We start from the raw sequence: 72089 nt of genomic DNA, 5'->3' as shown, positions 1-72089 counted from the left end.
ATAACCTCACCTCTCTCGTCAAAGTTCCCTCTTTTATTTCCTTTTTTAGTAAAAAAAAAAGAGGGAAACTTCCTCTCTCTCCTTCGTTAGCTCACTGTCCTTCTCCTCTCTCTGCCTTTCGCTCTCTGTTTCTATCCCGTTTCTTCTCCCTTCTTTATATACTTGTCATCATGTCTTCTATCCCTCTGGGAATGGGAAGTGGGAGAAATCAAGTGTTCTTCACTAGTGAATCATCGAGACAAGGTGTTGGAACAAACGTGGATGTCCCATCGACTCCTCATGTTGAAGCTACCTCCTTCTCAGCAGTCACTTCAGAAAGGATGAGGCATAATGTGGACTTATCTACGATACCCATACCTTCAACAAAAGGGGATAAACCAGCCATAAAAATCCCTCTGAAGTTTGTGGAAAAAGGTATTGAAGCTTGTAAGTATGCGTTGGTAGGACGCGTGGATATGTAGCTTATCAATCTGGAAACTATTAAAACTGAGGTAATATATAAACTCAAACTGGGGCCTGACAGGTAAGGTAAATATCACACCTTTGGGCAAAGGTTATATCTTGTTCAAGTTTGATAATGAAAATGACTTCAACCGTGTACACTTTGGAGGTGGAAAGCTCATTCGGTTTACAATATAGACTCCAAACTTTTGTACTCACAAGCACTCTTCTGCTCTTGTCTGGGTTAGATTCCCAGGACTTCCTCTCAAGTATTGGGAAGTTGAAACTCTTATGGCCATGGGCAGAAGGTTAGGAGGTCCTATTCATGTGGATAAGAACTTTATTAAAAGAGACAATGGTTTCTATGTGAGTATGTTGGTGGATATAGACCTATCCCAGCCCATTCCTGACAAAATATCAGTTGAAGTGCCTGAGACTGGCTTCGAATTCTGCCAAGAAGTGCGACTGGGGAAGTTACCAAAATTTTGCAACCATTGCAAAATCATTGGTCACACGATCAATGAATGTAGGAAAGTCAATGTTCCTGCCAATAATGACAAAGGTAAAGAAAAGGCCACAGAACCTACTATATCCAAGAGTCACAGAAGGCAAATAAAGAGAAGAGCCAAGGAAGTAGAAAACATCACTCAAGCCACCTCTAGTCCAGAAAATAGAGGCTCTAGTAGTCCAATTACATATAATGGAAGTTATGCAAGTTCACACTGAGGAAGCCCCAAGCATTCCACGGCAGCAGTGTGCAAACATAGTACATCCCCCCTCAAGCTAGTAATGTTATGGTTCAGTTTGTCCCCGACAATTATACTATAGTGCAAGAAGATTCGATGCAGCTTCTGGAAATGGCAATGGAAAATTCTTTTCCTATTGCAATCATGGGAGTTTATGCCCTTTTCCTATATAGGGAAGATATACTTTATGCTTTGGATCATAACAGATTCTCTGCTCTCGAAGAGGACACTCAAAACGCTCTTGATGCAAGTGAGATTTCTAAAGAAGAAATAGAACACTTTCATGATGAAGTTATAGTATCTTCAAACTTACTCCTTTCCCCTCCTCCAAGTACACCTTCTGGTGTTGTGACAAGGGCAGGCAGTAGGAGTGGACATGTTGATGTATCTTTCGGTGTTGTCCCCAATCAAAGGAGAGCACCTGATGTTATCCCCAATCAAAGGATAGTATCACAGCAAAATGAGCAACTTAGAAGTTCTTCCAAGCAGCTGAACAGCAACAAAAGAAGGGGAAGACCCAAGGGGTAGAAAAACAAACGTCGTCATTAATGACTACACCTATCTATGTGTGGAATGTACGAGGAACCAATGTAGACCAAAAGGCTAAAGAGATTAATAAAGTTAGCTAGACTAGAAAAAAAACTGAGTGTGTTTTGTTTGCTTGAGACGAAAGTTAGGCAACATAAGTATGAACTCATTCGCAACTTATTTTGTAATCAAAATCGACAGTACAGTCAAGTCGTACTTTAAAGTTCTCTAGAGTACGCTCATTAAATTTGCTTTATGGTGGGAACTTATCCTGTAACTTGAAGACTTTTTCTCCTCGTGTACCCTTCTACTTATATTAATAATATATTCACATTTTGCCTGCAAAAAAAAACTCATTCGCAATATGTGTTGCCCTCTCTGGGAACATATGAATAATTATATCAAGGATCCTTCAGGTAGAATCTAGATATGATGGGACCCATGCAAATTGCATATTCTTAAGCTTATGGAGTCTGACCAATATATTCATTGGAGGGTAACTCATCTACCAAACAATGAAGTATTCTTTTTCATTGTTGTCTATGCGAGAAATGCTAAAGTTGAAAGACTGAAGCTATGGCATGACATTAGATCCCTCCACAGCTCTATTAATCAGCCTTGGAATGTTGTTGGTGATTTTAATAACATCACTAAAGCAAAGGAGAGAAGATGGGGGGCCTATGCATCCGAGAGAAGCAAATGACTTTACTGAATGTTTGGAAGCTTGTGGCATTTATGATCTATCTTATAATGGCTTCTTTTTCACATGGAGTAATAAGGTGGAAGGACCTGGCAAGATTATGACTAAAATAGACAGAAGCTTGGTGAATAGTTTATGGTTGGCTCAATATCCATCCTCTAAAATAGAATTCCTTCGACAAGGAATTTCTAATCACTCCCCTATTCTTATAGAGTGGAATGACCAGAGCAGAAAAACAACTCCGTTTAGATTCAAAAGTTACTAGGTGGAACAACCAGAATTTCACTCCATTCTTGAAGAGGTGTGGCAGACCCCCGTTTATTCCAACCCCATGTATATTCTCATGCAGAAACTTAAGCTTTTTAAGGATAGGCTCAAGCCTTGGGCAAGGAAGAACTCTTCCGACCTCCATGGTAAAGTTATAAAAGCTAGGGAGGAGCTGTATGATATCTAGAAGCTTTTGCAGGATAATCCTTTTAATCCTCACCTTGGTCAAAGTGAAAAATCTGCCCTCACTAAGTATTAGACTCTTGCTAGAGTAGAAACCTCTGAGATTCAACTTAAGAAAGATGGTGAATGGATGATGGAAGGCAACAAGTGCACGGCCTATTTTTTTCAATATGTTAAAGGAAAAAAGAGCTAGAAGTGGTTGAGTTCTATCTGGACTCTGCAAGATGATCATGGAGACACTATCAAAGGACAAGATGACATTATTAATATGATTGTTAAGTTCTATAAAGGGATTCTCAAGACAAAGGGGAGGAGATCTCTAGTCCAGTTTTCTTCCAAAACTTACGAGTCAAAGCCACAATCAGTGATTCATTTTATTTAGACTCTGAAGTGACAGAAGATCAAATAAAGCAAAAGCTCTTTGAGATGGAGGATAATAAAGCACCTAGCCCAGATGGATACACTCTAATTTTCTTTAAGAAATGTTGGGCAACTATTGGCCATGATTTTATTCTGGCAATTCAAAATGCTTTTAGATTTTTTTCAATGCAACCCTTCTTTGTCTTATTCCCAAAATTACTAATACATCTCGGGTAGAAGAATTTAGACCGGTTGCCTTATGCAACACCATATATATAAGTGCATGTCTAAAAGTTCTTTCCAATAGACTAAAATTGGTGATTAATTATTTGGTTTACTCTAATCAATCAGCTTTTATCCCCGCAAGTCCATACAAGACAATATCTTACTCTCTCATGAGTTTCTGAGAGGGTTTGATAGGAAACATGGCACTCCGAGGTGTTATATCAAAGTAGACATACATAAAGCTTTTGATATGGTCAATTGGGACACTATACAAGTTATGTTGAAGACTTTCAAGTTCCCTCCTCTTATGTGCAACTAGATCCAAATGTGTGTATTCTCTCCTTCTTATTCAGTGATGATCAATGGAGCTGTGGAAGGATTCTTCCCTGGTGCCCGAGGCTTGAGACAAGAAGATCCTATATCTCCATATCTATTTATTTTGGTTATGGAAATTCTCAGTTGTATTCTCTTAAAAAGCATCAATGAGAAAAGAATCCAATTCCACCCTAAATGCAAAAGAGTGAAACTCTCACACCTTGCCTTCGCAGATAATGTCATTTTCTTTTGTAAAGGGGAAGCAACTTTATTCTTGCAGCCAAAGATTGTCTAGTTGAATTTGGAAGGGCAACTGGACTACACATCAATACTCACAAGACCACAATTCTTACTGGAGCCCTCAATCAGCAAGATGCTCAATCTCTTGCTTTTATATTAGGAGTTGAATTGGTAAAACCCGCAATCAGGTACTTGGGCCTTCCTTTGATCTTTGGAAGGTTGGACATAAGATAATGCCAACCTTTAATTGAACGAGTCACCCAAAAGGTTACAAATTGGAAAGCCCGCCAGCTCTCTCATGCAGGAAAAGCCATGTTGATTATGTCAGTCCTTTTATCCTTCCATATATGTTGGGCTCAAATATTTGTTCTGCCTAAAACTGTATTGGAACAAGTTGAAAAAATCTATGCTCACTTTCTATGGTCTTCTAATGGTTTGCAGAAAGCCTTTCATCGTGCTAGCTGGTGTACCATGAGTAAACCAAAAAATGAAGGAGGACTTGAATTTGCAAATCTTCAAAGATGGAATTGAGGAGTTTAGTGTGGATTAGTTTTCAAAGTGGCTGTTAAAGAAGAAACTATATGGGTGGATTGGACTTGGAAGCATCACATAAAAAAAAAACAAGCTTTCTGGACTTATGACAACCCCGTAGGACTGTTCTTGGTCCTGGAGAAAAATTCTGGATGCTAGAAAGGATGATATGAAGCTCATCAAGTATACTATTTCTAATGGTGAGAATACGTTGCTATGGCATGATATCTAGTGTGGCAATTCTCCTTTCCTGTTCAATGTCGAAGTCTTGTCAGTATGGCAATTTCCTTTGGATGCCAAAGTCAATTGTTTGCTATATAACGATCATTGGAACAACCACGTGCTTCTAATGCCATCTTCTGATCTCAAGAATGAAATTCTCTCTACCAGCATCTATAGGAATCTCCTTCAAGACAAAATAGTGTGGACACCCCACCAGAGTGGTTTCTATTCTTCTAGTAGTGCCTATTCCGCTCTCAGTCCAGTTAGAAACGAAGTGAAGTGGTATAACTTCGTGTGGGGAAAATGGGTTCTGTCGAGACACTCATTCACATGTTAGCAACTCTTCTCTAACTCTATTCCTACCCAAGACCGACTGGTGCAAAGAAAAGTTATCTCTCATTCAACATGTTGCTTGTGTGGTAACAGTAGAGAATATTTTAAGCACCTTTTTTTTTAGTGTCCTGACTCCCAACAAGTCATTTACAATATTAAACAGCTACTTGGCATCTCTACAGATTCGAGAACTGCTAATCGAGAAGTATCTTCTATTCTTAGGCTCTATAAAAGACATGAACTAGGGGAAGTTTACAAAGTGTACCTATGTGCTGCAATAGACGCCATCTGGAAAGAGAGAAACAGACGTAGCTTTCAAGGTTCTAGCAAGACCGCTTTGGAGCTGTTCAACAAACTGGTACGGGACCTCAAAAACTACCTTGTGGGTCTGAAGTCACAACTAAAGGAATCGATGGATTCTAGAGCTCTGAGCACCAAACTAGGACTCAACTTGTTGTTCAAGTTACCAGTTCACACTGGTTGCTCTTGGGATCCGCCACTCAAAAATAGAGTTAAACTTAATGCGGATGGAAGTTTAAGTAGCAATGGTACTGGGAATGGAGGGACAATAAGGGATAGCAAAGGTCAAGTAGTTACGGCTTTTACAGGAAATGGAGGAATGCAATCAGTGTTATTCCAAGAACTTATAGCAATTGAAGTTGGGTTACAAAGATGCTTCCGAGAGGGGCTTCTGAAAGTAGAAGTTGCATCAGATTCGTTAAGGGCAGTTAAAGCCATTAACCAGCAAGAGAAGCCCCCTTGGTACTACCTAGATCTAGTCACTGCCATTCAAAGTTTGAGTCTCCTCTTTGAGTACATCTCCTTCAGTCATGTAGTAAGAGAGACGAACAGGGCAGCCGATTATTTAGCTTCTATTAGCCCGACACATGATGCACAAAATGTAACTTCTTTCTCCTTTGTTCCACCCCTTGATCAGTCCCTTCATAATATTGTGGAAGAGGACACTCAAGGGAAAATCTATGTAAAAATTTCTTAATCAATACAACAGGTGAGGGTCATCAATCCCTAACTTAACTTTTTTTTTTTTTAAAAAAGTCCAAGTGTTTTTAGAGGAAGAACATTTGGAAGAAAGCAATTCCATGGACTCTCAAGAAGGGGCTCAAGAATACTCTGACAAAACTTTTATACTTTCTTTGAAAAAGAAGAAGGACAAAGCTAAGGGTCCCGATGTAAGAGAAGAATATTCCAAAGAGGGTCCATTCCCTGGAGGCCCAACGATAACGACAGATGGTAGAGATTCTATTTTGATGTGGTATTACGAGCATATATCTTTCCTTGTTTGGTTGGGAAAAGTGTGTTACTTATGTAATAACGTATTTGTTTTATTATATATAGCTAGTTTATGTTCATTGTAATGAGAAAATACGTGTTTTATAGGAGCGCGGAGTATTGAAAACTCACCAACACACAACGAAGATGTTGGCATGGGTTGTGGAGGGAAAATGCATAACATTTTGGAAAAGGTTAAAGATTCAGGCTTTTCCCTTTTGTTGCACATCTATAGGTATGTTAATAGAGTTGTTCTTTGTGCTTTGATCGAGAGGTGGCATTGTGAGACAAACAACGTCCATCTCCCATTTGGAAAAATGACAATCACTTTGGACGATATTAAACAACTTACTAGGCTTTCGATTAGGGGTGAACCGTTGGTTGAGAAATTCAATATTAAAAAGGCAAATGCTAAACAATTACTAGTGCAAGGGTTATCTCCAGCTGTAACAGAAGCCGAGATAGATAAAGAGTTAGACGATTGTAGTGGTGCTAGTAAGGCTGTGTTTTTTGGTTGGTTTCGTTCTAGGTTGGCGAAAAAGGAAAATAGTAAAGATAGCAAAATAATTGATAATTGTGTGAGGGCTTATTTATTATATTTGCTTGGATGTGTACTCTTTCCAAATAAGTCTGGTGATAAAATATCTGTGGCATACATGAAGTTTTTGTTGAATTTGGAAAAAGTGAAAAATTATGCTTGGGGTATGTCTGGCTGAGCATATTTGTACAAGCAACTAAGCTTTGCTTCTCAGCATGATGTAAGACAATTTTGTGGTTTTGCAGTTTTGGCTGAGGTATGTGTTAAACTATTTTCTATTTTTAGTTTTTTGGTATTTTGTAGCATTGGTTATGGTATGACTTAAATATTTTCAGGCATGGATGTATGAGCATTTTCCTTGCTTCCGGCCCCCTTATAATTCTGAATATATTATAGACATGTCACACATTAAAATATAGCTCGTTGGGACCAGTACAGGCGATGCGATATCATCGCAAAGTTGGTTTCAGTTCGAGAGGAGCTTGATGAGTTGGAAGCAAGAGATGTAAGAGTTGAATTCCATATATATGTTTAAAATCATGTTGGATTGTATAGTTGCGTTTTTTTAAATATCAATTGTGATTTTCTTTTCTAGGTAACTTGTGATCTTATAAAGACGTGTGAACATCTTTTTCTTTTGATGAGGTTTCGTTCTTCAATGGATGTCTTTGTTGTCTTGATGATTTAGTGGCTTATCACCTAGATCGGGTATTACGCCAATTTGGTAGGGTTCAAGGTATTCCACTCAAGCTGCTTATACCAGAGCTTGACACAAGAACTCCTCATAAGTACAAAATCATTTACCTAAACATTCAGGGGCATTAGTGGTCACAATGGTTTGACCATGTCTTAAACAAGACAATGCGTGGAATGATTGTTGTTGATTCTTCATACTATGATCCCGAATATATCGAGTGGTATTACAGTGTTAGCCACCCTCGTATCCAAAATCCTGTTTGGTGCTCTGGATTGTTCAAACGCTCTTCGGTGGTTGCTCAGCCTACCTATGATGAGTTGGTATGTGTTGTAATTTTTTTTTTTACCTCTATGCTTGGTGTGCAATTTCTTTTTTGTGTTTGCTTAACATGTGAATGCAATCAAGTAGTAATGGACCATGTCAGTTTGGGTGTATATTATTCTTGCTTGCTTGACAAATCGGTTTCGGCAAAATTCGATTCAGATGAGTAGATTCTTTTGTTTTATTTGCTAAAAATTTAAGAACTTGGGTTTGGAGAGTTTGATGTCATGATATTGGAGTTGATGTTATGATAAATAGAATGAGTTAGTTTTGTTTCTCTCATTTTGTGGCTGTTGTCGGGCTTGTGTGGATTTATGAGTAGGAACCAAGTTTTGAGGTTCAAATAGAAGTTGTAAAGTTCTTACTCAGCTTTAATACCCAATTGGATTTGTTTCAATCCAATATACATAGGAAAAGATGCAACTGTTTTAGTACATATACGTTAACTAGGATTTTCCTATTCATAATCTATATTTAGTCGACTTCTCGAAATCTGTTATATTGGTCTAAATAGAAGCTATAGAGTTTCGAGTGGTCTCATATCCATTTTGGTTTGCTCCGATCTAAGCTACAGAGAGAAAGTTATGACTATTTTAGTTCAGAGGGGTGAACTAGTACTTTTCCTGACTGCCTAGCAGCGTTCAAATAAACGTCGTGGGTTTTCTGGATTGAAATTGGCTTTCATAGTCTTAATGTAAGTTGTAGTTCTATGAGTCTAGTTTCATACCCAATTGGATTTGTCTCTTTCCAAGCTATATTAAGAAAGATGTCTATTTTCGTTCAGAGTGGTTGGCTAGAAAATTTCAGATTTTGTTTCAATCGTGTTATGTGTTATGAAGATTTTAGTGGGAATCCGCTTTGGAAATCTAAACAGGAACTGTAATATTTCGAGTCTAGATTCTAATATAATTTGTCCCCACACAATTGTAAGTTATAGAGATAAATTTGAATTTAAAGAAAGTTTCATGTCTTTTTTGTGGAAGTTGGCTTACGGACAGCTTTTACCTTTTTGTGTTTTGAGAAATATATGGTTGGCCTAGACTTTTAGTTTGTGTCTTTTTTTATCGATCGTGTCTTCGGATTTTTGTCGTGACTTTTAGTTTCTATTTTTGTCGTGATTTTTTTTTCTAAAGTATATGAATTGATAAAATTGTAGATTTCTCGTATATCAAAAACAAAGAGCATTTTGAAGACTGTGATGGATGGGGGAAGTGCCCATTGCAGTGCTTGGGCTATTGCGGAATCAACCGAAGCTTACCAAATACTTTCGGTTGATGATTCTTCTGCATCCAAAGATTCGTCCAGTTGATGGTTCTTCTGCATCTTCTGCATCTAAAGATCCAGTTGATGGCTATTATGTGGCTTCTGTATCTATAGATCCGGTTGGTGGTCCTGAGAATGAAGGTAGTGTTGTGGTTGATTCGGATGATGGCGGTCCTGTGAATGTGAAGAAAAGAAAGACTATAGGTCCAGGTCCATATCCAATTCGAGGTCGAGGTCGAAGTCGAAGTCGAAGTCGAGGTAGTAGAAAGAAATAGTTCTAATGAGTGTTGGAATATGTAATGGTGTACAAAATTTGGGCTCTTCAAATATTTGTGAAACTTGTTTGTACGTATGACAGGTTTTGTGATTTAATGTTAAAAATACAGATGAAACTTTGCTGAAATTTGTTCTTGATATGAAAAATGTAATATTTGATTTTACATGTATGATAGGTTTTATAATTTAATGTTCAAAATACAGAAGAAACTCTGTTGAAATTTCGGTTCCTTTAGAGAATAGAATACACTCATTATCGAGAAAAGAAATAAAGAAAAAAAATGGAATGCTCTCTTTCCAAATTTAACAAAAGGAAATTATAGTATTAACCCTGCGTAGTAGTTTTAAAAAACAAAATCCCACGGAATGCTCTTTTTCCAAAGTATCTAAGTATCCATCAAAGCTTCTGGATTCCCATGGAAGTCTTTTGCTGCCAATGAGCCACGGAAGCCTCTTGCCGCCACACAAGGGTTTTCACGGAAGTCTCTTGCCGCCACAGAGGGTTCTCACGGAAGTCTCTTGCCGCCACCCATCAAAGCTTCTGGATTCCCATGGCATGAAGTTTTCGCCACAGAGAGGTTCCCATGGAAGGCTCTTGCCGCCACAGAGTGGTTCCCACAGAACAAAGCTTCCGTAGCCATATATTTCCCATTTTCCAACAGAAGCTTCTATAGTTCTAGTTCTATTGTCTAATTCATTTTAAAGTGTTTGAAGTGTAAATACCAAACATGAAAATTTCTAATCCAAACTCTCAATTAAATAAACCAATGCGAAGCTTCTTGATTTAAGAATGTTTTCTAAAAAGTTGGGGTCTTATTCTGTTTAGGGAAAACTCATCAAAGAGCCTCAAGTCTTTTGGATTCGAGCTTGTTATTTGATTAAAAACTGCACAAAAAAAAAATCGACAAACAAAATGTAGGGTCGTGGGTGCCTTTTAGTTTCATAAAAAGAAATGGAGGGATGAGAATGAGAAATGTAAAGTTTGGTTTTCTTTTTTCAAACTTGTGGTGCTTCTCCAGACAAAAAAAGGTGGAGTGGTTTAGTGGGGGAAGTGGGGTGTGTAAACCTATATGAAGAAGAAGGGAGACAGGTGGAATAACCATTTTACCACCAAATTATAGGTGTCAATTGATAAAACGCTGTTTTATTCGAACGTTTAATGATTTCAATTACTTATTTTCTTAAGTCCGAGGTCCACAGTCCAAAGTCCGAAGTCCAAAGAACCAAGTCTAAAGTCCAAATTCCAACGTCCGTATAGTCGTACGTTTTAGTCAAGTTACCTTACTCACGTGGGTTTGGTAGGATAGGTCGAGTAAGGGATCGTCCAAACCTTAGGGCTCGGATAGGTTCACAACTGGAATTACAACTTTTGGTGAGTAGGATTTTTAGTTTCTTTTTAATTGGTTTTAATTAAATTAACGGTAATGCAAATAATGTAAATTACTACGGCGATTATATGTAGGTAAACAAAAATAGAGAAACAGGGAGAGAGTTAATCATGCTCATGCAAGAATCATTTTTTAACAGTTTATATTACCAAATCATTACATCTCTACTTCGTCTCGTTTTCGGAGACGACATCGAGTATTGATCCCTAGCGCATGCCCACATCTCTAGGTCGCATTTCACTAGCATAAGGAGTTTCAATAATACCTCATCTCTGGTATATTATTTCAGCTCTTGGCTAGATTTCACATCAGCTGGACGAATTGGAGAGTTGTCTAACACCAGAGAGTCGCGTGCGAGACATTTTGGGTCGCGCGCGAGACTGTCCTGGAGCATCAGCAGTCCAACTTTATACAGTCTCAATCATTTCGGGACCGGATGTCAATTCTATGCCTAATTCCTAAGTAGTGATTCTAGAATATTAACGAAGTCAATCCGATTTTCACACGAAGCAAAGATAACCCTCCCCCACGGGGGATTAGCTCATGGTCATAGAAGGAATAATAAAACTTGCTGTATACATTAAGTAAATAAATACAGGACAGAAATTAAACTAGAAAATAAATGATTGTTATTAAGGTAAAATAACTTACGATTTTTAAGCCTTTGGAATGGAAATGGCGTAATATAAGTAATCTTGAAGGAAAAATCTAACTAGGCGGAAGCTAAAGCATTAATATGCTGAAGGGGTAATAATGAAGGCGACCCCCTCATATATATATATAAGGAGGCCGAAGACCCATTTAATTGAGTTTTGTTCGGTAGCTAATTGATTTCTTCAAAACTTTGATAATCAAAGTTTTGTTTTGATCTGCTTTTAATTTTTGTCTTTTTTTGCCGATTTAAGGTTTTGTTTGTTAGCTCATTTCAATTCAAACCACCGGTTTGAATTGGTGCGATGTCTTCTCTTGCCGGTGGTATCAAATTGAAACCATCCTTTGCCACCGCTTTATGCTGACTCATCATGCCTTCTCGGGCCCGCAGAGTGGATCCACCTAGTGTGTCCAGATGGTCGACCGATTTTGCGTTTTTACGACTTTTTGTCCTTCTTGTACTGAAGTTCGTCGCCGTCGCTATGGCGGCTTCACTAGCCAACGACGGCATCTAGATTTATCCGATTTGAGCTTCGGAGTTTGCTTTTTTGCAAAGAGGTAGGGTTCATCCCGAAATAATATTTTACAGTGGATAAGAACTTTTTATGATCGGGACGTGACCAAAAAGGAGGGGACTTCCTCGGTAACTAGGTAGTTAACGATATCCGCGTACCATGGGGGATGAGAAAATAGAATACAAGTATTCGTCCGGGAAGGAATCACCGATAACCCGGAATCACTATCGATGTCACCAACCAGCCTTGATAAATGGTCGCTCTGACATTTTGGTTCCTTTCTTGTCTTTGATTTCGAGGTGAATTCTTGTAAGAGAAGGATCCAAATGAACAATCGTTGTTTCGTCCTTTTTCGCGAAGTAAGTACCGAATTGCTGCATGGTCGATTATATCACGATGGTCGATGTTCCAACTAGGTAGGGGCTAAACTTATCCAAAGCATAGCAAACAGCCGGGAACTCTTTCTCACCGTTGTGGTATAATTACGTTGAGCGTCGTTAAGAGTTTTACTAAGCGTAGTAAATGACAATGGGTTTGTCGTCACGCCGTTGGCCTAGCACGGCACCAATAGCAAAGTCGCTAGCGTCCACACATCGATTCGAATGGTTGAGACCAATCGGGGGTTGAATGATAGGAGCGGTAGTCGAACGGTTTTAGAGTATCAAAAGCTTGTTTGCAATTGAAATTGAAGTCGAATCTGCATCCTTAAGCGGAGATTGGTTAAGGGTCGAGCAACTTTAGAAAAATCCCAATGAATCTCCTCAAAACCCAGGCAGAAAGCCTAAAAAGGCACGGATATCACAAACCCAGACGCGGGGAAAGGTAGCGAAGAAATTTTAACAATTTTAGCTTTATCAACCTCTATCCCGCCTTTTTGAAACAATATGACCTAGAACAAGTCCTTTGGTAACCATGAAATGACACTTCTCCCAATTGAGTACCAGATTTTTCTTCGCAACGCTGCTAATACTTTAGAAAGGTTGGATAAACAATCGTTAAAGGAATTTCGTAAATAGAAAAGTCGCCCATGAAGACTTCCATATAACGCTCCACCATATCACTAAAAATGTGAAGCATGCAGCGTTGGAAAGTGCACGGGGCATTACAAAGACCAAAAGGCATTCGCGTCTGCGTATGCAAAGGTTCCAAAGGGACACGTGAAAGTTGTCTTTTCTTGATCGGCGGGATCGATGACAATTTAGAAGTATCCGAAATAGCCATCAAGAAAAACAAGAGTAAGCATGACCGCTAAACGCTCTAGCATCCGGTCAATGAATGGGAGAGGGAAGTGATCTTTACGGTTCCGCATTAAGTTTGCGATAGTCAATGCAAATTCTCCATTTCAAAGGAATGCGAAAGGGAGATGCACTCACCATTTTCATTTTGTACAACTTGAATGCCGGACTTTTTGGGGAACAACGTGGGCAGGACTAACCCATCCACTATCTGAGATAGGGTATATGATACCCGCATCAAGTAAACGTAAAACTTCCTCTCTCTACTACTTTCTTCATGGCGGGATTAAAAGCGTTGTGGCTCTCGCGATGTCTTTGTGCCGTCATCAAGATGTATACACGATGCGTGCATATGCTAGGGTATATTCCCTTGATATCATCTAAGGACCATCCGATAAGGGGCAATGTTCCGCACGAATGACATGAATCAAACGCGTGCCTCTTCGCCGTCCAGTAGTCAAGTGAGCATAAATTATTATATGGTGACTACCATCGAGATCGAGACGCATCGTCTTCAAATCGGAGGGTAGAGGTTTTAAATCGGAGTTGGAGGATTGGGGATCAAGGATTCGTGAGGATCATCTCTTCATGGAAAAGAGCAAATCCGGTTCTTCAATCAATTTGCAGACCGAAGCATTAGGGTCAAATAGTGGTATCGACTCTAATAATGCATGGACATCCCTTATGTACGAAGTCATCGTCAAACTCCGGATTATCAAAAGAGAGAAATTGGTATATCTCGTCCGGGGAAAAGAGTTTGTGAAATAATCATGTTCCGGACTATCAACCAAGCTAATCTAATCCCCATTATAGGATCGAAACTGTTTCATTAATTTGAACACGTTGAGTTCGATGAGAAAAGGTTCCCTAAAGACAATGTCATTGAACCGGCCCCGACAATTTATGAGAGTGTTAGCGGTTTCGCAAAAAAGGACGTCCCAAGATGATAGGGATGGAGTCACAGGGCTACTTCATTATCTAGAATGACAAAATCCACTAGGTAGTAAAAATCTTGGACCTTTACTATAACGCTTCTCTACTATGCCTTTTGGGTACTTGATGGAGCGATCCGCGAAGTTCGCAGAGTCATATTGGTAGGTTTTAATTCATGAAGACCTAACCTGCTTAAATAAGTAGTAGGGAAGTAGGTTAACACCGGCACCTAGGTCTAAAAAGTGCGATGGCGGTATACTTTGTCGCCCAACGCATGGTACAGTTAGTCGACACTGGGTCCTTGCTTTTACCACACCATTGGTAGTGGTAATCGAGGGAAACCGCCAAACATGAGGAATGCTTGTTGAGGTACATTAGGTACATCGTTTGGTGATGCACATGTCCTTCAAAACTTGGCATGCTTGGGCAAATGCTTTAGCGCATTTAGGAAAGGTAACTTTATGGTCAAATTTTGAAGGTTTCATGGATCTCATCAAAATGTTCATCATGTTTGTTCTTTACCAAACGGGCGAGAACGGAGCTTTTGACCGAAATCGCGTATAAGGATCAGTGGCGTCTTTCCCTAGGGGCGTAGGTGTAGATTTTGAAGGTACAACTTCGTCTATTTATAGGTTCGCGGGTAGGAGTTGGAAGGACGTCGGTCGTGACTTCCGTCGATTCCTCGTCCCGCATACGATATTATTGTCGATGGTTCGCCCCGAACGAAGAGTGGTAATGGCATTTACCTCACCCCCGCTTGGATTACTAGGTCCCGGTGCATCGTTGAGTTCAAAGGCGGTGTTTGTAGGCTTAGGGTTTGGAACCGCTGGCGGGAACACACCCTTTTGACTTTTATCCCGAGCTAACAAATGAAGAGATCGCTGGATAGAAGCTAGGATTTGATTCGTTGATTCATGTATGTCGGGGAAAGTTTCAGCCGTTTTATCGGTACCGTGGATTGTACCAAAGGAGTAGCGGGAACTAGTTCATGGTTTATTATTCACGGTTGATTTTGGTAGCCATATCCTTTATTAGCGGGAACAAGGTTGCGGTTGTTTTGGTACCCCTATATTTGCGCGTTGTTGGGAAAATTACTTTGCCCCTTGCTGGAATTGTGGAGGATTTCCTTGACGATAGGAATTGTAGTTCAGCGGGTGGTCGTCAGAACGTTGTTGCCACCGAAGGAGCTTGTTGTTGGGCAGGGGTGCCCAAGCTAAATTCGGATGTTGTCACCAAGGTGCATTAGGGATGTTGAAAGCACAAGCCTCTTCGAAGGTTGGGGAGGACACTTTCGTATACCAAAGGACAATAAGAATCGGCGCTTGGGACTTAAACAAAAGAGGGCATGGGAAGCGTTGGCGACCATGACTGTTTGGGTTTTGTTCATTTACTTGTACCGAAAGAGCATCGACCTTTTTGTTTAGGGACTCGATTAGAGTTTTAATTCGGATCGGGTTTGACCTCGAACATAGACGTAACTTTGGTAGGAGTGTCTTTAGAAGATCTAGAAGAATCGGTGTTTCCCCAATGGGTGCTTCGCGGAGGCCTGTTTCTCAAGAAAAGTGTATGCTTCATGGCGCCTTGTCCATGAAAACAACCGCCGCTCATGATATCTAATGTTTCCTTTTGATGGTCGAGAGACCATTAAAGAATGAACGGACTAATACAGCGGTGTCGAGTTGATGATGGGGACATTCGAAGTAGATCGAGAAATCGCCACTCCACGCGAAAAGGATTCACGGGTGTTTGGCGAAAGAATTGAATCTTTTGAAGCATTTATGTAGTTTTCTTACGAGTATAAAACTTTATCATGAATGCTTGAACAAGTTTGGCCCATGTGTCAATGGATTGCAAAGACTTGTCCGGGCGAGCCAAACCGAAGCTTTATCGGCTAAGGTGAAGGGAAACAACCTAAGCAAGACTTGTTCGTTGGTAACGGTCGGATGGCGGAAAGTGGTGACTACTTGTTGCATCCGAACCGAAGATGATTGTACGGTTTTTCATGGTCAACCCATGGTAAACAGGTAACAAACCGAAAATATTTGGCGAATACTGAAAAATCACCTACAATCGCGATCGAGTTTAATGCAGAAGCGTGCTCTTCCTATAAAGGCAATATAGAAATCGAAAGGGGTTTCTCGATGTGAGATTTTCCTCGCCATAATTAAAGGAGATAATGGCAACGGAGATGTTTGACGAGGTTGATTTACGGAGGAGGGACTATGTCTAGGAGATAACATAAACAATTTGTTTCTTGTATTTTCGGCGATGATATGTAAGTTCTAATTCCTTATGTTTACCGGACCGTAGTCTCATACAAATATAAATTTTAATTTAAGGCTCATAAGGAATGAATAATGACCGGAGGTTTTAGAATTTAGGAAGGAGGGAGTTAAAGCACGCCTTCCCGAGTATTTAAACTTCGGCGGGGAAGCTAGGATAACGTGTGAATATTCCAGCAGCCGTGTCACTTGAGAGAATTGAGGGAGGTTGTTCGTATTAGCACGTTCCTTAATTAGGCAACCTCAATTTTTTCAAGTTTCCTAGGCAATGGAATAGGATGATGATTTATGATGGTATATTATGCGGGGTGTTATTAAGATGATTTAGATGAAATTTTTAATTACTATGATTTTTAATTTTTTTTATTTTTTGCGTAATTAATGTATTATGGAGACGTGGTTACGAAATATGCAATTAAAAACGATAGATGCCAAAATAGAAACTAACTAACATATACTAGTTTACGTAGAAAGTCTACTCATGCAAATCTATATTACCTATACGTGCAACTATATGTAAGTTATACGTGAGCTAGGGAAATGTCGAGAACGAACTCATGCAATTGAATACCGCGTACGCGAATTGATGTAACATACACATACAAAAATATTCTAAGCAGGTGGTTTGACGCTACGCATATATCAAAATATATTCGAATCATATTAATTGTGTTACGTGAATATGTAATGACGAACCACCTTTACATGCACGGAGTTCTCATGCCAACATACAAATATATGAGGTAAAACAGGTTATAGCAAATAATATCCTCGACAATGTTTGAGGAGTTTAAAAGTTTGAAACCTAGCGTCCCGCGATTTCTCGTATAGCGATCGACTACTCCCGAGCTTATGCTTACTAGCAAAACAGGACCAAAGAGCCCAAAAGAGTAATCGAAAAGGAAAGTGACATGTACCGAAAACCGAGTGTTGATACTCGTGTTAGTCTCGCGTGCTACTAATTCAGTCTCGTCCGAGACTCTTTTTTTGTCCGCTCAAGATTTCCAAATTCTACTCTGAGTACTTAGATCATGTGCTAATGAAAATAAACAAACTTGGTTCACAGATATTTGTTAGTAGAAAAAGTTAAGGTAAATTGTTCCGTAACTCGTTAGTATTGTAATAGAAATGAAAATTAAAAAGATGAGGTAGGGGAGGGGGTTTTTATGGATGTATTCCAGTTATTACGTTAAGTCCAGAGTCCTTCGGCGTGCAGCGGCGCCATTTGATAAAACATTGTTTTATTCGAACGTTTAATGATTTTAATTACTTATTTTCTTAAGTCCGAGGTCCACAGTCCAAAGTCCGAAGTCCAAAGAACCAAGTCCAAAGTCCAAATTCCAACGTCCGTATAGTCGTACGTTTTAGTCAAGTTACCTTACTCACGTGGATTTGGTAGGATAGGTCGAGTAAGGGATCGTCCAAACCTTAGGCTCTCGGATAGGTTCATAACCGAATTACAACTTTTGGTGAGTAGGATTTTTAGGTTTCTTTTTAATTGGTTTTAATTAAATTAACGGTAATGCAAATAATGTAAATTACTACTACATTATATGTAGGTAAACAAAAATAGAGAAACAGGGAGAGAGTTAATCATGCTCATGCAAGAATCATTTTTAACAGTTTATATTACCAAATCATTACATCTCTACTTCGCCTCGCTTTGAGACGACATCGAAAGTTGATCCCTAGCGCGATGCCCACATCTCTAGGTCGCATTTCACTAGCATAAGAAGTTTCAATAATACCTCATCTCTCGGTATATTATTTCACTCCCCGGCTAGATTTCACATCACCGGACGAATTGGAGAGTTGTCTAACACCGTCGCGAGACATTTTTAGTCGCTACGATCTGTCTCCGGAGCATCGCGATCGTCCAACTTTATACGATCTCAATCATTTTGGGACCGGGATGTCAATTCTATGCCTAATTCCTAAGTAGTGATTCTAGAATATTAACGAAGTCAATCCGATTTTCACACGAAAAAGATAACCCTCCCGGAGGGGATTAGCTTCATGGTCATGTATGAATAATAAAACTTGCTGTATACATTAAGTAAATAAATACAGGACAGAAATTAAACTAGAAAATAAATGATTGTTATTAAGGTAAAATAACTTACAGTATTTAAGCTGCTGGAATGGAAATGGCAGAATGTAAGTACTGAAGGAAAAATCTAACTAGGCGGAAGCTAAAGCATTAATATGCTGAAGGGGTAATAATGAAGGCGACCCCCTCATATATATAGGCGGGAGACTGAAGACCCATTTAATTGAGTTTTGTTCGGTAGCTAATTGATTTCTTCAAAACTTTGATAATCAAAGTTTTGTTTTGATCTGTTTTAATTTTTTGTCTTTTTTCTGATTTAAGGTTTTGTTTGTTAGCTCATTTCAATTCAAACCACCGGTTTGAATTGGTGCGTCTTCTTCTCTCTTGCCGTGGGTATCAAATTGAAACCATCCTTTGCCACCGCTTATGCCGACTCATCATGCCTTCTCGGGCCCGCAGAGGATCCACCTAGTGTGTCCAAAGGTCGACCGATTTTAAAGCGCTTTTTACGACTTTTTGTCCTTCATACTTGAAGTTAAATTAAGCGGTTCGCGCATGGCAGCTTCACTAGCCAACGCCGGCATCTAGATTTATCCGATTTGAGTTTCGGAAGTTTGCTGCTTCTTTATATGTAGACCCGCTCTACACTGGTTTTGTTCTTTTGGAAACTTCGACTCCAGTCAGGCTTTGTTGGGCTTCACGGGGATTGAGTGGGAAACTCCAAATATTCTCGTATTCCTGTACTTGGCAGCTTCACTAGCCAACGTCGGCATCTAGATTTATCCGATTTGAGCTTTGGAAGTTTGTCGCTTTTTATATGTGGACCCGCTCGCGACCGGTTTTGTTCTTTTGGAAACTTCGGCTTTAGTCGCTTTGTTGGGCTTCACGGGTCGAGGGAAACTTCAAATATTCCCCAGATTCCGCACTTCGATGCATGTTTATCACTATATTTATTTTAATTGCGGAATCCCAAAAAAGTACGAAAATATAATTATTACATGATTATTAAACACATAATCGACCAAAATGCTATGTCTCTCGGGGTTTAATATTACAATTTTGGGTCCTTATCATCAATACCACGACCCTTCCTTATTTTATTCAAAACACTTTATTTCGCAGATTTTGGGTTTAATCTCCCTGGTTGATACATAACTAGCATAAAAATCCCCTCTAACCGAACACATGCATAAAACCTCCCTATTATTTAAAACATAACATTAAAGCCAAAATAGACCAAAATACCCCTGTAAAAACCGGGCTGACGTCATCAATCTTTACTTATAATTTCGACTTAAGGACAAACCGGGCTGACGTCATCCTATGTAAATTTGTATTTACATATGACAATATAAAATTTACATATGACGGCATCATATGAAAATTCATATTTACATAACCTGTGTCACCTGTCAGATGTCAGAAAAAATGTCTATGAAATTTCATATTTGTATATGTAAATTTGTATGCACATATGTAACTTCATATTTGCATATGTAAATTCATATTTCCATAACCCGCGTCAAAATTAGAACTCAAATGTCAAAAACCTATATAAAATTCATCAAATATAGTTTTACAAAATGTGTCTATATAATATCAAAATGAACAATCAATGGAGCAAATGTAACTTCATATTTGAAATATTTCGTATATTTAAACCCGAAATCATAATTCTCCAATTGAATGAGACTCTTCTTTCTTTTGTGTATCCTGAATTTCCAACACATCCTGACTACTAGAGCCTTAACTTTTGGGCATCAGCATAAATTAACGACTTCTTTAAAATGTATCTTCCACATATTTCATGGTGGAACTACAACCTGTTACATAATAATAATCAACACTTCAGAGTTGAGTTATAGAACAAAATTGAGTTAAAGATATTTCTTACATAATTACGAGGTTACAACACACTTAATGATACAAGACACCTGATGATACAACACACAACACGCCCTAACCAGCAAAAGGTCTAAAAGAACTCTCGATCAAGCATGATAAGAGGGGCTAAAAGAGATCATACATACAATGCTCCTGTGACCCATTGAGTGCATATCCAAACCCAAACTGTTGTCCAGCCAACATCTATAAGATCGGTTGAAACTGCTAACTGTAAGAAGCATGCCCGAATACATGCTTGCGAGCAAAAATCTGAAAAAACATATACAATATGAATGAGACTTTTCCTTCTTTCTTTTTCCCATCTTCTAGATCTTCCGATTGAAGAAGAGGTTTCCTTCCACCAAGAACAAAATAAATACCAAAAGATAGTAACACTTATCAACACTTCCTTTGATTGAATTTCAACAGCTATACCGAGTTGTTGAGAAATACCCGACTTTGGGCGAGGATGGTGGGGAAAGAAAAGTAGTGGATGATCCAAAGACGAATAGCATAGTACATTACGTAAAATGGTCTTCCCAAGAATGAGGGTGCTTGTAGATACACCTTTGGACTTTTATGGAGACCATTGCATATATAATCTCGAGGCTCACTTGAGAGAGCAAAGTGTACAACAAGTAATAATAATCAAATAACAAAAGCGGCAAGAGGTCGCGCTTTACTGTTTGATGTCCAAAAATCCTAACTTGGTTATTATAGAACTTATAGGTGGTCATCAAAGTTATGAAAAAATAATAATAAATCCAAAATGAATCAATGATAACATTGAGTACACCAATGACACCGAGGTTTTGTTATATTAGTCAATCGGTTATTAGGAACTATTCTCCCAAATGACTCCAGTTAACATGCACTCTAATCGTTTGGGGACAAACATCCAATATAAAAGATAAATGATAAATAAATAAAAATATCATACGAGGATGCAATGCAAGAATTGCATATCCAAATGCAAGAATCATGGTCATGACGATGAAGAAAAAACGTTGAGACCACGGTCTTGGCCTCGAGGGTTGAACCAAATGAAGAGAAGTCCCGAGAATGTAAATGCAAAGAATGTAGCATCCGAGGGCTAATAAAAGAAAGATTAAGGATAAAATGACTCTATCCAAATCAAAGACAATTGTAAGAAGGTATTATATGCAACGATTTCACCAACCACTTCGTTACCCATGAATCATTCCATGTATAGGTGAAATCTAGTAACATGATCATAGGAAGAGGCCCGATCCAAAATTGATATCTTTTCTGCAAACATGTATAATGACAAATATTAGAATTAAGAATAGAAATTTTAGAATCAATTAAATGAGATTCTTGGCACACGTCTTTGTATGCATAACACATACACTAAACTGTGTCAATTGATGATCCCCACAAGATTTTTAGATTTGTCTCAACAGTAGAGATAAAACTGAGCATAAATCGTGATGACAACATTTGGAAGGAAAACATAAGGATGATCAAGAAAGCCCACACCACGATCTTCAAAATCCATCCCCATGGTGCCATAAATCCCTTCATCATTTTGGTCCTTGACACCAATCATAATGAGAGATAACACTCCAAAAACAAGAAATTTGCCAAGCTCACTCGAAAAACTGCATTTTCCCGATATACCATTCTTTTTGAAGGATGATGAGTCGAGGGATTTATCCCCTCGCGAACATACAAAAGATCAATTTCCAACTGCGGACCAAGCATAATCTAATTCACTTTCTTCTTCTTCAATCTTTCTTTTCTTTCCCGACACCATTTTGATGAAAAAGGGTAAAATGGGTAATAAAATAAAATAGAAAATAGAAATCGGACTGGAATTTCGCTGATATTGGAAAGCAGTGAGTTTATGTGATATGGGTCGATAAATAGGGAGGTTATGTGATATGGACCGATAGGAAGGGGTTTACACTCATCCGGATTAAAACCAATGGGTTTACACTCATCCGCCCCAAATGGAAATGGACTTTAGTTCGTGAAAAGAAAACGGAAAAAGAAAAAGAGAGAGAAATGGAGGCAGAGTTAAGTGAGATGGGAAAGGATCTCCAAATTCTAAAACAATCATTACCAGAAACACTTGTTCAAGATCCCATAATCCTCAGCGTAATAATAATAATAATAATCATTTCTTTTTTTCCAATTCAAGTCACATATGTTTTTCTAATAATTTAAAAAATATGTATGTAGCTGCACCGACGTATAGAACATATGGCGGATATAGCAAAATCTATGCCACCTAAGCAACGGTCAAAAGTCAAGGTATGTTTTACATTCTTATGATGAACCATTTCGTTGTTGATTTACTAATACCATTGTGATGATTTGTAGGATATGAGTGGGGAAGTGGTAGATAGTAATCCGTACAGTAGACTTATGGCTCTTCAAAGAATGGGTATTGTTCAAAACTACCAACGCATTCGCCAATTCTCCGTTGCCATTGTTGTATGTATTCGTCTCTACACTTCCCAATTTATCTATGTCTTGAACTGCGTATAAAATTTTGATTAAATTATAAAATGGAACACACCTCATCTTGAAGCAGTACGGACAATATTTGAATAGATGGCCTCGTGCACATAAATTCATGACATTCCTTGCAATTGTCTGTTGAAGTAACGAGTCAACTCGGGACGGAGAATTTACTTTTCACTCCACCTTGTGAAATTGCTGGAATCAATATGGTTGTAGTGTAAACAAAGTTTCTTTTCTGTTGAGATTGGATTTTTGTACAACATAGAATCAATGGAGAATAGACCTTTTGAGTGTCTCATCTGGTTATACAATTTAGTTTTACGAATTATCGGTCTTCATTCAGCTAATTGTTTTAACCTTTACTGATCACGATACTTGTAACTTGGCTCACACTTGAGATTTAATCTGATATGATTATGCATGTTAGTTTATCAAATCTTTGTTATTATACATTTGATATTTCTTTCTTGCACTTCTTATATAGGGAATAGGTGGTGTAGGCAGTGTTGCTGCTGAGATGCTTACAAGGTGTGGCATTGGTCGTCTTTTGTTGTATGATTATGACACTGTGGAGTTAGCTAACATGAATAGGCTGTTCTTTCGTCCAGAGCAGGCACTACTTCCTTCTCATTATTTGCATAGTCGCTTTTCAGCATATAGCACGTATGAAGATACTCCCCCTCTGAAAAGGAGTTTGCATAATGACTTTATATAATCTGTTAACTGTGGCTATATGTGTAAAAGTCTTTCTGGTCAACAAGAAATTTAAATTATATTTCTCGTCTCTCATTCAGCTTCTCATCTTACCATTATAGGTTGGTATGAACAAGACAGATGCTGCTGTTCAGACACTTTCAGATATTAATCCCGATGTTGTGCTTGAGGTGAGTGGTGAAGAATGACTTCATATATGGGTCTGTTTGGAAATTATTTGGGTATGCTTATCATTCAATTTTCTTCACTCAATTCCTTTGTTTTTTGAAAATTGCTGGATATCCCTTTGTTCATAACCAAGTTGTGTGCTTAGCAACATGCACGACAGATGTCGGTGGTGTGTTAGGTAGAAGAAAATTACTTCTACACTGCAATACTTAGTGTTTCTTTCGCAAAAACGAAGTTTTAACATTTCAAAATGCTCAATTACCTGTCAGAAGGCAGTACATCTTACATAATACACATGTAATTCTAGCTCTCCAGCAAAAGAGTGAACTAGAAAAGTATGTCGTGTGAATATCATATATATAATTTTTTAGGGCTGTCCTGCTATTAATTGGATTGTAAAAGTTGAGGGGAAGTGGAAGCTTTTCCCTAGGGATGAGCATACATCACATCAAGTAGTAAAATTGCAGATGCGATATTGTGATTATTTTTAAAACAGAACTCTAAGAGATGATCATGATAAATTTGATGTGAAAGCATTGTTGGAAACAGTTTGACGCCCCACTCCTATCCTGGCGACCATTTATGTCTCACTTTGTATTCTTTTATAAAATATAATTCTATTACTTGTCCTGAAAATGTTCTAAGATAATTCCTTTTAGCTGATAATAGATGTATAACATACATTGGTGTTCATCATTAATTCCGAAACATAACTGATACCAAGAATTGAACATATTCATTTTAATTCATCCATGGTTACTTTGTAAAACTAAGTGAAACGTATCTTGTTAGCAAGCTACAATCATTGTCCTCTATGCTTCCCTTGGCTGTTGCTTGTGGTAGCTAATATATTTAATGATTTGAATAAAATATGACATTCACAAAACTGATATTAGTGATAATCTAACAAATTAGTTGCTTGCAGATTAGACTTTTTCCATTTGATAATGAATAAAGAGCAAATTAGATTTTGGTTCACTGTAATCCGTTTCTTTACCTCCATCTCCATTTCTAATTTCCTTCTTTGTAATGATTGCTGTTTAACATGTTTAGAGCTACACATTGAACATAACAACGATGGAAGGTTTTGATACATTCATGGAAAGCTTGAGGAATCAGAATTTCGGCTCGACTGCAAATGGAACTGGAGTCGATCTTGTGTTGAGTTGTGTGGATAATTATGAGGCACGGATGGTTGTAAACCAGGTAACAAGAATGGATAATTAAGGATCTGGGTCAGTAACCATATTTGTCACATTTATAGTTTTGGGTTTCATCATTTTCAAAGTTTCAAACTTGTTTGTTTAAAAACCCCCTTCTGTATCAGCAATTATTTGTGACGTGTCTTTGTATCTTTAGGATTTTTTAATTTTTTTAGTATTTTTCATGTCATATCTGATATGCTGGTGGTTATTCAGGCTTGCAATGAACTGAGTCAGACCTGGATGGAGTCTGGTAAGATAATTGTTACTCACTTTCTAAATTTGTAATTTCTATTACTGCTGCTATGTGAGAACTAAAACTATACTTGTGGTAGTACCATTGTAAATGATATAATGCTTTTCATGCTCTTTAAAATAGAAGCTGGTGATTGTTGTAATTACTCGTGTGGCTGTGCTGTACTGAAACAACACATAACGATAACCCCATTCATTGAACTTTTGTAACTGTTCAGTATGGAGCTAGTATTATCAAATTTAGTCAACTATTAGTTTAATTTAGTGAAAGACACATAATTGGATGTGCATATCTAGGCATTCCAAATAATTGGATTTTAAAGCATCTCTGACTTTCAAATATATGTGTTGCAAAAGAGTTGTTTCCTTAAAACATGTTACTGAATACGTACTCTATACATCAATGTTGACACTCAAAGAGTTAAAGAAAAAATAGGATATTGACATGAAAAATAATATTTTCAGCTGTATGAGGATGTTGTTTCTGGTAATACAGAACTGTTGATTGTATATAACTATGTCTTCGATGCATGTGTTCTTCTGTTGCAAGATTTTTCAAATCCCTTGAAATCATGATGCTACAATATGTACATGTACTGATGTATGTCAGTTTTATTAAAAACTAGTAAACAAGATATTGACGTGGAAAAAAAAAACCTTTTTCAGGTGTATCTGAAGATGCTGTTTCTGGTCACATACAATTGCTGATTCCTGGGGAAAGTGCTTGCTTTGCATGTGCTCCTCCTTTGGTATGTTTGGTTCAGTATACTCACAGTTTTTTGCATTTATTTACTTGTTTATTTTTTCCTAAAATTATATCTCGTGCTGTAACTTCTAAATTACATAATCTAGCAGGGTATTCATAAGCATAGTTGTCAACTCCTGAATCGTATCGGGAATCGATTTCCATTTTTATGGAATCGTAGATCGTATCGACTCGTGAATCGTAAGATTCCAATTATGTTTTAGTTTTATTAATATATATTATATTTTGTATATAAGTAGAACTGAAACAACTTAATACGTCAATATTTAGAGTTTGGACGACTTAAAAACTCTTACAAATAAATTGGGCCTAAATTTAATACACAGGCCTGCTTTTAATGGAATAATGGGCCATTTTAAAATGAGACATGGGCTAGGGCATTCATAAAGCGAGTATTAAAAGCAACTGGGCTTTAAAGTCTGGTCCATATTACTGCCCAATTGATGTCTCGCTAAAAGTCTAAAACCCTATCTGTTGGAAAGAGAGCGAGAGAATCAAGCCGCCGCCCAGAAAAGCAAAAATGAAGATAGAGGGAATGAGAAGAGAAGCCAGAAATTCCAGCAAAAAAAATAATAAGAGAAGCGAGAACAGAGTTGAAGAGATCGATTGAAGAATAGAGACATAAATCAGAGATCAATCCTCCACTACTTCTTCTTTTTCTCTCTTTCTTCGATCATATATATTTGGGCAGATTTTACTGCACACTTTGAATCGTGGACTCGCGATTCTATTACTATTCCATACGATCCAACGGGTCAAATCGCGATTTTTTAGCGATTTTTCGTATATCCGAGTCAGTCATGCGATTTGCCTATATGTCCCTTCGACTCGACTCGAGTCGTACGATTCTAATCGCAAATCATACGATTTTAACAACTATGTTCATAAGTACCATTGATCTTGAATCTGTATACAACTTATGGGTAGGGTTTGATAACTTCCTATGAAGAATTGAAGAATAGTTATTTGAAATATAATTCTACTACATGTTTTCCATACACAATATATCTGATATTATTTGACAAGATAGTAATGGATATTGTCAAATCTTCTTTAATCTCCATCATTCCTTTCTTGACAACAATTTCATGCTCGTCATCACATCTTGTACATAATCAGTTCCAAGATATATAATGGTGTTACAGTTAGGCACGAACTAATTGAGGGGATAATAATGTCTTACGGCTGAAGTTCCAAAAGAAATGCTTACCTTTTCAATGTATATGCTGTGATAATGAAGACACTGTCCGAAGTGCTTTTATAGAACTTTTTAGTATCGTATGGCAATCTTGGCCCAAGGTCATTTGTAATTTTGTACACCAACTGATAATGGCATTGAGAATTCAAAGTCCATACAAGAACTCATCTCTGTGAATTTTATCCATTTTAATATTTAATACAACATTGGAGTTTCTGCAACACTCCTCTTACTTTGTTAACAAACCTGCTGTGTGTGTGGGGGGGGGTAGCAGTCTTGAATTTTCGTGTGGAGATGTCAATGATCAATTCCTACTAGACTTGAATGATAAAGGATTTAATACTGTACTTTGACTTCTCAAAGATAGGTCGCTAAAAACTGCTGGAAACGTCTCATTTAAAGGGACTGGCATCTATCGATCCATTTCAGTTGGATCTTGTTTAAAGGAATTACAATTAGTCGATGAAGAGCTTTAGAAAATGTTTTTTGCTAGAGGAAGAAGAAAATGAGTTAATCGTAGGATCAATTTGAATGGACGGTCTATATTAAAATAGGTGTTTGCTTTTGAGTAAATAACATTCATTGGATGAAATTTTGTGGACCGTCGAGATCAAGACACGCATCCACCCCTCCGTTATGGGGTGGACCACTTACTTAATGGAAAATTTGTAAACCTTGTCAAATTTGGTCTTGAGAAGTCAAGGGGGTGTTTGTGTAATTTTAGGTTGGGAAGGGTAGTCTTGTTTTTTAATTTGCTTAACATGAAGGATAACTCTCAAGCCTACTTGACTTAGCCGTGCTGTAAAGTTTGGGGAGGGGGGAGTCATTTTCTCAAAGTTCTTTGGGGGTGGGGGGGTAGTCAAAGTTTTGCGGGCTAAAGATCTAAACTCCTTAATAAATTTGTCTTATGTTTTCGAAAAAAACAGAAGAAAGAGATAAAAAAAGTTGGTTTCCACAAGTCCAAAAAAAAAATATGTCATTAAGAAGGATGCATGTCAACTGATCCTGGCTTCTTTCACAATAGTAATCATTTTCAGATTTATAATACTGGGACCTTGTTGGAGTAAATGTTTGATTCTTTGTTTTAATGCAGAGTTACTTCGGTAAAACCTGGGATAAATCCAAGAGGAAAGAACTTATGTAAAAAAGGAGAAAAATTAAACCAAAAGCAATTATTTTTCAAATTACGTAATTCATATTGAGATTGCTTCGCAACAAGATTTTTTTTTTGGGAGCGTGTAATGAGTGGAGTGGAGTGGCCTCCAGAATCTATATAATGCTAGGCTGGGAGTATTTATCTCAACACGCCCGCCACATGTGGTGTGACTTGGGCCTAATCGTGGACTTCAGTTTTAGTGGGTGACTTGGAGTACATTGCCCCTTTAGGTCAAATAGTCCATTTTGATATCATCTTAAATTTGAAGCAACCAACTCAAAACCAATTGGCAATGGATGGCCTCAGGATATACATATTTTCATGGTAGGCTTAAAACTCCCATTGTGGGAGTTTACTAACCGACTTTGGTAAGTGCAATGACAACTTATCTTTGTCCCCAAACAACACTTTCTTGGGAGATTAGTTTTTTTTTAAGGCAAATATTCTTAATAAAACCATTCGAAACTAAGATTGGTTGAGATGACCAAACTACCAAATAGTTAAATCCGACGTGATCAACCCTGAGGGAAGCAAATAGACCCTAGGTAAACTCCTCGTTGGTGGGTGGAGCAACACCAATTTTCTCTTGCTACTGATTACAGCCCTAATCCACCAACAGAGTTCGCGTTATTAGCAATCCAAGGTCGTCGCGCAGTTTGGGTGACTGGCCAGAGAGGATTGCTGCTCTGGAGTCTAAATATAGACGTCAATCAGGATATGTTGAATTATAGATGAAAGAATCGTGTCTTTACGTTTGAACTTTTCACTATTTGGTGTGAAATTGGTAGGTTGCTACAATTTGTGGTGGTGATTGAATAAGTACACACCATAATTTTCTATTCAGTTTAAAGGGATTGTAGTTGCGGTGTGAGCACCAGAGGATTTTGTTGTTTTTTTTTATTAGGAAACATTTGGTCCTAAGAGAAGAAGACGACAAAGACATCTATTGGTGTTAGAGTGCTAGACTGCTAGTTAAGTATTGTAATGGTGTAAAATCAGGATTAGATCTAAAGGCACAGTTAGGTGCTGGAGAGGGATCGCAAGCTTCAAGCTTTGATTTCAGTTGGAAGGTGCAATTTGGTGTTTGGTTACCCTGATCAAGTGGGTTCATAGGGTGTGTTAGTTTGATCCATAGAGAAAAGAGAGGTGAATCTTTTTGTTGTACTTGGGTCACAAACAGGTGAGCTATAGTGTGCGCTCCACAACAATGTTGTGTGTCATGGAGACCACAATAACCCAACCAGTTCCTTCGTCATACCTGGTATCATCGAAAAAAAATTGGTGTTAATTTCAACTCGGTTGTGCAATTTGTAAACATACTTTATCTAATATCTACCAGCTTGTGTCATCTCTCACATTCAAATATGGTTTGTGCTTAACTACTCGCAGGTGTTGCAGACCTTTCCTCTGGTACTTTGGTTTGCATGAACTTATGTCCTCTCTTGATCTACTTGTTAGATCATCCATTTTTAGTTTTTTGGGAGTTTGATACAAGTAAGCTACTCTGGGGTTTGTGGAATGTGAATTCTGATGTGATGAAGTTCCAAAGGGTTAGTAAATGATCTGGGGAAGATTTGGATCAGTTATTGTAGTTCTTTATCATGGTAGATAGGCTGGTAGTGTAGGTTTATTTTCAGTTTGGCTTGTTGCAGACTTTGTCTACTTTCTTTGTAGTTTTGGGGTATTATATATTTATATCTTCTTAGGCGTTGTAATATACATTGTCAGTATGTTATAAGTGAGGTGTTTACTACAGAAAAAAAAATCATATGTTCAACTTTTACTCTAAATGCCAAAGCTATAGCATAACAGAGCCCCATCAAAAAAATGCCAAAAGCCAGCCCTCCTAGTGCTGTTTTGCCAAAGGAATTTTGGGGTGGGGGATAAAATTATCAAGAATTTGTAAATATGAACAACTATTGTGTACAATTTATGAAGCGGGTAAAAACTTTGGAGAAGTGGATAAGAGATTATGGGTATGGGAGGACAATGAAGTGTTTACCGTGAAATCACTTTACAATGTTTTGGTGAAGGAGTATGCCTTGGTGGTGCTTGAGGCGGATGAAGGAATCATTAGTTTTCCATTCAAGCGGATTTGGAAGAACTTTATCCCACATATAGTTGTTTTCTTTTGTTGGGGTGCTTTTTTGGATAGGATTCAAACCATTGACAATTTAAATCGGAGGGGCTTGAATATTGACAATGTATGCGTGTATTGCAAGGTAGTTGAGGAAGATGTGGACCACCTTCTTCTTAATTGCCCAATCACTTTTGAGATTTGGGCTCTATTCTTTGCATCTTTTAATGTTACTTAGGTGCCACCATCTAATATTAAGGAGGCATTGGAGAAGAGTATTGTGTACATATTTTAGCAAATAGATATGTGACACATGGCAACATCTTCTTAATGCTCGGGTATAGTCTTAGTGTGGGTAAGAAGTACCAAAACACACTTTAAGTCCAAGTCCTGACTAGCTCACTTTCTAGGTTCGGAAGTGAAATAACTAAATAAGAAAAGGAGATTTGGAATTGGTTGGAGTAATAGGTCCGGAGAACTAACTCCTGACTAGGAACTCCAAATCCGGAACTACTAAGTTCGGAACCTCCAACTCCCAATCCAAACCTGAACATGTTTCCTTGTTTAAGTCAATAAAGTTTCTTTTATTGACTTGGGAAACTTGAGCTTCTGGAAGAGTCTGGATAAGACTTAACAAGAGATTATTTCCTAGTTAAACACTAATTATTTAGCTCACAAGTAATTATGATAAACCTAATATATTTTTATAAATAGAATAGTTTAACTACGTTTTGAGTTTGATTCCTCTTCATAAGATACGTAGGCAGCCGTTAAAGAATGTGATTCAACTCATCATCTTCTAGATCTCTTCTTCGTTTTGATTCCATACTTTTCATTGTTCTTTGATCATCAACAAAATACTTGTGTTTCTAGATTATGAAAAATCATCACACAAGTATCATTGCCGGTCCACTCTCTAACAAAAGAAAATGGTTAGCGGATCACGTTCCAAATGTCATTGTATGAACACTATAAAAAGAAAGAAGCATGAGAATATTTGAACAAAAAAAGAAGGGTACCCATAAGCTAGTAGAGGAGATCAAGGAGCTTCTTTTTTATTGGGCATATGCTACATCATTGTTTAAGGGTGTAAGAATTGTTGATTTGATGTGCAATTGGGATGGGATAGTGAGATGAGCTCCTTTTGTAAAGGGTATTGGGAGTGTGTGATATTGGTTGAGTGGCTACTTGCCACTTGGGCCGAAAACATTGTAATATTTATCATCATTACTATATATACAAAGTGAATTTTAAAAAAAAATATGGCGAACTCTTTAAAATTTGTTGTACTTTTTCAAAGGGTCTTGTCATATTACCTCCATTTGATTATGTAGTATTCCTTGAAGAAGCTCCCTGCAGGAAACTACTAAGTTTTAGGTTGCGATCTATGTGCATTGCTGAATGGTAAGTTTGAAACTGAAATGGAATATTATTCATTTGTTTTCCTTTCTTGGTCCTATTGTCTTAGGTTGTGGCATCTGGAATAGATGAACGAACACTAAAGCGTGACGGGGTCTGTGCTGCATCCTTACCAACTACCATGGTGAGAGAATTGAATCCATCTTATTTATAGCTTAGCATTCAATTATTTATTTTCTTGATTAGGTTATCTTGCCCTTTTTGTATCTTTAGAAATCTTGCAATTGTTACATCACTTTGTATAGGTTGTTGGCTTGTTGCTTTATGGCTCTGATAAGTAAGGAACAAAAGGATAGCAGAGAAAATCTTACTGATTTTGATTAGAAATGGGCTTCAAGAGTTGTCAGTATCTCCCTATCTCATATATATATATATATACATAGTGAATCCATGTATACCCATCTAAAGTCTTCAAAAAAAAGTTCTAAAATTTGGGCAAAGAATTTGCATCATTTTTGTGTTGTGATATTAGTAATGGGCCCACATACCAAGACAAACAATCTCTTCAAATACTTCGTCTTTTTTTTTTTTTTTTTTGACCAGCAGACATTGGCTATTCTTCTGGCATTCTAAGCAAGTAATTATAATATAAGGACACACAGTCTAATTATCAATTTTGTAGGGGGTTGTTGCTGGCTTGCTTGTCCAAAACACGCTAAAATACTTGCTTCAGTTTGGACAAGTATCTCCTTACCTGGTGAGCATTTTATTCTTTTGCTCTGTATTCTAGCTGGTAATGTTGGTAAATGCCTTATTTAAGCTTCATTCATGATTGTTGTAGAGATTCATATCTACTCAAAGTCTTCTTATATTGTGAATGTAGAGTTTAACGTTGCTTTTGTTTGAGCTGTTAAAGTTGACTTTCCAACTATTTTGAGTTCTATAGTTGATTTTTGATATGTTATTGTTGCACTGTAGGGATATAATGCTCTAAAGGACTTCTTCCCAACCATGGCAATGAAGCCAAACCCTCAGTGCTCAAACTTGGTTTGTCTGGAGCGACAGGTGTTATAGCTTGCACAGAACCTTGCTCACAATTCCTCTCTGAAAGTATAACTGTTTCCGAGTATCCGTTGTTTTCTTTCTGATGAAAAAATAGTACCTGTTTTACTAGAAAGAATATGCTGCTGCAAAGCCTGCAAGAGATGCAGCAGCTAAGGCAAAGATGGAGTCCGAAACATCATCTGCCACAGAGTGCGCAGTTCATTTGGACAATGAATGGAACATAAGGTATGTTAAGTTGCGAGTTTCATCTATGTTACACTTGTACTAGTCTTAGGCTACATATTATGATTTCAGTAAATACATAGATTGGAAGTCAACATTAATTTGCAATGCATTCTATGTATATATCATTCAAAAAATGATTTCCCATACTAGTATGAAGCAGGTACGCTTGATGATTTATTTCTGTTATATGGATGAACATGGCTTCCTGTTTATGAGATGGTATGACAAATAATAATGGACCTTGGGTTCAAACCTAGATTTCTTATTTTCCTTTAGAAGCTGACTATCTACAAAGAAGCTGGATATCTACTCTTCTGGCACTATGTACTCATGCTATCTGTTTGATAAATGTAAAAGTTCAACTTGAAGTATTCTAGAAACAAAAAAGAGATGTTCCTGTTATGGATAAATCATTTGTTGCTCTAGGCTTACACTTTCACCTGAATGAATATTTTTCGGTTATTTCCTGTACAGTGTCGTTGATGATAATGAGATGGAGAGCACAGACGTACAAGGAAGTTCAGGTGATCTTCTCAGTTTATTTTGTAGTTTTTTCTTTAGCATGGCACCATGTAACTATAGTTGGTCTGACTTGAGAAATAAGCATTCTTGGGCTCTTATGTTCTGAAAACAGTTTTTCATGACTTCTGTTACTTGATCTTTCTTAAGGTGGGGGGGGGGAGATTGAAGTAGGAGCGTATCATGACACATCCCCTACAGTATTAGAAGTTTAACACTGTCACTAAAACATTACTGGTGATGCAATTGCAATGATTGAATAAAAATTATTAGACTTGTAGTTCTATATAGTTCAATAAACATAATAGATAACACAGGTCCCTCCTGTAACAGACATTTAGACGTACAAGATATATAATTTTTTTTATCCTTTTCACTTATACATCTTGCAGATGCCCTTCCAGTAGGACTCGTCCGTGAATTACCAAGTGCAGATGAAATCCAAAAACCATTGGTTGGTGAAACAAGCACTTCAGTTGATGACCTTGAGGAGCTTCGGAGGCAACTTGACGCCCTTAATGCTGATTAATGACCTGAATCACCGTTATATTGTAGTCCTTTACATCATAACTTATACTTTAACAAATCAATGACATTTGAAATCCCCAAATGGGTCGAGTGAGATAGCCCTTTTTTCAAATGAAAGGAGATATTGATAGAAAACAAGAATTGAGCTGGGGAGAACCCCCTAAGTATTCTCTCCTTTTGACTTTTGTTGTGTGGTGTATGTGTCTGTTTCTGTTCATCAGCAAATAATGTTATCAAGGTGGATGAGTTCCTATTTCCTAAGCCAACTTGCACTAGTGTATTAGGTGTTGATCTTGGGAATTTTCATAAATTGTGATAATGAGCCAGTCTTTTCTGAAGCAATTCTGTATTTGCAACTTCCAGCTGATACCTGCATAATGGAGAATGATTAGTACTGGGAAAATGAGGGATACTAGGGAGATAACCCAGTAGAATGGTTGATGAAACCTCATCACTTCAACCCCAAAAACTGATATCACCATGTATTTTGAAGAGGTTCTAGCTGGATTTTATATTGCGTGGCCGGATTGGATCGAAAAATGAATCAGCTTGTTCAGGTGATCATAGTTGAACAGTTTTAATTAGTGTTTATTAATATAAAGAGTTCCATATCTGAGAAACGGAGTAATCTCTAACTACAGATCTATCATCTGAGTTCTGAACGCATTTGGGAAACAAGAACAGACGGCAATGATGAAAGTAGACTCGTGTGGATGTCGTCTGTTCTGTTCTAAAATTTCAGCAGGACCACGTATTTGGTCCTACATGATGGTATAGTGCATTAATTAAGTACGAAGCCCTTGCGTATAATCGCTGCATGCTTCACTTGAAAAGCGCAATTCCTCAGTCGAGGCATCGACCCATTTTTCATTGTTTTCAAGTTGAAAGACCGCACATTTAGTGTAAGCCATCAACAGATATGTTATAATGGTATTGATGTATTGTCGTAGTCTTATTTCTTGGATCGAAGGCTGTAGATATCACATTAAGAACTCGAGACCAAATGTTAGATAGATTTGGACACCACACCAACCAAGGTCTGGTACCCAGGTGGCCAGGTGAACAAGTCTTTGTCTATCATGTGCCTTCTATCTCTGCCGTTCTCCATCAGTTTTGGATCCTGTTAATGTAGTATATGCTTGCAACCATAAGTTGACAGTGATCCAATAAGTTGATAGTGCTAGAAATGGAGTTTATGTAAGCACTTCTGTTTTTCAAAGATATAATTGGAACAAGCTGCATAATAGATACTGATACAACACACACCCTTTTCTCAACATTAAATCTGTCCTCTATTATATACACAGTACACATGGTAGGCCAGCCATCCACATTAAATCCACGACCTCATGCTCAAGCTGGAGAAACTCGTATCCGAAAGAACAAACTGGACCAGCTGTTTTTTTTTTCGATAACCTGCATGGTTATCTGGACCAGCTGATAGTGCACAGGTATTAAGATCACACTTATTTTTTATTTATAGATTGTTGACCTTCTTGTGGCATTATGTCAATGAATGGTCATTACGAGTAGTATGGATTTCCATTGAATGTACCTATAATAAGTAGCTCTGCATTCAGTTGGCCAAGGCAGTTATTGTAGAGTGTGAATTCTTTAAATGGAAGTTATTTGAGCTGACAGCAATAGTTGAAGTAGTTGCACTTTGCTCTTTTGAGCTTCTTTACATGAACATAAATAATCACTTTAACAACCACAGTGACATTGCAAATCCAAAGCTTGCTTACTAATGTCTATAATTCCTGACATGTTGAACGCAGATGGTTTTACTGTTCGTTCACTAGTTTTCAATATATGACTCTTAGATAGATGTGAAGTATATAGGGTGATGAAACTTCTTCACTTAAGTTTCGGTTTGTTGGTGGTAGTTCTTTTGCAAGTAGCTGAGTCTACTGTTATCATTCGCTTTGATCGAACTCCCCTGGCTCGATCAAGATTTTCTACTGCAATATTTCGCTATTCAATTGTAAGACTAGATGGATCCAGTGCATGTAAGAAGCATCACAACTGTTCCATCCATTGTGAGGTAATATTAATGAGATTTTGTTATGAAATATTGGTCAATCACTGGTTTGTGTAGTTAGATTTAATGACTAGGTTTCCTTTCCATGTCTTTATTTCCTTTAATTGTATTGAATATTAGAAGTTACTATAGAATCTGACTAATCAAAGTAATCTTAATTCAACTTAAACCTCACCTGCATTAATTTTGCCTTTCAAGTCATGCTTCACATCATTCATGCTGTGTATATGCTTCATGATAGCATTTGCTAATATGCTAAGTTAGTTTATTAGAATGTCGAGGACATGATGTTGTAGAATTGGTTTAGTTCTCTGATTGTTGTTGCTATGTTATACGGAATGAAAGTAAATTCTAACTGAGTATTTTGAACTAGCTCGATGGCCAAACTCTAAAAGTCTGTCCTCGTCGTTCTACAATATTGAAAAGCTTGACAGCAAACCATGATCACTATTTTCTCATAAATGTCACTACCCCGTATGGTGAGAGGAACTCGTCATCTTACAAGTGGTTCATTGGTAAGCTTCCTCTCAAATTCCATATTCATTCTATCTGAAAGTAGCATTGCACATCCATATTATCATACTTTATTCCCGTTGTATGTCAATACTCAACTATAAAAGCATTTAAATCGTACGTTTTGGTATATTTGTTTTAGATACAATACCACCCACTGCTTCCATTAGTACTGAAAGGAGTTATACAAATGCTGAAAGAATAGCTATTACTATTGCATTCAGCGAACCTTGCACTGGACAGGGTGGCTTCAAATGTATCAATGTGTCAACTTGTGATGTAAGTCATCATTTTGTTTTAATTTTTCCTGTTTTTTGTTTTTTTTTCCCGCCTCTTCTTTCGTGATAAACATAATTGTTGTTGCAGGTGTTTGACAATGTTAGTCTCTGTAATCATCTTGCAAGCTCATGCTCGGCCTACTGACAAGATTTTTTTTGCAGATTGTTATTGATGGTCTAGCAGCGCAAGTAGACGCGTCTACATTTCATATTGTGAAACCCGATATCAAATACCGCCTCACTGTTGTTTTATCCTCAAAGATTGTTTATGAGCCTGTGATAGTTAAGATGGTAGATAATTTCTGTACAGATCAAGCAGGAAATTCATTCATAAGAACAAACAGTTCAGATCTTATTGTGCACGTTGGTAAGATGTTTCTTGAATGCATTCTCTGTAAATGTTCTGTTCTAGAACTCTTGATTCTGACTTAGTTCATGTCCCATGGACTTAGATAGAAGACCAGTAGAGGTGGATCTTTGGACATCAGTTCCTTCGTACGAGTTGAAGGTCAACAGCATTCCCCGAACAGTTTTGCTACTAACAAAATGGAAAACTTAGAAATATTTTTGGACTTCAGTGATCCTGTAATGAACTCAACAAAGGAAATCATGACTGCATTGCATTCAAGCGGGAAATTTCATACCAATCGACACTAAAACTCATGGGAACCGGCGATTTGTATTCAAAGTAAGAAAAAAGCTTTGTATCTATGCTAAAGGATTCAAAGTTGCATTGTGCTTGTATAAGAAGTATAGAAGGTTAAAGTAAGAACAAGTGGAAGACGAACTGATTATAGTTTGTTGTCATATAATTGCTTTTGTAGCTCAGGAATGTGTCTCGGACTCAAATCATCACAGTCAAGCTCCAGTATGCTTCTATAGTTGGGCGATCAGGCACCCCAGTCTCTTATGTTACTCCAATAACATTCATGTACGGTATGTTCATCTGTGCTTTGAACATGATTTCTGAGTTCTCCACAAAACCAATAATTCTTCTTTTTTTTCCTAGATACTAAAAGACTTAATGTAAGATTGAGTACCAACTCCCCAAGAGTCACAAAGGAGTCTAACATTGATGTGCTAGTTGAGTTTATGAAACCGGTGTTTGGCTTTCAGACCTCTGGAGTGGAAACTGGAGGGGGGAGAATCATAAGGCAGGTGTACAATAATTTATCAATAGTATATGTATAAAAGTGTTTAATTGTATACAGAATATTCAATGTTGTAGTAATACCCCAGGGAAACAGATGAACTATCTTTTTCTGTCACTGATTATTGTTTGTTCTCCCTCAATTTACAGATTTAGAGAGCTTTCCAAATCTATGTACTCAGTGAGAATCACGGGAACAGCACATGGTGTGATCTCAGTTCTTGTTCCTGAAGCGATAGTGAATGATGTTGCAGGAAATCAAAATTTGGCTTCTAACAGAATTGAAGTAAGACAATGTACGAAAAGTTCTACATTCCACTTGATTTACCTTTTTCTCTGTTTAGTACATTCCACAAGAGTTACTCTATATTACGGCATTTCTCAATCATTTGTTCCTGTCTTAGCAGTCCTTTCTTCACTTCACATATCATCGTCGTTTTGTTACATGTTAAGCATAGGGAGGGGTAAACTAACCAGGAAATTCTTGTCAAAGAAAGAAAGAAAATCTACAGATGTTGAAATGATTTTGTGTGCATATATATGTATCGTATCTGATTTTAAGATTCAACAGATTCCTCTCCTGCAATCTCTGTTGCATTGCATTCATTTGTGACGGCGGGACTATTGACAACTTCACTAGCAGCTGCCCTTTTTTCACTTTCCTCTGCAAATCTTTGTGCAATTGGAGCCTTAACTAGAGGAACAACAGATATTGTTGTTTCAGACCCATCAATGAATCTTCTGGTAAGTGTGATATAGTTACTATGGACTGAATTCAAAAGAGTTTTGAACCCGTTCCTTCAGTCAATTATATCTACATAAAATAGATTCACTATAATGTCGCAGGGAATGGTGGGACACTTGCAAGTATTCGTCCTCTCAGATTGGATTTCAGTGAGCCTACCAATATCATATTCTGAGACAACAAAAGGTCTCAGGTGGCTTATTCCCCATGAGAAGCTCCCATGGAAGAAGGAAAAGATACAGAATAATGATTCTCCTGGACAACATTATAAGCTTTCACTCAAGGCCAGAAACTTTTCATTTGGACATCATTATGAAAAAGAAACTGACCTAACAAAGGAATTGAATCTAAACACCTCTTCGTATCTCGAACCAAAATTTCCATCAACAACCGACCTTGCACTTGAGGTCAATAAACTGCATGGGAAACAAAACTTAAGCATGATATCGAAACCTTATGGGAAACCACTAGAATCCAATGAGTATTCCATTTATTTCTTGGTGAGCCTTCAATCAAACCAATGATTTTCTGTTATATCTGTTACAACTTACAAGGCCTTTTGAGTAATTCATCGACTATCTTGCAGAGAGGAGAACCATTGCCTGCACTACTCAAGAATAAGGAGAAATATACCAGGTAGCTTTATCTTCTTTGCCATTTATTATTCCCCCTATCCTTCCAAGATAGAATAGCATAAGTGCGTTACTAGCACCAACTAAACATAAGGTTGAGACAACTAAAGGAAGATTGCCAGCCTATTAAAACCACATTTATAGACCTACTGCACTTTATGGTTGGTTACGTTGAAACAGTTAAGAACTAGAAGCTTGTCATTACAAGATGTATTTGTTCCTTAAGGAGACATTCTGTCCAACACCACTTATACTAGAAAGATCCTTCCTAGGTGGTAGATACCGTTTGGATAGTAGACACTTCCGCTCATCCTGTGTTTCTTTCTGAGCTGTATCTTATCAAATTATATGGCCTTCATATGTGAACATTCAGATTATGCTTATTACGATTATCAACAGATGGAAGGATTTGGAGATGAACTTGTTCTGGCTTGGCATGGCTGGTGGTGGTTTACTTATTATCCACACTCTTATTCTACTTTTCCTCCGATGGAGGACTGGATCAACTATTCATGGGACACTCTCAGTTCCAAAGTTCGAGCTATTCCTTCTAATATTCATGATCCCTTGTATCTGTCAATCTTCAGCATTTATCATTAGAGGTAAGATACAGACTGTATATTCTAAATTCAGTCAATAGTCACCCAGGAATTTGCAAAATTATTCATAATGGCGTCACTGTATGCAGGTGGTACAACTAGGGGAATAATCACAGGATGTTTTCTGTTAGCTATACCCACAGCACTCATCTTATCAGTGTGTCTCTTCCTTGTAAAAACAATCTTTGTAGGTGGTCTTGTTCAATACAAAGAAGTTAAGCACACAGGGAAGTCTGAGTCATGCCATTCAAAACTGCTAGCTCTCCTCTTCTTTGGAAGACCTACAAAAGGAAGGTGGTTTCTTCGAGAAGGTACTTCATCATTCCTTCTCAGGTTCGGGTTTCTTTTTGAGGATAGGAAGGGCCCCCCTGTATTTGTGTTAGTTGATAAAAACGATCCAACCAGAGTACCCAAGTGGATAGACAGTGGCCAGAGTGGTATTGGAAGAATGAGAGCACTGAATTTCTATGATGGCAACGAAGAAACTCAAATTTCCATGTCTAAGAAATTATTGGGGTGTGCTAGATCAGCCTATCTCATTCTAGATCTCCTCAGAAGAGTCGGTTTTGGGATCATCTCTGGGGCGTACTCATCACGGAGACAAAGCCAAGGCATAATAGCCTTGGTACTCACAGTGGGGCAGCTACTGTATCTAGTTACTCTCCAGCCGTACATCAGGAGAGGAATTCATGCAGTTGAGAGTGTGTCCCTCCTATGTGAGGCAGCCATTTTCGGGTTATCTCTCTCCGTAGTTCACTCAAATCCTTTCAAAGAGCAAACTATGGGTTTTATAATGCTTTCACTACTATTCATTAGCTTTCTGTCTCAACTTGTGAGCGAGTGGTATATTCTTGTCAGATGGCTCCTAAGACTCCCACAGTCAAGTACACCCTCTTTCAAGTTGGGAGTGAAATTTATTGCAAAGGGGCTTGTCTTGCCGTTCCTGCCAAGGAAGTACTGGCAGACGCTACTACCAGGATCCTCACAACCCAGTACAGGCTTCGTTCCAGTCCTCCCTACAAGTCCAGAGACAGAATTCATTAGAGAAAATGAGGCATTGCAACATGTAAACCCATTAAGTTCCATGACGGCAACAGTTGCCCTGGTACTCAGCACTGGTTCACAAGTTCTTCAAACAACAGAACAGACATCATGTGCTCAGGGACCATCAGAAAATCGACAAAATAGATTGGGACCAAAAAGTGAACTGAGAAAGTTAAGAGAGTTGGCTAAAGCTAGTTTCAAAGGGAGTTCAAAGGATGAGGGCAGCAGCAGCTATGCTCCAAAGGAACAAAGTGGTTTAAATGAACCATCATCCTCCAACACTTCCCAATCCTCATCTCCCAGGAAAAGACTGACAGTATAAATTCAATTAGTCGGTACAGTGTACATGGTCTGCAGTTCTGATTCTTTCCTACACAGTTAACAACTTTGTTTTCCCCTCTCTATTTCTCTGATGTACTTACAACGTTTAACCGTTTACAGCCTTTGTTTTTTTGACATGGAACATGGTAAATTTCTGTAATCTCGATCTTCTTTTATCACCATTGCATAATATGAATCAATTGGACCAAGTCTGAGCAAACATCACTCAGCGTGACTTAGATTCATTGTTGTTTATAATATGGTCTCTGCAGGCCCAAACGATCCTTCTTCTTTTTCCACCTCACTAAGGGAGTGACCCATTATAAATTACCTCAGAGAGTTCTGTGGTAAAGACTCTTGACAATATGATAACCGCCTGAGTTACTACATTCAAAAATATTATCACATAGATTTGATTACGGCAATAAACAAAACTCTTGGGAGTTCTCTTCATACATTTGTTCCTGGGAACTCTTGGGAGTTCTCTTTTCCACTGGCCACACCAAATCCTATGGACTAAACTCGACCTTTGTCATGCTTGGCCGATAATTATGCGCCCATTTTTTTTCATACGAATAATCACCTTTATTCGGATGAACCATGCTCAACTTGAAGCCATAGTTGCTATCTATGAGTTGGCTGACCCGGCTAATCGAAAATCCTATTCTTCCCCCTAAATCTGCTCCATAGTTGCTAACTTGACCCTATTCTTCCAACCTATCCCTCCACCTATCTAGCATAATGCATAGGCTTCTGGTCGAGTTTCTGTGGAAAATGGAGAAGGTTTGCATGTCAATACTACATAGAGATTATATTTTTTATCTTTTAGGATATCCGCAATATTTTTTCAAATTAACATAATCTGGGCACATCTTGTCATATATAGTTCGATTGAGATGGGCGTCCTTGTATGAATACATCATATGAAAATTGATCATTTGTTGGAACGACGAGGACTCTCTGGACATAGTGTTTTACTATGAGAACTGCATCACCCAAGACTCTTTAACGTTGCACTCTGATGTAGGATGGGCAAAGCGTTAGCTCTCAAACAATCAAACAATCTAAAAGAATCGATCTCTAACCGAGAATCGATAAAAGTTGATCAAATAAATTAAATTGAATAAACAAGAAGTCACTCTCAAAACCCTACACTTAGCCTTATATAGGCAACCTAAAACATATCCGAAAATATGGACAACAAGGGCCCTGCCCTTTATTCCCTATCATTCTCCCCGTCTTGGAGGACATTCATCCTCGAATGTTACTAGCGCAAAGACAGAAGATGAACACCAAAGCAGACGGAAGTCGTCCTCGAACTTTGCCAAGACATTGACTAACTCGCATAGTTTGACGAAAATAACTCGTGGTCACAACAACACACACAGACAAATATTTTCTGAAAAGAATGCAATGATTCTTCTCCATTAATAAATCTTCCGAGTCTTCGAGGAACGAATCTGCGAAACCTTCAAACAAACGCACAAAACCAACACAACCAGATCTTTCCTCCAAATTAGACAAACTCGGATTCACAAAACATAAAATAGACAATTCTTCATCGTCAGGATAAACATCATAAATTGGTGGTAAATCCCAGTCGATAAACTCCTTTTTATCACCAACTTGATAATACAGGCTCTCGTCAACAGACTCCTCATCAAACACGGGTTAAATCCCAATCAACAATATGCAATTTTTCCTCAACTTCAAAATTAAAAATTGAATTTTTTTTCAACCACATCAACAAAGTTTAAAGTTTTAGAATTTTTTACCTTCAATGCGGTTTCCATTGCTGGTGTCTGACGCTCATAAGATTGGTCAAGCTGCCGAGTAAAGGCAGCGACCTGGCGGGATAGCAATGCTATCTGCTTAGAAAGTTCGGCCATGCACTCTTTATCATACATATCCAGTCCGTAGCTGATTCTGATACCAACTGATGTAAGATGGGCGAAGCGTTAGCTCTCAAACAATCTAACCACGTTAGCTCTCAAACAATCTAAAAGAATCGATCTCTAACTGAGAATCGATAAAAGTCGATCTTTAACCAAGAGTCGATCAAATAAATTAAATTGTATAAACAAAAAGTCATTCTCAAAACCCTACACTTAGCATTATATAGGTGATCTAAAACATACCCAAAAATATAGACCGAAACAAGGGCCCATAACTACCAAGGCCGTGCGCCCTTTAGTCCCTATCACACTCCTTCATAACCCATATCTTAATATAGGAATGAGGAGCACTCCACAATTGTAAGATATTGATGGTAATTGATGTTGTTCTCTCGTCTCAATAGATTGCACGGAGGCGTTCCTACAAATCCTAATTTTTCTGTGTTTGTGCGTGGATTGTATGCAATCTTTGCTCGCAACATTCAGTGCTATGCTCCAACTATTATATATTCTTTCTAACTTCTTGTTTAACCTCGTCTTATATCAAGAATAACCACATGAAAAACTTTGTAAGTACGATTATGTCAACCAATTTTAACACAAAAGTTCGGTTGGATACAAATTTGAATCAATCCAACTCCAATTTGATTTTATCTATGATGAGTTTGTCTAATATATAGAAAACCTCAGAAAAAACTAGCAAGGGTAAGACTGAGTGATAATACTACTACTTAGATGTTAATTACAATAATTATAATATTGATCGAAGTGGGATAATATGGTCATGCTGGGATGCTTCATATGTTGACATTTTAAAGATTGATGAATCTAACCAATACTAGCACTATGAAGTCAGGCTGCATTTTATTTAAACATCCTTCATCTATGCAAATGATGACTTTACAAGTTACAACAGAGAAGAGTCTATTGGGAAAAGATTATTGATCTCCAGCTATCTCTTGTTGGCCCATCGTGTGTATCTAGACAGATGACCGATTTCCTAAGTTATGCAAACTCAGATGAGCTTTGTGACATATCTTAGACGGGTTTGTTTTACACTTGGACTAAGAAAATCTGAAGGACTGAACAGGAAATGCTCAACTTTATAGTTTATACTAATAATTCTGATAATGCCGATTTCTGAACCATCAACCATGTATGCCAGGACCTGAAGACTGTGTAGGCAATTTTATACTCGGCATATTTTAATACATAATACTAGAGATATGGTTCTAAGATAAATAAAGTGGTGAAGGAGGAGTCCTGTTACCAATGCCATCACTGACAAGCTATCCAGCTCAGAAAACTTTCTGAAAAACTCAACTACCCTTAGTTAGATAAAAGTGGTTATAACCAACTTTGCTATTTTAGTTTGGGTGCTAGAAATCTGAATATAGAAGTTATGACGTAAGAAGTAAGAACAACTGAACAAGTTAAGTTTTTCAGAATGACATAAGAAGAAGAAAAGTTTTCAGAATGAAAATCATCACTTGGAATCAATTAGACCATGTCCAACAGAAACTTGGACTAATCCCAAAAGTTACAATGTTGAATGTTAATTGACTCAGAATGACTTATATGCTCATTCATACATCTAAAGTTAACTGAAAAATGGTAGTCAGTTTTTGCCATCAGCAAAGGAATACAGAAGATACCTAACTCAGATACTGGAGGAAGCAGACCCTCTTGAGACAATTTAAGGATCTTCAAATCTGAGTAAGATTTGAGTCATTTTCGGCTGATGCTTTCTGACCTGAGAACAAGAGAATGGAGTAATCTTAGAACCTGAGGCAAAAAATTCAAATGACAATGGATAAGAAGCGAACCATGACCCATTCTAAACCAACCCCAACTACTGGACCAACCAGCACCGCAATTTAGAGCTTGGTCTGGAGACAAAGCCCTCTGAAAATGTGGGCTAAATTCTCAAATTGCCTTTGGAAAGCCAGGCTCAGAACCCTTAAGCATCTTGTGCTTGGATTCCAGCCTAAGTGACTTCTACACTGATAACCGAAGAAAAGAAAAAAGGAACTATTTCACAGATGTTCTTATTCTAAGAAATTTATAAAATGCTATTGAGAATGCATTGCAGCATTCGAGGAGAATCAGAAGACTCTTTGTATGCATAAGTTAGTTACTAACTCCCTTCACACACACACACACACACACACACACACACACACACACACACACACACACACACACACACACACACACACACACACACACACACACGCATGCACCCTATACCATTGAAAAAATAAACCCATAAGTACCAGCTGTTTAAAAATAATACCAAAACACAGAAACAAAAATATAATTCCCAGATTACCCTTCTAGCAACGGAGTTGCTAATACCTAGTAGATAAGTAGCTGATGGTATACACCCTATGTTCTCGTAAGGCATAATAGCTGAGCGATTTAAACGTTGTCATGTTGATGCCATCAACTAAGAATATAATTTCTTAATCAGTGAGTCAAATGCTAGTTTCGTAGTTGTCCTCTGCGTTTAAAGTTTCTTAGTTTTGAGCAGTACGCCGGTACCACTGGCTAATCAACTCCAATGAAGTTTGCACTGTTGATTTTGAAAGTATCCACTCCCCTCTTGAACTTCGCATGAAAGTGAAGGAGAAATCTCTTATTTGTTTAATTTGTGTCTTTCTCTTCCCCTTCAAATTTAAAACCTAGTTGACTAAGAAAGGAAGAAAGAGAAAGATCATATCTCGTTCTTCACCTCTAGGAATCTGATTGATGTCTTAAGCATGAGAAGAAGAGAATGGGAAAAATGGACAAACACTGAAATACACATACATGTGCTTTTTGTTTTTTAGTCAGTAACAATGTTTATGGTGCATGACCTGGTATTATTTCACGTCAATGTGTTTTGTGGTAATTTTCACAAGAAATACTGCAGTATCAATTAATAGCTAAACCTAGAGTAGTTTCCAATCCTTGAGCATACTTAAGATGGCTCAGTTTATCCCAATCAGAAAAAGTACTGAAACAGAGTATATATCTTGAAAATGATTAACATCCAACATAAAGGGATACCTTAATGCCGGCCATTGATAAGAGTATGTGAGAAGCAGCATATGTAGTGTCTGAGCTATCCAACTTCTTCTCCACAAAATAGATCACTTCAGTGACACCTGACTGGCCCAAAAAAAGGACATATAACCAAGTCTCACTTATTTGTACAACCACCTTTCGAGGATGAGACAGCAATTGCTGATAGAACTTGTGAAAAAGAAACTTGAATGAGAGAAAACCTTTTCTATTGAGATATACACATTTATTAGCAACCAACAAATATTTAGAGGAAGTAGTTTCAGATTTCCTCACAGACAACACAAAGGATGCATGACAAACACCACCTTACATCAGAATTTCCTATTACATTCCCTTCCATTTTACTATTATATTATTTTACTGACATAAATCTTGCAAAATAAGAATAGGGGCTCTCATGTGCTGAAGATAACTTCATGAAGATTCTCATCCACTTAAAAGCAAAGGTTGGTTTATCGACTCTAAATCTGACAACCCTACAAAAATTGCCAATAACCCATCTTCAGCCCTTCTAAGGCTGAGTCCAATGGCCCCCTATCCTCAAAAGAGGAGTCACTACCGGTGGTTTTTACTCTCTATCTCCAAATTACTTTGTATATATACAGAGCAATTTTCAGAGTACACCAGAGTATGTTTGACGCGAGTTGATTTTATGCCAAATTGTATCCAACCAAATTACGCCACGTAGAAAAACAATTTATTTTCATTTGGCGCAGGTTGATCTTGAGTAGAATGGCATGTGTCCCCACCAAATCACTTTAAGTGGCGTAATAAATTGACGGATATCAAACTACGGCAGTTGAAGTGGCGTAGTATGTTCCAAACCATTGGACGCAACATCGAACTCCCTATCTCTAAAACACTGTTTTTTTCGGTTTTATGGATGCAAAGTCCAAAAACATTGGACTCAGCCTAAAATTTTACATATCACAAACAAGCCTCCAAAAGAGAAAACCATGATATTTTATATCCCCTTCAAGTAGGCTTATGCCAACAACACATTTACCAGATAACCGTCTCCAATTTGAATAACAATATAGCCAACTAGCCAAGAATCCAAAGGCACTATCTGAACTAAACAAACTACACTGCCTCAACTTGGGAAGGAAAAGAAGTAAAATTAACCATGAATTCTATCTTAAGATATAAAACGTTAAGAGCAAAAGATTGAAAGAAAAGGTCACGAACATATCACCTGTATGATAATCTTAGCACATTCATTGCAAGGGAACATTGTTACATAAAGCCTCTGCAATTGTAATTAAGAGATGGAATGTTTGTTTAGTACAGAGAATAAAAACAAGAGTTGGACTTTGCGGCAGCACTGTAAATATCATCAAATGAATATAACTAATGATTTCAAGAAGACATCCATTATTTCAAATAGAGATAGTGCAACTGTTGCTAGTTCTCGTTATGTCAGCATGTGTCTAGTCAAGAGAAAGGTTGTGAGCTAACCTGTCCTGCAGCAGATGCATGGTTTGTGTTCAGAATAGCATTAACTTCAGCATGACAGACATAGCTGCAAATATGCAAAAAGTAAAAGACATTTGAGATGTAATTGTCAAGAATACAATCTAAAGCAAATAATAATATGACAGGGATTATCACAAATTGGACAAAAAGTACATGCAGACTTGACTATGTAACCCAACAAATCAAATATGGTCATTGGGACTAGGGAACACGTCTGTTGGCAATAAAAAAGAAGATAAGTTATGCAGTCAACCTAAAATGAAAGCCAAATTTCTGAGAAACAGATACCATTTCTCTGCTTGTTGTCACTTATCAAGCTACCATCGTCACTGTCCCTTAATATGTTTAAAAAAATGATGGTGTCCAAAAGTTGTTTAAGTAATCCCTAAAGAATACATAGTTAAGTTCATAAAGGTAGATCAGTGTAAGTTACACTCTTCCATATATGAGCCATTAATCCAAAGTAGTTGCACAAAATCAAATGCAAGCAAATATCCCGACAACGACAAGACAGGATATATATATCATCAAAATCTGATGGACAGGTGCTAAAGAAAAAGTTCAACGCTCAGGATTTCATTGAGCACCTTTTAATCAACAATGGGGCCGAATTCTTAGGTCAATAAAGATGCAAGTAGAAAGGGAAAACTGTTAGCCTACTGATGAGTGATGATACAACAAGAAGCAAAAGAGAAAGTAAATTATCACTTACGGGTATTTTGTCTCCAACGTGTTCCCAGTCTTAGATTTCTGGAATTTAAGGTGAATACAGATAGTCAGTGCTGAACTTGGCATTAAAAAACAAAACATATTACTAAATCACGAAAATCAACCTTTGCCCATGGAAGCTTATCATCCGAACAACCTCTAGGAAATCCATTATAGCCAATGCCTGACTAAATATGTGCTGATGTAAGAATCATGTGGCACAATAGAGTGAAGGAAAAATACAGTTTATTAAATGCTACATTTTGCGTCACTATGATGACAACTGATGCACTTCTAAACTTGAGAGAGTATGTCATGCTTGTAAATAAAGAGTTCAAGCATCAACAAACAATAGCGCGCGCTGCATAATGTAGGAAATGACTCGAAACTATGTTAATTTGTAAAAAAAGCAAAAGTCAATGCTACATCAATATGCATACAAATAATTTTTGGTGATTCATTCTCAAAAAATTTGGGGCATCTAGCTCAGAACCAGTCAGTAATGAGCAGAGGCCCAAGAACTTCTATAGTGTACTGCAAGGCTTTAAACATCCCATGTGGAACTAAATTTCTCAAAACGCCCCCTCACGTGTGGCTTTACTAGAGCCTAACACATGGACAACATACTCAAATGACGTGGAGCTACAAAGAATCTTTGGGCCAACAATAACAACCAGCTCTCATACCATCTTAAACTTTGGAGCATCCAACTCAAAACCAATTGGTGATGAATGGAGTGGCCCGTGAACTTTTATACCATACTGCAAGCCTTTCAACATCCCATGTGGTAATATACTAAACATCGTAGCAGACACATTAGTAAATCTTTTATCTTTTTTTTCCTCCTCAAAAACCAACATAGGGAGCAATGTGGCATCAAACATTTGTATTTTCAATATTTGTTATTTTTTAAAACTTACCAAGTATTATCCCATTTTCACTAACCAAGCATGCTCCAACCTGCACGAACGCATAGAAAGAGTAAAACATATAATTCAGCTTAATGCATTAAGAATTGGTTTTAAATATATATATTGAAAAAAAAAAAAAAAAAACAACTAACAACGTGCGCTTCTCATTGCTTGCTAGACATTTAATATTATACCAAACATGAATAAGATTCAAGGTTGCTGACCTGTCTATTTGGATCCTTGGAACGTTCGGCAGATAGAAATGCAATTGCCATGAAGTAGTCATCCCAAGAAAGACACCTGTCCATGAATTACATTATTAAGAATGGGCACAAATCCTAATTTAATAATAAAAAAAACGAACCCTTTGCGTTTTGAGGGATCGAATGGGCAAGGACGAGGAGGCGTTTGAGATGTTTCGACTTTGTCATTTAGTGGTGCTGCCTGGAAGAAGAATTTAAAAGCAACTGCGGAGGCAACGCTGCCGAAAATTGCGGCTGCGGAAACAAGAACAAGCTCTTTTGAATTCATTTTTGATAGAACGAGAGACTTTGGAAATCTATGTCCGAGGCGTGCAGCAATAGTTAGGGAAACTGGGAAACACTGGCGCCAAATATGTTGAAAAAGAAGTTACAACACTGGTACACTGGCAAGCCCACATTGCGGACTGTACCCTGACCTGAGGTAAGTAACATTGCTTTGAAACTTCGTGCCCACATTAAATCCTTAACTCCCCTCATGACTTGTTCACGAGCGTCCCACACCAAAATTCAGGTCAATACAAGCCCCCTTGCCCAGGTAGGCATTATAAATTTAGGTGTGAGGGCCTTTGTTTGTTGTATATTTGTATACGTGTGCATATACAAAATATCTTTCTGGATATGTATCGTGGATATATTCCTCTTTTTAGGGATATTTGATATTATTTCACATACAAATATCGTAGATATATTCAAAATATCAATAAATATCGTAGATATTATAGATATTTCTTAATATATCATAATATATTATTTATATTTATTTGAAATATAATGGTAAATATTAAATAAAATTGTTATATACACAAAATATCACCAAATATCACAAAGATCGCAAATTCGAAATAGCGCCGATATTTGTAGTCGTATATATCTCTGAACATATCATAATATTTATATATCTTTCTCTTAAATCTGGATAAATATCTCTAAATATCGTTGTTCCGGCCCCCACAAATGTGGCCCAATATAAGCCCAATTCAATACAAGCCCATGCTCAGAGCCCAACTATAAACAAGCCCACGCCGAGCCCAACTATAAACAAAGCCCACGCCGAGCCGCATGCCGAGCCCAACTATAAACAAGCCCACGCGAGAGCCTCCAACTATAAACAAGCCCACGCCGGTTCCCACGCCTCGAGAAATCCAACTATAAACAAGCCCACACTCGTCGAGCCAAACTATAAACAAGCCCACGCCGAGAGCCCATGCTAAGAGCCTAACTATAAAAGCCCCACGCCGAGCCCCATGCTCGAGCCCAACTATAAACAAGCCCACACTTCGAGCCCATGCTCGAGCCCAACTATAAACAAGCCCACGCCGAGCTTAACTATAAACAAGCCCACGCCAGAGCCCCAACTATAAACAAGCCCACGCCGAGCCCATGCTCGAGAGCTTATCTATGAAAAGCCCATGCCGAAAAGCCTACATTCCACGAAGGCCGATGTCCGCCGTCCCTCCAACTTCATCCCACGAATCCCACGTTCTTCTCCCGATTCTCCAACTTCATCCCACGAAATGATTCTCCGGCCATTCTCAACTTCATTCCACGAAATGACATATGTCCCCGGTACTCGAACTTCATCCCACGAGCCGACAGATTTGCCCCGCCAGCTCTCAACTTCATCCCATGATTGGGCAGATTCTCCCGCCAGTTCTCCAACTTCATCCCACGAAATGACCGGATGTCCCGCCAGTTCTCAACTTCATCCCACGAAATGACAGTTCTCCCGCCATTCTCGACTTCATTCCACGAAATGACAGTTCTCCCGCCCGGTTCTCCAACTTCATTCCACGAAATCGACATATATCCCGGCCAGCCTCCTAACTTCATCCCACGAGTTGGCGGTTGCCCGCCAAATCTCAACTTCATCCCATGATTGGGCAAGTTCTCCCGCCAGTTCTCCAACTTCTTCCCACGATTGAAATATTGAGAACGAGGAAGTAACTATCACCAATGCTACCTATAAAATCCAACCTTTCGGTCATTTTTCCGTAACTACGCTTAATCGAGACTTGATCCCAAGCAATATCTTTGGGCAACTTCAAAACCGTAACAACTTCAAAACCGAAGTCCTTCACCATCTCCAAAACATTACTCAAACCCTCAAATGGTGTGTTTTGGCAAATCTTGTTGAAACATATTTGGCGCCCCTCGTGGGGATACTCTCAACCACAAAAAGTTGCGTAGCTTCACAAAGAACAAAAACAACCGTGAAGGCTCTCCTCTTGCCGCCAAGTTCAACATTCAACTTTTGCGAATGAGAATTCCCTTTCCAAGTCCGATGGTTCTCAGCTATCTGCGATTGAGAGAGTGAGTATTCATATTGCAGATACAACAACTCAAGTCGACTGTCGTCTCCGAAAATTGAAGAAACAGATACATGTATAGCTGTCGGGCGAAGTAACTGCATAATCAAAGCACTTCCTCACACACCAAAAAGAATCGTGCGATTAAGGGAAGCAAACAAAACTACAATATGAAGACGCATAGTTTCAAGTGTGATCGTGAGTGAGTTCAAAAACCCTTCTGCTAACTTTACTGTCGAACACTCATGGAGGGGTAGACAACTCATCAAAGATATGAATAAAAGCAATGTTGGTGTAGCCAATCCTAGCCAAAAGGCTATAAGAGATCGGCTCTCTCCTAGAAGAAATTATTTGAATGCACTTACCATGCTTTAGTAGCTCAACCTCTCTGAAAGGTCCCTCTACAAGTCGTGGTCCCAACCCTCAAGCTCATTGTCGACCAATGCATGTTTCACATTACATGTCAGTTGACAATAGTAGTTCTGTAAATGGTGACTCACTTACAGAGGACCACAAAAAAAAATTGATCCTAACCTTCCATCCATATACTCCAAATGTTCACCCTAGGTGAAGAAATAACCGATCTTCATAATTGGCTCGGTCTTTTTCATTGCCAATTTGCAATATCTAATTTTAGGTTCCTTAAAAAAAAAAAAAAAAAAAAAAAAAAAAACTTTCCGACCAAATGTTTCAGAGAATATTTTGCTGATCCAAATGATCGGCAAGAAAAAAAAAAAAAAAAAAAAATCTATCAATTTTTTTTTCAATTTTGGCGCTCCAAGAATTTTATTTCTAAAAGCTCTTTCAATTTGGGCATCAAGCAAAAAGATTCAATTTGATGGCCAGTACACTAGTTCAACAATTCCGATCTGTTTGCCATCAATTCATATTTAGCTCGATCATCAAGATATAACTACGAGAAATTGGTATACAACAAGGACAATAGTTGACCTCGTCATGGAACTCGCACAGTTGATAGTAGCCCAAACCTTAGGGCTCATCGACGTGGCTGATCTGTTCCATATGATGATGTCGATAGCATTCTATTTGTAGCCTCACTAAAGAATGGATCGGCATATAATAAGGAGTGGTTGACTTGTCATGGAACTCGCACAGTTGATAGTAGCCCAAACCTTAGGGCTCATCAACATGATGATCTGTCCATATGATGGTCAATAACCCTTCTATTTGTTGCCTCACTGAAGAATGGATTGGCATATAACAAGGAGTGGTTGACTTGTCATGGAACTCGCACAGTTGATAGTAGCCCAAACCTTAGGGCTTATCAACATGCCGATATGTCCATATGATGGTCGATAACCCTTCTAGGTGTTGCCTCATTGAAGAATGGATCGACATATAACAAGGAGTGGTTGACTTGTCATGGAACTCGCACAGTCGATAGTAGCCCAAACCTTAGGGCTGATCGACATGTTGATATGTCCATATGATAATGTCGATAACTTTCTATTTGTTGCCTCACTAAAGAAGGGATCGACATATAACAAGGAGTGTTTGACCTCATAATGGAACTCGCACAGTCGATAGTAGCCCAAATCTTAGGGCTCATCGACATGCTGATATGTCCATATGATGATGTCGATAACTTTCTATTTGTTGTCTCCCTGAAGAATGGATCAACCATACGACAAGAAGCGCTTTACCAATTGCTGATACTTACAATCATTCTGCCTCAAAGTCATATTGATTCACTAAAAAAAAAAAAAAAACCTTGCAATAACAAGTATCACTTTGTCATCAAATAAAAGACCTTCCATTCATACATGGGCGTCTTAAATATCTTTTACATTTATAATTCATTTGTCATTCATACATACATGCATACATTTAAATTAGCATTCATAACATTTCATTATATTCATACATTTTAACCATTAAATTAAATCATTATATTATCATTACACTTTGGGGGCGGCGATACCCCAAATTTCATTACGTTATCATTACACTTTGGGGGCGGCAATACTCCAAATTTCATTACGTTATCATTACACTATGGGGGCGGTGACACCCCAAATTTAATTACGTTATCATTACACTATGGGGGTGGCGACACCCCAAATTTTGATATATTATCATTACACTATGGGGGCGGCGACACCCCAAATTTCATTACGTTATCATTACACTATAGGGGCGACGACACCCCAAATTTCATTACATTATCTTTGGGGCGGCTACCCCCAAATTTCATTACGTTATCATTACACTATGGGGGCGGCGACACCCCAAATTTCATTATGTTATCATTACACTTTGGGGGCGGCAACACCCCAAATTTTATTGTTATCATTACACTATGGGGGCGGTGACACCCTAAATCTCGTTACGTTAATATTACACTGGGGGCGGCGACACCCCAAATTTTGATATATTATCATTACACTATGGGGGCGGCGACACCCCAAATTTCATTACGTTATCATTACACTATAGGGACGACGACACCCCAAATTTCATTACATTATCTTGGGGGCGGCTACCCCCCAAATTTCATTACGTTATCATTGCACTATGGGGGCGGCGACACCCCAAATTTCATTATGTTATCATTACACTTTGGGGGCGGCAACACCCCAAATTTTATTGTTATCATTACACTATGGGGGCGGCGACACCCTAAATCTCGTTACGTTATCATTACACTGGGGGCGGCGACACCCCAAATTTTGATATATTATCATTACACTATGGGGGCGGCGACACCCCAAATTTCATTACGTTATCATTACATTATAGGGGCGACGACACCCCAAATTTCATTACATTATCTTGGGGGCGGCTACCCCCCAAATTTCATTACGTTATCATTGTACTATGGGGGCGGCGACACCCCAAATTTCATTATATTATCATTACACTTTGGGGGCGGCAACACCCCAAATTTTATTGTTATCATTACACTATGGGGGCGGCGACACCCTAAATCTCGTTACGTTATCATTACACTGGGGGCGGCGACACCCCAAATTTTGATATATTATCATTACACTATGGGGGCGGTGACACCCTAAATCTCGTTACGTTATCATTACACTGGGGGCGGCGACACCCCAAATTTTGAACTTGATCACTCAAATTGTTTACCACCCCAAATTAAACTCCCAAATTGATCAGTCAAGGGCAAGCAATTACCTTTTTGATCAGTCCAAATTTAATGCACCCAAAATTTCGTCCCAAATTGATCAGTCAAGGGCAAGCAATTATCCTTTTGAACTTGACGATCTCTATTATTTGTCAATCCAATTATTTACCGCTCAATCACTATTGTCTAATACCCAATTTCCAAATATTTTGATAAACCAAATAACTTATTTGCCGACCAACTGTATAGCAATTGAATAAACTGATCTAGCTAATCACTCCTTGCCGATCTATGTTTTGCCGCCCATGTGAAGTTCTTTTTTTATTTTGCCAATCCTATTAGTGAAAGCAAGCCTGATATCTAATTAGCTCATTAGTAACCCACTTATATTTTGCAGACCCTATTCATACAATAAAAGAACAAGAAACCGCTGGAAGGACAAGAAGCCCAACAAAAAAAACACGCTCAGAGCTACAAAATAGAAGGGGTAGAATATCATTGTATTGCCCTTCATAGATTTTCGATCCCTTTATTCAAAAAAAAAAAAAAAAAAAAAAACAAAAAACAAAAACAAAAAAACCGTTGACACTACAGAATTCCTTCCAACAAAATAGCATTTGCCGACCCTATTCAACACTAAAATAACAAGAAAATCTATTCTGGCCTTTGAATTACCGCTGGAAAGAATTGCCGCTCGATTATATTGCCGATCAATTTGAACTGCTCAACTTTGAATTTTGAGCCGATCAGTTTTATTTCGAAAAAGGAAGTTGCCGATCAAAATCCATGTATCCAGTATGATCTGAAGCCTATCCTAAATACCAGATCCGTATAAGGCGCTGAAACTTTGTTAAGAGTTTGCAGTTGTACATGCATGAGTCCTTGATAGATCCCAAAAAAATCAATTGCAGAGAAAACTGGGTATATAACTAGAGGCAGCCCTGCTTGCAATCTTTGGTTATTCTTGCAAAGGATATTCAAGAGTGTAGCAAGGACTAGACCAAGGCTATCGAAACACACTGATTGAGTCTGTGATTTCGCAGAAAGTGCACCAAGATTATCTTTCTCTGCAAAGCTTCGATGAACAGCAGAACCAGTTGCAAGGTAGCATGCTAGACTTACTTGCTTCGCAATGTTGGCCACAGTTGCAAGTAGTGAGAAGTAACGCGGAAAAATGGAGTCAGCAACTCGATACCAATGCTCAAACTGAACACTATGGAAGTCGAAAACCTGACCCTCTTCAAATTGGTGTCAAACGCCGAAGCCAAAGTAGCAGTATATATGCATCAACTAAGCTGTCCAAGTCCATCCTTCAACACCCAATTCAAAGCAGCAAAATTGATGGAAGCGACGTTAGAACCAACTCCCATAGCTCGAAACATTGCCTGAGTAGCAAGAACTTGGAGAGCAGAGCTAAAAAACAGACTCACAAACTTCCACTTAACATACTCAATATAATTCTCTTTCACTCCACTTGGTATAAAAATGTGAGTTTTACACTAACTTTCTACTATTGCCGCCAGTTCATATGGAACATGATTCCAAAAAATATCGAAATCCAACAATTATCCCTGCCCCAATTTGTTTCCAGAACAATTTGCCGATTGTATCATTCTATCTTCTTGCAGACCGAATTTTTTTTTTTTTTTGGGTCAATCAATTTGTATATTTGCCGATCAAACTCAACAAATAATCAAGTTGCCGCTCCAACACTTAACTGATTATCCTAAACAAGTGTACTTCAATCATTCCCATAAGCTTTGAACTACGGATCCTTTTTGCCGATCACTATCTCTTTTTGCCGATCACTTTTGCCAATCCCATTGAGCTGCCGATCCCTTCGATTGAATTTCCGCTGTTACGGCCGATCCCTTCAAATTGAAATGCCGCTAGATCTCTTTGAGCCGTTGCTTCTTCGATACTATTGCCGCTTAAAAGAAGTGCCGATCAAGTTGATGGGTAGAAATCTTTTGGTTTTTGCCCTGAGAGGTGACCGACGAGGAACTCTTCTCAGACTTGCCGGCGAAAAGTTCGAACCATCCGCGATTTTTTTCGAATTGTCACCGGTTTAAAAACAATCTACTCAAATTGATGTGAAATGATCATGAATTGCCGCCGAAGTTTAGATTGCCTCCGAGTTTAGATTGCCGAAGGTTTGAATTATACCGACTTGATCATGAATTGCCGCCGAAGTTTAGATTGCCGCAGAAGTCCGAATTACATCACTGGACTTGATCATACCAAAGACTAATGCACCGGATCCCATCATTTTTACCAATTTACTAACCTATCAAGTACCATAAATATTAATACTTTTTGCCACACGTGCCTTGCCCATGTAACAAAGAGAGGGCGATGTTCCGCCCCCACAAATGTGGCCCAATATAAGCCCAATTCAATACAAGCCCATGCTCGAGCTCCAACTATAAACAAGCCCACGCCGAGCCCAACTATAAACAAGCCCACGCCAGAGCCCATGCTCGAGCTCCAACTATAAACAAGCCCACGCCAGAGCCCCATGCTCGAGTCGGACTATAAACAAGCCCACGCCAGAGCCCAACTATAAACAAGCCCACGCCAGAGCCCATGCTCGAGCCTAACTATAAACAAGCCCACGCCGAGCCCAACTATAAACAAGCCCCACGCCAGAGCCCATGCTCGTGAGCCCAACTATAAACAAGCCCACGCCGTAAAGCCCATGCTCGAGCCCCAACTATAAACAAGCCCACGCCGAGCCCAACTATAAACAAGCCCACGCCAGAGCCCATGCTCGAGCTTATCTATGAAAAGCCCATGCCGAAAAGCCTACATTCCACGAAGTTGACAGATGTCCCGCCAGCCTCCACTTCATCCCACGAAATGATTCTCCCGCCCAGCCTTAACTTCATCCCACGAAATGACAGCCTCCGCCAGCCTCCAACTTCATTCCACGAAATGACATATGTCCCGCCAAGATCTCTCCAACTTCATCCCACGAGCCGACAAATGCCGCCCGGCTTCCAACTTCATCACATGATTGGGCCAGTTCTCCCGCCAGCCTCTCCAACTTCATCCCACGAAATGACAGATGTCCCGGGTTCTCCAACTTCATCCCACGAGCCGACAGCTTCCCCGCCAGGCTCCAACTTCATTCCACGAGTCGACAGTTCCCCGCCCGCTCCAACTTCATTCCACGAATGACATATATCCCGCCAGTTCTCGACTTCATCCCACGAGTTGACAAATACCCGCCAAACTCCAACTTCATCCCATGATTGGACAGTTCTCCCGCCAGCCTCCCAACTTCTTCCCACGATTGAAATATTGGAGAACGAGGAAGTAACTATCACCAATGCTACCTATAAAATCCAACCTTCGTCATTTTTCTAGAACTACGCAATCGAGACTTGATCCCAAGCAATATCTTTGGGTACGTAGGCAACTTCAAAACCGAAGTCCAGTCTCATCTCACAACCCTCAACTGGTGTGTTTTGGCAAATCTTGCTGAAACAATCGTGATATATTGTATCGGGATATTTTGTACTATGTCATGTGTGTTATGCATCTTCAGAACACTTAAAGGAGTGCATTTCTTTGATAAGGTGTTTTTTTAATTCGTAAGTTTTCAAGGCAATGAATGGTCCTAAACTTCACCTTGTGCCTAAATTTGCATGGAGGGGCATGCGACCATGGAGAGTTGGAGCCTTGGAAATCCTCATACACAAAAAAAATCAGCTTGTTTTAGAATGTTTAAGCTTTCAATATCGCCGCTTACAATTTTACTAATAACAACTTTCAATTGTAATAGCTCATCAAATCTACTATCTATATACTAAAGCAGAGACCTTTAAAAGGAGGATTTTCTCTCTCCTATGTGGCACTCTAATATGAGAGTTAGCCTTTTTTCTATCATATCTATATATATATATAAAAGCTCGCGCACATTCTCTCTCCTCACCATATCGCTCTATTTTGCACTCCCAGTAATATTAGTGGCTCCTAAAAAAGAGGAGGTGCTAATAATTAGAAACACCTCCCCGTGATTTGTTTAATTCTCCTTCTTCTATTCTCAAATTATAATCACCTCCCTAATACATAAAAGTTTCGCCAATTTCAAACATATCGGAGAAATATTAGAAGTTTCACCGCTTTAAAAACACAAAATAGCAAAAGTGTTTTAGAAATAAAAAATTCTCCCAAAACCACCATCGAAGGGTTTTGACCCAACCCCTGGCGGCAAAGGTTAAAGAGAGACCCAAACCCACCTCTTTGATAGTCGAAAGCGTGGGTGGAAAGAGTGTCGCAAAAGACCGACTCGCCTTTGAGAAGCGGTTGGGTGGGCGTGCTTGCCCGTAAGCAATACTTAACACCATGGAAGCGTCAGCAAAACAACAAATCTACCCGATATCTTCTTCCTTCCAAAATATGCGTAATCCGCCACTTATTTCAACCACCCCACATTAACGATCACCGGCCAAATAAATAATAGTAGAAGTGCTTACACGCCATGGTTTTATAAAAGCTCGCGCACATTCTCTCTCCTCACCATATCGCTCTATTTTGCACTCCCAGTAATATTAGTGGCTCCTAAAAAAGAGGAGGTGCTAATAATTAGAAACACCTCCCCAGATTTGTTTAATTCTCCTTCTTCTATTCTCAAATTATAATCACCTCCCTAATACATAAAAGTTTCGGCCAATTTCAAACATATCGGAGAAATATTAGAAGTTTCACCGTTTTAAAACACAAAATAACAAAAGTGTTTTAGAAATAAAAAATTCTCCCAAAACCACCATCGAAGGGTTTTGACCCAACCCCTAAGCGGCCCGATTAAAAGAGAGAGCCCAACCCACCTGCCTCTTTGATAGTCGAAAGCGGGTGGAAAGAGTGTCGAAAAAGACCGACTTCGCCTTGAGAAGCCAGCTGGGTGGGCTGCTTGCCCGCCCGCAATACTTAACACCATGGAAGCGTCGAGCAAAACAACAAATCTACCCGATATCTTCTTCCTTCCAAAGGCCAAAAGCGTAATCGCCACTTATTTCAACCACCCCACATTAACGATCACCGCCAAATAAATAATAGTAGAAGTGCTTACACGCCATGGTTTTCATCAAAATGGAGTGCGATTTGTCGTAAACATGATCTATCCAAGAATCCAGCTTATAAAACAATATTTTTAAGGTACTCCACCTTAGATCTTTGCATACTTCACCAAGAGATGAAGATTGATACTCCATGGAAATTTACAATTAACAAGATACAAATTTGTTATATTATCTAAAATGAGACACATAATATGAATTTAAGGAAGGCATTGAGGTTACCATACATAAAATTGATCGATGAGGAAAATAATCTCAAATCACGGTCACCGCAATGCTTGACTAAGTAAATCCCTCCAATCGAAAGTTTCAAACCGGTGCATGCTTCAAAAGTTGATCACCTTTCATTACTTTCACTCACCAATGTAATCCATAACTGGAGTTCCACTTTGATGTAAGCACAAAGCAAAGACATTCTATTCCAATCAAAGAGACTTGACTGCTTTTGTAGATATCTCAAAATTTCAACTCTTAACTCATTCGGTGTTCATGTGTTATTGTTATGCATAATAAGGTACCTCAGATTAAAATTTTCAGCACGACTACAGACTTCAAGATATCTTCCGTATTACACAATACACTTGACCAAAAAAGCTTTGAGTTACAATGCATAAGCATTTACATCTCATCGCTACATAACACAAGTATTTTAGAAGTAACAAAAGTTATGAGTCATCCCAAGTACTTGAAAAGAAATAATATTATATACCTAGAACAAGTTCTTAAAGATTTGCTAGGACCTGGATAATATAAAATGGCTGAAAAGGGTATTCCCGACTTCAAGTTGGTTGGAGAAGGGCTTGGATTATGATGACGATCAATCCATTCCTAGCATACAATTCGCATCATGCTTGGGTAGAAAGAAGCATGAATAACGAGCTAAAATTTGATAAAACCTACGACGAGATTTTCAATATCTAAAAGTTTATTTGATTACACGGAAGATATGGGAAGTAGCATATCGAAGTTTCACTTGCCCCAGTTATTATATTCTAAAATGCTTCACATCTACCAAAAAATATCCAACGAAGTGGGATTAACCCATGAAATTTGCAAATATTCAATCAAAAACGCCGGCTATTATTGGAAACCAGATCCAAGAATTAGCTAGAAAAGATACCTTAAATTACACATGGCATCCGTATCTTGAAAAGTTTAGGTCGAAGCTTTGGATGCAGATCTTTTGCATTGGCTCTCTCCTCCTGAAACGAAAGGCGATTAGACAGGGAGGTTGCAAAGCATGCAGTACAGTGAACTGGTATCGAACAAATCACCTGGGAATGGATGATCGAAAGGATTAGAAGAAAATGCTAATGCCGCAGATTTCGGCTCTTCTCTTTAGATAATACATAACTCAGAAAGCCTTCGAACTCTAGCCTTGAACTACTTGAATGCTTTGAAACAACGGATTTCCTGCCGATCGGTTGAATGCAGATTCCCCAGTTGCAACTAAGTCACAATGCAGCAGATAGTGTATGGAAACCGATCCGTCCGATTCAAAGATTCATGTGTTACTCGGCAACATCCTTGCATCGAGGTGGCGGGGTGAGGTTGCCGAGTAAGGAGATTAATGCGAGTCCTAAGTTACCGAAGTTTCACCAAAACAAATGATCAAAACAATAACATACCCAATAGTACTTCACAGATTAGTAAGTATATATGGATCTAAAAAACAAGTTCACTTACATGAAACAGAAGTTGTTATCAATCGACACATCCCTCGCAGCCTACATTATCGATGCAAGTATTATATGGTATTGTCATCGAATGGGAAGATTTGTAAGTACTATTCCCCATACACAAAAATGCTCGCAGAATTATGTTCAACTAAGAATAGGAACCCCCAAATTAAGTAGGAACACTTTAGTAGGATATCCGATGGCATCAATAATGGAGGAAGGGAGCTTTATAGTTTGGAACTTCTCATCACAGAGGTCAAGGACAAAATTAGCGTTTAGGGTCCAACTTTTCGAGAATCCTTTTCTGCTTTAATGGTTCTTGGCACAATCGGCATCGACCGCTTTGAAATCAACTTGGGCAGGGGAACAAATTCATCCTAAAGGCAAGAATGTATCAGTGAGTGTTTTCTTCGATGAATTTTGCATCCCAAGGCTATAAATGGATAATTATTATGCAAAACTTGAATGTAAAGTGTTCTCACAAACTAATGGATATCAGATTTGCGGGCATAGCCAATACCCAATGATTCAAAAGATAAATCGTGGAAACGAGACTAGAGATAGAGAATGAAATCATCCTCCCAATATTGGACGAACAAGATATAATCCATCTCTATCCGAGTTGGATCATGCACTTCGATGATTAAAAGATTGAATGGGCATTTCTCCGCGTAGCGTAGGACTTGGAGATGACCTACATCACACCCCTCGACCGGTTTACTAGCATATTCATCAATGCAACATCTCAGATGATGAAACCGAGCACACATACGTAAACCCCATGCAGCTTCATTTTTGCTCAACTCCAAGCGCAATCCTCAAAGTCTTGAATAAAACTCCTCAAGTTCCTCTACAAATTTGAATCATCGAAACTAATATTCAATGGAATTTTTCCTTCAAGGATTCGATGTCACGGAGTTTGATTACCACTCAATTTCATACTACCGCACCACAATGACACACCGTAACCACGGGGAGGTTTGTATAAATTAAGTGGAAGTTTAATGAAGGATCGATGTCACAGTGTTCGATATCCATAGGTTTATATTTGTAATGTTGTATTTACATCTCCTTTGATCGGTGTAGTTTAGCATACGATTTTATGTCCTTCAATTTGGTGGATTGTTAAATTTAAGTTTGATAGCTATATATCTCACGCTTTGGTTCAAGACTCATCCTTCATAGAAGGTTACAGTTAATGCAGTAATATCCATTTCAGTGGTGAAGTGCCAATTTTAAACATAAACTAACATTTTGGTTAATCGGGGTGGTCGAGCAAAACCTGCAGCTACTCCAAGAGGCACCCGAACTTCACTGCCTGAGGAAGATCTCCTGGAATAGCAAGTAAGTATACGGTCTAATTCCTAGGCCTACATAACGACTTCTTCTACCAAAAGAATCCTATCTATACTTAACTTCCTAAACAAACATATCTAATAAGAATCCTATTAATACTAAACTTCTAATGACATAATAAAACCTAAACAACCTATATATATAAAAAAACCCCACGATCCTCCTAACACAAAACAAAAAACAAAGGTAAACTTTCAGTTTTTTTTCTTTTAGTCTGATTTACATTAGTTTTACATATATAACTGAGTTCTTTTTCTTTTTTTCATTGCATGCAATAGAAGATATTCAATCAAGGCTTCAGAAAGAGTTAACAAAAATGGATAAGGTAAACTATTTCTTTTCCAATATCTTATTTAATAATTTTGTTGATTTCTCTTTTATGATTCAACTGATGATAATATTAAAGTTTAAACACATGAGATATTAGCGTAAGCCTGTAACGGTTTGTTTTTTTATGATTCTTTTAATTCAAAATTATATTGAAATATATTGAACTTAAGACCTGTATTAGTATAACAACTACTCACTATTAACTGTTCCTGGAACCCCTCTTACCCCTCCTCTTTATACTTCTTCTCAATATTGTGAAATCAGTGGGACTGGGGGAGAGACAAGTCTCGAGTTGAAGCTATTGAGTCAATCAATCCAACACAACAATTATTGATGAAATTATATGAAATATAAGAGCATACAAAAGGAGAACATATCAACTTTCAAATCATCCATATGCTTTAAAATATATTTCAAGGGGAAAGGTGTATGTGTGTATAAGGTACGAAGATAGTATACATATGTAACTAGAGTATAAGAAAATGCATGTTTTTATATCAAAATTATGTAATGCTGGAACCAAGTTTAGTGGTATATATATACCTGCAGTTATTCACTATAGCCCACTTTGACACACGTTTGGTATCCTCCCACAAAGCCTACAAAACAGTAAAAGATCCATCAATAAAACAAAACCTAAAATTTACATGTTCGAATGTGAGACTGTATATTTATGGATAATATAAACTAATGTAATTTTTAAAATTGTATATTTCTGGATAATATAAACTAATGTAATTTTTAAAATGCAGCTCATGGAGTATGAAACCAAACACAAAATTTCACTCAAGACAGCGTTGAGAGAAATTCTAATCAAGGAAAAAAAAATTCAGGAGAACCGGGTTTACATATCAAAGATTGAAAACAACCGATATCTGCAGATGTCATAATAGATTTGCCGATAATGAGAGAAATCTTCAAAAATCCCAATTATCCTATAAGCCAATCATTTCGGGGGACGATCAAACTAAGAAAGTGGACTCGAAAAAATGCTGCGAGAAACGCAAATCGCTTCCTACAAATTAGATATACAAATTTGAGGTTTTAGACATCAACCACAAAGAAGTCATTACTAAACATGAAGAGCTACATGAAGCAAATACTAGAGAAAAACAACTTCATCAAGATATTGAAAACTTGAGAAAAGAAAATGCCTATTTGAAGTCAATAAATGAAGCATTGCTTATAGGAGGACCAAATTGGGATATGGACTACCTAAGCATCCCAAATAATTCATCGATTTGGATGAGGATTAGCGTAGTGTTTTTCAAGCTGAATTCTATATTGGATGAGGATTAGCACAGTGTTAGATCCATCAAATTTATGTTTTTGTTTTTTCAATTTGAATTATTTATAGTTCATCATAACTTAATGAAATATTTATTTTAGGACATATACAGAGTAGTTCATAATTTTCTTTTGATGACATTAAGAACCTGTTTTGGCTTGAATCCACCTAAGGTCATCTGAAACAAAACCTTATGTTCCTCACGTGTTAGCCTACCCCCATATGTATGACCCCCTAAGTCAGTCTTTGAGATACATGATCTATGTAAATAACAACATTGCCGATCAATTGTCCCTAGCATAAATTAAAACACAATTCGAAACTCTTATGATTTGCCTTTCAAATTAACAATAGATATTTACCGTTTCTATAAAATAGTTACTACATATCTTCAGTTTCATGGGTACTATATTGTCTGGGAATTGTCGTCTATTGCATATAGCTTAGGTTTTTGTATTGAGTTTTCAATTGGTGTGGTATATTAAGCTTCTTTTGGTATTGCAAGACGAGTGGGTATTGGGTGCATCTTCTAAGTGAAATGACACCAAATATTGGTTGTACTCTCAACAACATCATTTGGCACATAGTCAAAATCGACATGAACATAAGTATTTCTCCAAAACTTTAGTTTATTGTTTTGTCCTGATGCTACTAAAAATATATGATGAATAATAACAAATACCTTCCGAGACGGAAGGGAACTACTCCAAATGTCACCCGTATGCTTGAAACAAACAAAGAAAAAGCAATCATCATAGTTACTGAAGCCTCCAAAGGTCACTCTACCAAGCAAAGACACAAACTAGACCTCCAATTGTTTGCACCACCTAGAGGCTCATGAGCCTACCTCTCATCCCATACCTCTTAGCCATCACATCGAGATTAATCCTCCACCGAGTCAAGAAATGAAATTAAGCTAGACCAAAACTTGCTGCAATGATTCCGCAGCTTTAAGCTTTAGATTGAACCCGCCATAAAAGTATTGTGCAATTATGTTGTCCACCGTCGATTCCACTCCAAAACAATACCCATAAGTCAAGGCCAAAATCCACCCTCTGTAATTGGTGACCCCGTGGTTGAACACCTGCGACTATTTATCTTTTGGTCTCTCTCCTGACTTCTGGAGCGGCTTGAATGCGAATTGCATGTTCAAAGAATATCCTAGCAGCTGAGGATCCCGAGATCCTCACCTTCACTACAAATCTATCACCACTCTGGTAGAGCACAAAACAATGTCAGAGAGATAGTTAACATCAGTAATTACGATGCTAACAAAGATTGTATGATGTTTAAAGCATTACTCTTAAGGGTCCAAGAAACTTCAATGACATTTATGATAATGCCAAAGCTTCGCCATTACAGGCAATTGCATCTGCGCTTTTGAAAGGAAGCTGCGTGGGAAAAACAGATAGCGATTTAAATTTGAATTGAATTTTAGATTCAATACCCGCAATTTGTTCGGCCCAGGCCCAACACTAATAGTATACTTATGGGTTTCTAAACCCAATAGCTTCTACCTAATTAAAAAAAATATATCTAATTTAAAATAAGGTGATTTAGCTTTAAGACGTCCCAATAATATGGGTATTTGCGTTGGACCCAAAGTTTTACGTTTCAGAGCTTTATGTAACCCTATCGTTAGTTAACGATTCATTTACCAAGTTTGACCGTCTATTGTGGTGTGTCTGGTGTTATGCCATTTCAAAATGCAACAATTACCCCTCACACGTTTTGCACGTGCCCACACCATAAAATTCAAAAATTATTTAACTAATTATTTCATTCTTCCTCTTCTCTATTATTTACAATTATTTATTGACTTCATTTTATTATGTATATTGCAGATAATGGCGTATGAAAATTACAGTTTAATTATGTAAAAAAAAAATGTTAAAGGAAATTCTAGAAGCAGGACTTAACATTCAACAAGATCCAGTCTACAACACAGAATTAGAGAGCGGACGATTCAAAAGCACTGTGACATTAAAGGTACCAAAAGACTTATTCTTTAACAGTGAAGACGTCATAGTTAAAGAAATTGATGGAAGCCCAACATATTCTATTGCAAAAGCAGAGGATTCAGTAGCTTTTCACGTAATACAGTTTATAAAGGATGAACGTGATATAGAAATTGAAGACTTCAATTTCAAAGAACTTATGAAGAAAAGAATAGAAGTTGAAAAAAAGCAAAATCAACTCGATATCCTCAAAAATATTATGCTAGATTGTTTGGTTGATGATAAACACAACAAAGATAAAATATATTATCTTGAAGAAAAAATTAAAGGAATGAAAGGCATGTAGAGTTTCATAATAAAGAAAAGAAAACCATGAGGATTAGTACTTTAATACCAAAACTTTATTATGTTGGTCACATAGTATTTTTTTAATGGCCGAGGTTTAACGCTTTTTATTTATGAAAGTTTGTAACTATTGAGTCCGTTAATGTTTAGTTTAAATTTATAATATTAGCACACTCGCTTTTCAAATACGACTACTTCAAGTTATATTGCCATTCCTGCATAACAATGTGGTCAATATCTTTGATCTCCCATTTCAACATGAACATTGGTTAAATAGCCATTCCTGCTCTTTGTACTCCCTCTACATTGCCCAAAATCCATTTCCACAACCTTGACATTGTCTTCAATATGTCTATCAATGTACATGCAGAAAAATCATATTGCTGATTAAAGGGCGAATAATTTGTATTTCTTTTATTTATAAGAGAGATTCTCCCATCATAATAGTGGATATGCTCTTAAGTAGTGCAAACTATTTTCAGTAGGATGCATGTGGTCATTTTATTTATATAGAAATAATTTCATATCTGTGTTATAATTTCATATCTGAGAAACGCCAAAAATAAGTTCATATCTGTGTTATAATTACAAAGCAAATACAAGAGCTTCACCTTCGTTTACAGCAACACAGTCCATATCCACATCTGTATTTAATTTAAGAGACTTAGACGTGAAATCAAGTGGTAAAGCAAAAGTGATAGACCAGTTGACCGAACCCCAACCATTCTCATAGCAGATATAGCAGCAATTCCAAAATTTGCTGAAATTTGGGAAACAAGAACTAAGAAAGATCAAGAAATATACTGATCTAACACAAAAAAGCTACTTCGACACAAATTTTTATACATTTAAAGACATCGGTAGGTTAAAAATCCACAGCAAGTTAAAAATTTAGTTTAACCAGTGAAAACACGAAGATATCAATAGATGCCACAGGTCTATATAGTCAATCTGAGTTTTTAACCGGTCCAAAATCAGAGTTACCAACAGGAAGATACAAAACTTCAAAACAACACAACTATCCAACTGGAAGTCAAAACCACACCTTAATAAGTTTCTTAGACAAATGAGAAAAAATACCATACCTACCTCGACTGTTTGCTTTATTCTCTCCTATACGCAAACCACTTCAATAAGTTGGTATTGTATTCTGCACTTCCTAAACTCTGAAGTTGAGAAACCATCTGTTCGTTGCCAGCTCTCAATATATTGCTATGAATCAGCATGAGTACCTAGGTGCAAGACATTTCAATATCTCCATAAGAGGTAGCAACTCAAATTTGAATTGAATTTGAGATACAATACCCGCTTAAAACATATGTTATACTTAGAGGTTTCTAAACCCAATAGATTCTACCTAATTAAAATAAATAAATAAATCTAATTTAAAATAAAATATGGGTATTTGCGTTAGACCCAAAGTTTTACATTTCTTAGCTTTAGGTAATCATATCGTTAGTTAACGATTCATTTACCAAGTTTGACCGTTTATTGTGGTGTGTCTGGTGTTATGCCATTTCAAAATGCAACAATTACCCCTCACACATTTTGCACGTGTCCACACCATAAAACTCAAAATCCAAATTTCAAATTACCCGACACGTGTCATAATCCATGCTACTAATAGAGTGGTGGCTGCAAAAAAGGAGAAGCTCGATGTTCCAAAATATCAAAATTTAAGAGATATACAAACTAAAAACCTACGAAAAGTGAACTTCCAATCACTTAGTAAAACATAATCTATTAACCTAAAAAAAACAATTTAACTACACATATCCAAAAACCAAGTAGCCTACTTTCTTCCTCTTCTCTATTATTTACAATTATTTATTGACTTCATTTTATTATGTATATTGCAGATAATGGCGTATGAAAATTACAGCTTATGTAAAAAAAAATGCTAAAAGAAATTCTAGAAGCAGGACTTAACATTCAACAAGATCCAGTTTACAACACAGAATTAGAGAGCGGACGATTCAAAAGCACTGTGACATTAAATGTACCAAAAGACTTATTCTTCAATAGTGAAGACGTCGTAATTAAACAAATTTATGGAAGCCCAACATATTCTGTTGCATAAGCAGAGGATTCACCAACTTTTCACGCAATACAGTTTATAAAGGATGAACGTGATATGGTAATGGCCGAAGTTTAACGTTTTTTATTTATGAAAGTTTGTAACTATTGAGTTTGTTAATTTTTAGTTTAAATTTATAATATTAGCACAATCACTTTTCAAATTCGACTATTTCAAGTTATATTGTGTTCGATATCGAAAAAAATATAAGTCATTTGTCACCTTTGGAGTAGGTATTCATATCATAGCATTGTTTTGTTTGCTGACCTTCTAAAAGAAGTGAGTAATTGTAAAGAAGTGGATGCACTGAACATTCAACAATGTAAATACCTAATGCCAAATACCAGATGAACTTAAAAAAAAAAAAAACACACCATTGGTAGTGCGAAAGAATTAGGCAGTCAGCAACATTCTTAGATGTCTAGATTTTTTTAGTATTATCGGGGCAGTTTTGCAATTCCATTATATAAACTCTCCTAAATCACCACAAATTACCACAAGAGCACAATCGATTATGAAAATGGTGAGCTAGAAAGCATTCTTATTATAATAGCTTTGACCAAAACTGAAAGATACTTAATAAACTTGGATCGGGGTTTGACACACTTAAGTTGTGATGAGGAACCTGCCTGCTACAGACTCACCGAATTATCATCAAAATGTCTACTGCAAGCATTAGGGCTCATCTTTGCTAATAACATGTGGCGAGACAGTTTTGCTTTTAGTTCTACATAATAATGTTCTCAATATTTTTTAATCTCCCCTTTCAACATGAACATTGGTTAAATAGGCATTCCTGCTCTTTGTACTCCCTCTACATTGCCCAAAATCCATTTCCACAACCTTGACATTGTCTTCAATGTGTCTATCAATGTACATGCAGAAAAAATCATATTTTTGATTAAAGGGTGAATAATTTGTATTTCTTTTATTTATAAGATAGATTCTCCCATCATAATAGTGGATATGCTCTTAAATAGTGCAAACTTATAATTTCATATCTGAGAAACGACAAAAATAAGTTCATATATGTGTTATAATTACAAAGCAAATACAAGAGCTTCACCTTCGTTTACAGCAACACAGTCCATATCCACATCTGTATTTAATTTAAGAGATTTAGACGTGAAATCAAGTGGTATGTTGAAATAACCAACCTCAAACATGAAAAAGAAAATAAAATCCTCAAGTCTATACGTGAAAAACATAATGGGCTTAAGCCCAAGTTAAATACACCAAACCATATTTGCAACATTAATCGAATAGTACAATTATAGATATACATGAAGTTAGAATAATAAACAAACTAAACTTCTAATCAAATAGGTAACCCTAATCCATTTAAATCTATAAATACTGCGCAGTGAGATAAACTTTGAAGTAGTAGACTATAACTACGAAGAAATAGAAGAAATTTGAAACAAACTTAAGATTGCAGAAAAGAACGACATGCTTAGAAATCAGTGCATACAAATTCAGGAAGAAAAAATTCACAGTCTGAAAAAAAATATATTAATTATCTAAAGGCAATTATAAATAGGGAATGATAGAGTTATGATTCTCTCTACATAACCAAAATTCTTTACATAACCAAAATTCTTTGTTAGTTATTCGAGTTTTGCTTTTCTTTTTGTCTGCATAAGCTTTTAGACTATCAAATGGTTAACTATCAAGGTAGTAGATTGAATATTTCTAGAAATTTGTGTTTTTATCAAAATTTAAATTATTATAATATTATATAGTTAAAACTTTTTAGTATATAATAATTCAAAAATTAAATTTATAAAATATTAAAAATAAATTAAATTAATTAGATGAAAACGGTCATTATAATATTCTATAGTTAAAACGTTTTAGTACATAATAATTCAAAAATTAAATTTATAAAATATTAAAAATATATATGAAAACGGTCCCCGTTCGTTGAACGGGCTCAAAAATTAAATTAATAATCAAAACCACACCTTAATAAGTTTCTTAGACAAATGAGAAAAAAATACCATACCTACCTCATTTGTTTGCTTTATTCTCTCCTATAATGAGACCACTTCAATAAGTTGGTATTGTATTCTACACTTCCTAAACTCGAAGTTGAGAAACCATCCGCTCGTTGCCAGACTCTCAATATATTGCTATGAATCAAAGATGAGTACCTAGGTATAAGACATTTCAATATCTCCATAAGAGGTAGCAACTCAAATTTGAATTGAATTTGAGATACAATACCCGCTTATACTTAGAGGTTTCTAAACTACCTATCCTCCCTTACTATTATTACAAACGAATTTAGCAAAATAAGATAACAATTAACAAATATCGATGCAAAAATAAGTAAAGAATAATAGGCAATCAGCTATTTCCATACTGCAATAAGTCGATGCCCTGAACATTCTACAATCTAAATACTGGACAGTGTCTTCCAAATATTAATGAGATAGTGAGTTTCTCCTTCAGTATTCTACTGCCAAATACAAGATGATCTTTTAATTTATTGTCTGAGTGAATATAGTTTGGAAGTAAGTTTTTTGATAAATAATAATAAAGTGAAAAAAAAATTATATAAAAACGGTCCCCGTTCGTTGAACGGGTCCAAAAATCTAGTGTGACACTCTAATATGAAAGATAGTATTTTTTAATAGCCTACAATCCCACGCACATGGAACATCTTTGGAGAGTTTGAGTGTATTTTTAATTCCTATATTTGGAGAGTTTGGGTGTATTTTCAATTCTTATATATTTGATCAAATAAAAAAAAATTACTAAAAAAATAGGTAATTTGTAG

The 72089-nt window shown here is 37.5% G+C and overlaps 3 protein-coding genes and 2 pseudogenes across 9 annotated transcripts; 2 read left to right on the top strand and 3 right to left on the bottom strand.

The window, feature by feature from the left end:
• Positions 1-20293: 20293 nt before the first annotated feature.
• Positions 20294-22191, bottom strand: LOC147524849 (uncharacterized; annotated as a pseudogene).
• A 160-nt stretch (positions 22192-22351) lies between these two features.
• LOC147524848 (NAD(P)-binding Rossmann-fold superfamily protein) lies at positions 22352-34397 on the top strand. 2 transcript variants are annotated; one of them, XM_086604496.1, is made up of 14 exons: positions 22352-22535; positions 22620-22691; positions 22761-22874; positions 23389-23517; positions 23720-23788; positions 24840-24992; positions 25205-25241; positions 25910-25992; positions 31909-31983; positions 32482-32556; positions 32778-32864; positions 32974-33089; positions 33564-33613; positions 34001-34397. In XM_086604496.1, the coding sequence occupies exons 1-14, from the start codon at positions 22443-22445 to the stop codon at positions 34135-34137; spliced, it is 1290 nt and encodes a 429-aa protein (XP_086460622.1). In that variant the 5' UTR covers positions 22352-22442; the 3' UTR covers positions 34138-34397. The 2 variants fall into 2 exon arrangements, with proteins under 2 accessions (XP_086460622.1, XP_086460628.1); XM_086604502.1 differs by lacking the exon at positions 23389-23517 and having other exon boundaries at positions 22370-22535.
• Positions 34398-35870: 1473 nt separating this feature from the next.
• LOC147524847 (uncharacterized) lies at positions 35871-40173 on the top strand. Its single transcript, XM_086604490.1, is given in 14 exon segments — positions 35871-36180; positions 36551-36692; positions 36833-36969; positions 37131-37335; positions 37421-37498; positions 37501-37591; positions 37593-37656; positions 37793-37904; positions 37978-38122; positions 38269-38414; positions 38690-38862; positions 38965-39363; positions 39450-39499; positions 39895-40173. Coding segments are annotated over 14 exon segments (2181 nt in total). The 5' UTR covers positions 35871-35982; the 3' UTR covers positions 40136-40173.
• A 1999-nt stretch (positions 40174-42172) lies between these two features.
• LOC147524846 (Cytidine/deoxycytidylate deaminase family protein) lies at positions 42173-50283 on the bottom strand. Of its 6 annotated transcripts, none has more exons than XR_015220903.1 (10): positions 49883-50283; positions 49743-49818; positions 49528-49567; positions 48733-48791; positions 48612-48649; positions 47882-47945; positions 47619-47672; positions 46406-46507; positions 43235-43395; positions 42181-42224 (listed from the first exon to the last, which is right to left on the bottom strand). XR_015220903.1 is itself a non-coding variant. In XM_086604477.1 (10 exons), the coding sequence occupies exons 1-9, from the start codon at positions 50047-50049 to the stop codon at positions 45051-45053; spliced, it is 657 nt and encodes a 218-aa protein (XP_086460603.1). In that variant the 5' UTR covers positions 50050-50281; the 3' UTR covers positions 42244-43395; positions 45010-45050. The 6 variants fall into 6 exon arrangements, 5 of the variants coding, with proteins under 5 accessions (XP_086460609.1, XP_086460603.1, XP_086460606.1 ...); XM_086604477.1 differs by lacking the exon at positions 42181-42224 and adding an exon at positions 45010-45107 and having other exon boundaries at positions 42244-43395; positions 49883-50281; XM_086604480.1 differs by lacking the exon at positions 42181-42224 and adding an exon at positions 45015-45107 and having other exon boundaries at positions 42244-43395; positions 49883-50281.
• A 5672-nt stretch (positions 50284-55955) lies between these two features.
• On the bottom strand, positions 55956-57459 carry LOC147524845 (protein root UVB sensitive 4-like; annotated as a pseudogene).
• Positions 57460-72089: the final 14630 nt, after the last annotated feature.

The sequence above is a fragment of the Coptis chinensis genome, chromosome 1 (assembly GCF_015680905.1).
Source record: "Coptis chinensis isolate HL-2020 chromosome 1, ASM1568090v1, whole genome shotgun sequence".
Lineage (NCBI taxonomy): Eukaryota > Viridiplantae > Streptophyta > Magnoliopsida > Ranunculales > Ranunculaceae > Coptis > Coptis chinensis.
Note: the sequence above shows the minus strand (reverse complement) of the source record. Positions and strands in the feature narration are given on the sequence as shown.

What these genes read in the sequence shown, in the direction of transcription:
- LOC147524848 (XM_086604496.1), top strand. Translation starts at nt 22,443, where the DNA reads ATGGAGGCAGAGTTAAGTGAGATGGGAAAGGATCTCCAAATTCTAAAA. An exon ending in AATTCTCCGTTGCCATTGTT is followed by an intron (nt 22,875 to 23,388) that starts GTATGTATTCGT and finishes CTTCTTATATAG; the next exon opens with GGAATAGGTGGTGTAGGCAG. An exon ending in CATCCTTACCAACTACCATG is followed by an intron (nt 31,984 to 32,481) that starts GTGAGAGAATTG and finishes TCAATTTTGTAG; the next exon opens with GGGGTTGTTGCTGGCTTGCT.
- LOC147524846 (XM_086604469.1), bottom strand. Translation starts at nt 50,049, where the DNA reads ATGAATTCAAAAGAGCTTGTTCTTGTTTCCGCAGCCGCAATTTTCGGC. An exon ending in ATAAGCTTCCATGGGCAAAG is followed by an intron (nt 48,650 to 48,732) that starts GTTGATTTTCGT and finishes CTTAAATTCCAG; the next exon opens with AAATCTAAGACTGGGAACAC. An exon ending in TATCAATGGCCGGCATTAAG is followed by an intron (nt 43,396 to 46,405) that starts GTATCCCTTTAT and finishes ATCTTACATCAG; the next exon opens with TTGGTATCAGAATCAGCTAC.